Source organism: Salminus brasiliensis, chromosome 8 (assembly GCF_030463535.1).
Source record: "Salminus brasiliensis chromosome 8, fSalBra1.hap2, whole genome shotgun sequence".
Lineage (NCBI taxonomy): Eukaryota > Metazoa > Chordata > Actinopteri > Characiformes > Bryconidae > Salminus > Salminus brasiliensis.
This window is the reverse complement of record NC_132885.1, coordinates 40,134,421-40,196,143: the sequence shown is the minus strand read 5'-3', so window position 1 is coordinate 40,196,143 and position 61,723 is coordinate 40,134,421. Positions and strand designations below refer to the sequence as shown.

The window sequence follows — 61,723 nt, the reverse complement described above, 5'->3', positions numbered from 1 at the left end:
ATCAGTTATGATGTTGTGAAACCACAATCTAGTCAGACAGCATAGTCAGCATAGTCTGACACACATCTACCTCTGCCAAACATCCCAGCGCTCTTCTTTCCATTGGCCACACACACATACACACACAGAACACACAGAACATCCACAGTTAACTTATGCACCCTAATCATGAATGCTATGGGAATATCAGGCTGTTCTTCGTCTGGGGCAGAATGGAGGGTTTTCAGAAATCAACAGAGGGTTATAAGTATTTGGACACACACTTTCATTATTGATTCAGTGGTGCTTAAAGTTCCAAACTGTCTTTTAATAGGAAGGTCCAAGGAGCTCAGAGCAGATCTGAAAAGAAAGATCATAGATGAGGTCTCTTGGAGTCATTTCTGAACAACTGCAGATTGCAAGATCATCCGTTTAATCAGCTGTACTTCGCCAAGGTCTGGAAGAACACCCAAGCTTTCACCCTCAGCTAGAAAGCTGAGATGAGCTTAGGCCTGCCATGAACCCGAAGCTGCTGGAACACCCTATCTGTTTTACGTTGTCATGGACCATTTTCTTGGGAGAACAAATTTCCATTGGATACATGCATCCGGCATTAGGCCAATCAGTTACTATATAAGATACTCCCTAATGCCGGATTACTCCACCCCCCATCTTCTTAACACCCTGTTACTCCACCCCCTTATCCTCAACACCTGCTTTCTGTTTGTCCTTATTTGTCCTTGTTTGTCCTGTTTGTCCTTGTCCCTGCTTTCTGTTTGTTATGTTCAGTAAATGTGTGTTTTAACCACAATTCCCAAACTGGTCCATCGTGCAGTTTTGGGACTGAAGTTACTCGTGCCCTGCAAATGATACCTCATTCAAAGTCACTTAGTTTCGTTCCTCATTCCAACTCGGCTCCCCAATCAAGATCAACTGGTCCTACTCAGTCCTACATTTTTTAGACATGGCTCAGAGCATGGCAGAATGTTAACTTCCTTACTGCTGTACACCTGTCTAGAGGCATCTGCACTCAGTATAACTCTTTGATCATTTATTCAGGTACTACTTTCATACAGGTTATAATGTTGGAACACACTTTCTTAACACGTCTCTCAACAAGTTTCTCAAGACTCAAGAGTTATGTTGAACAGTGGTATTTATTGAAGGCTTTCACACAAGTCTCAAAGAAGGAAATGTTAAAACGTTAACACAACAAAAAGATATATGACATATGGCAAACGTACAGTAAACCAATGTTTATAACAAGTATAATACAATTGTACTATAAACAATTGTATTATAAGAAATTAGCCCTATAGCCAGTTTCCATAGGCCCACTAGTGCCCATCATGCTAAAATCATCAGGTGAAAAACTTTACATTATTGGCATGCATAGCAGAATTCATATTCTGTGTAAAAGATGTTAATGTTAACATTCTTCAGTTCATTCATTTATGTTATTTATGTTGACTAAAACTCATTCTACATTTTTCTCCTTGTGGGAATTCTTCTGCACAAAGTCGTCAGCTGAATGCACAATCTGCGTGAAGGCTTCCAGCATCAGGCAGTTCAGCTTCTCACTGGGTTTGGTCTCCTCGTGGTAGTTCTTCACCGGGAAGATGCAGTTCATCGTGACGCCGAGGCGGTTACTGCACTCGGTCATCTGCAGACACAGTGTAACACAGCGGCGTTACTCTATCATTAGTTTATCTGTAAACATGGGAGTCTATGGAAGTTATTCTGGACTCAAAGTACGAACAATTACTGACCTTCTCCTTGATCTTCTTGCTTTTGTAGATCTTAGTCATATCCTGCTGCGTCATCAAGCACACCTCGTCCACTCTGGTCATGAAAACCACTTGAGGAATTCCTGCAACAGAGGAACATGAGCTTAAAAAAAAAATGTAGTCTCAGCATTTTGGCCTCATGGCAACACAAAAACAGGGTTTTGGTCATAAAAAAAGAAAAAGCAAATGGTGGTTTCTTCTGATTTTCATGTAGACCAGCCAAAGAGCTTCTGGCAATTTGAACAGAGGACCCTAACACTCTGAATACATGTTTGGAAGTAACTTTCGCTTCATATTCTTTAGTGAACTGTAGATCTTTTTAGGCTGAAAGAGTGTTCTTGGCTCTGACCAGGATTGTATAGATGTTCCAGAGACAGTGGCAGAACAATGGCAAATGGCCCTGTCTATAAACCCACAGCAGCTAATAGCAGATACCTGTGCTTTCCTAAAGCTTTTATTTTCTGGCAAGATTTTTCAGCAAGAAGGAGTTAGGCCTTCCAGTGAGAACTACAAGCTGTCCTGAGCTTTAGCCCACGTTTTCTTGCTCAGACCTTCAGCAACCACATGTTTAAATACGCGCTAACGGAATTCTTTGCTTAGTTGTTGTACTTGTTGAAGCAGTGGCAGATATAAGAGTGAGCTCACCTAATTTACTAGCCGCTGCTCTGATGGTCCTCATTTTTTGGATGACTTCATCCTTCATCAGGGTGACTTTGTCAGCCGCAATCACGCTCACTAGACAGTGAATCTTATCATTCAGAGTGGGGTTCAGGATGTAGTGTCTGTTGTCTTCATCGATTGGGGCGCGAGCTTTAAACTAAACATGAGAAAGAAAGAAAATGGAGAATGAAAGCGTCACTTCTACAGCATACAGAAGCTAAGGGTGGACTGTTTTATTTCATTGGTTGTGTGCAAGTGTGTGTATATAGATCTTACTGTGTAGTTGTTGGGTACGTGGCCTTTTAACACACTCTTGATGTCATCAGGGTGCATCCCTTTGTGCTCTTCCTCTTCCAGACCCATCACGTCATAGAAGGTGAAAGGTACGTTTCCAACATTGAACTTCTCAAACTGTAAATAATAATAATAATAATAATAATAATAATAATAATTTTAAACATATCTGATATCTGTGCTCACAAGCAATTCCATCATTTGTAGCACATCACATATTATAAGTTATATGCCAATCTTCTGCAAGGTTTGAGACATTGAAAAGAAAACCTGAGAAACAATAGCAGACTAGTGAGGAGACCCCGAATCCCTAAATTCCCTGTAACGTTATACCCAGTTCCCATCCCCCAGATCCCCCAATCACAAGATATAACCAGCACTGAGAGGGTGAAGACTAATGTGGAGACATGTGAAATCAGTCACTGCATCTTTTTTTCAAAGGCCGCCTCACCTTTGTGGTGAAACTCTCGCCTGTTAATGCTGAAGCTGTCAGACAGTTGATGTACTGATGTCCTTCAAAGATGGTTTTGATGGAGTTTATGATGCTGGATTTCCCCGCCCCGACCGGTCCATGCAGAAGAAAGCGTAGCTCTCTGACGTCCACACTGCTAATTTTAAAGCCCTTTAGGGCGCTGATCATTGGATGTTGTCTAAGAGGGGAAAAAAATAACAGTTCTTAGTACCATAAATGAGATCAGGTCCAGACCAGTGACAAGTCCTAAACATGAGTCCTAATCAACTCATTTTTAATAATCAACAAAACAATTTTACGCAATGTTTCTAAAGCAAACTCTGATTATTAGGTAAAAATTAATGAATAAACAAATAAATAAATAATTAAAAAAGGTAAATACACTGAGAACATTTGATTTTGAAGGTTCCCTGTAGATGCTTTTTAACATGCGTCTAAATATCTGTTAAATAATAACATCCAATTACATTTCAGTTTCATCTTTTAAAAATTACAACATCTTTTACACAGCCCCTTCATTTCAGGGCACCATAATGTTTGGGATTGCTTAACTAGTGCAGGCCTAAGATACCTACAGCTCGTCCTTATGTCAAACAATGCAAACTACAAACTAAGACAAAGCAACTACAGACTCCAAAGGTGTTTAAAAGCTGTAAAAGCTGAGCCAATGTAAGTCAAAGAAGCTGTTATGAGGTTGAAAATCAATAAAAAAACCATTAGAGACGTCGGCCAATCCTTGGGATTGCCTGCAAAGGGACTGGTAAGCCAAGGAAGACAACCACTGCTGATGGCAGAAGGATCTCCACGAATATTTGGAAAGTCCTTGGTTGTCTGTCCAACAGATCTGAACAGCCTTCAGGAGGCGCAATGCATTTGTCAGAGACTGCTATCCACAGAAGAAGAACTTTGTGAACAGAAATACAGAGGCTACAATGCAAGATGCAACCCACTAAACAGAATGGCCAGATAAGAGTTTGCAAAAAAGTACTGCAGACATCTGGAAAAAGCTCTTGAGGACAGATACGACTTAAGATTAAGATTTAGCTTTATCAGAGTGATGGCAAGAGCAAGATGTGGAGGTAGAACGAACTGCCCATGAGCCAAAGCAGACCATCGCATTTGTGAAACATGATGGTGGGGGTGTCATGGCTTGGTTATCAGGTACTGGTGGACACATCTCTATTGATGATCTCCAGAGCAGGAGAAGACCTCAAGCATTTCTCATTTGTCTCCAAATCCCCTCACAGTTAAGTGCTGATGTTGATCATCAGGGGGTTTAGGAGAAACAAAATTGAGATCTCTCCTCAGAAGATAAGAAAAGACATGAATCCTGAGGTGTGTAGGAACATCTTATCTGCTCAAATTCCAGTAATTGCCCTTATATGTGCTCCATATGTTGAAGGGAAACCTTAAGGGAGCAAGGCGCGAAATAAGCAAGAACTGAAGATGGCTGCTTTAGGGGCTGGGCAAAACATCACCAGAGAAGATACTCAGCACCTGGTGATGTCTATGACGTGCAGACGTCAAATATATGCTAATATATGCAAATACCCTTAAATTCTAATTGTGAAACTGTGGAGCAAAAGGAGGAACATAGCAAGGAAAACTCTGTCTTTGTCCAAAACATTATGGAGGACACTGTATGATCAAGAATGACGGTGGACTTACTTCCATTGGACAGTCCTCCATTCTTTGAGTTCTGTAAGAAATGCATTACTCAGTTATTGGTGTTGCAGATGTTGATACTGTCCATTACTATCAGTTAATATTCATCTTAATTTTACACCACATTTAGAGCTATGAGGCATTTGTTAGAGTCATCTGCACAATTCCTACATACCAACAGTGACCATGGCAGAGCATGAGGTGCTTTCCGAATTACTCTTTATGGTTAAAGTGTAGTTCCCTTCATCTCCAATCTCAGCGTTCTTGATTTCCAAGAAAAACGTTGTGCCAATTTTCCCTGTTTTGTGTTTGCCCTCCACACAGCACAGTTTCTGGCCTTTCTTCTCCCATGTCGCAGTTAATTTGTCTGTGTTTGTCTCACAGCGAAGAGTGACATCTTCTCCAATCTTGACTTGTTTATCAGCCAAAACAGTGACAAATTCCACTGGAAACAGAAGGAAGAGATTGTTAGAAAACAGAAATTCATCCAGCAGGGAATATTGGTCTGCATATAATCATATGCAGTGTATCCATCTTCAGGTCAGGTTACAGTGATCAGGTTGGCAATCTGTGGGTAATTTAGCCACTGGATCAATATTTTTATGGGGCTATTTCCAAGGTCTTGAGTAGTGTTCTGGTTGTCTTGCCACTGGATTAATGTTGCTAATGCCCACAGTGCTTTGCAGTTTTACCATAACACAGTTATGTAACAGTTTTGGCTCATTTTATTTACGCTGCCGAAATGTACATACACACAGCCCACTAGAGAAAGCCTAATCGCAGAATGTCTACTTAGCTAAAAGGCTAAAGGCTAAAAGGCTAAAAGCTAATGCTTGACCAACCGAAGCAAGCAATTGTATGCTCAGGGAAGACTCTGGTGGAGACTGAAAAAGCTAAATGCTAACTCATCCAACCAGCTACAATCAAGCTCCTAAACTAACCAAAGCTAGCTCTGTTGCAGAGCCTTTATATATATATATACAGTCATGCCCGAAAGTATTCATACCCCTGTCAAAGTTTGACTTAAATTTACTTTTATTTAACCAGAAATTATATTTTTGCCTGGAAATGACACAGGCATCTCCCAGGAGATAACACGATGATGTACAATAGGCATCATTGTGGGAAAAAGTATTTCTCAGCTTTTATACACATTTGAACAAAAAGTGGCATGTCCAAAATTATTCATACCCTTCTCAATAATTAATAGAAAAGCCTTCATTGGCTATTACAGCAATCAAACGCTTACTGTAATTGCTGACCAGCTTTTTGCATGTCTCCACTGGTATTTTTGCCCATTCATCTTTAGTGATGAGCTCCAACTCTTTGAGGTTTGAGGGTCTCCTTGCCATCACCCTGATCTTTAGCTCCCTCCACAGATTCTCAATTGGATTCAAGTCAGGACTCTGGCTGGGCCACTGCAAAACATTAATGTTTTTGTCTGCTAACCATTTCTTCACCACTTTGGCTGTGTGTTTTGGGTTGTTGTCGTGCTGAAATGTCCACCGGTTCCCAAGGCCAAGTTTTTCTGCAGACTGCCTGATGTTGTTGTTGAGAATCTTGATGTATTGCTCTTTTTTCATGGTGCCATTTACTGCGATCAAGTTCCCTGGTCCATTGGCTGAAAAACACCCCCAAAACATTAGGTTCCCACCACCATGTTTGACAGTGGGGATGGTGTTCTTAGGGTTGAAGGCTTCTCCTTTTTTACGCCAAATGGTGCACACATCATTGTGGCCAAACAATTCAATTTTTGTTTCATCTGACCATAAAACAGAACACCAGAAGTCTTCTTCTTTGTCCAGATGAGCATTTGCAAAGGTCAAGCGGGCTTTTGTGTGCCTTTTCTGGAGAAGTGGTGTCCTCCTTGGCCTGCGTCCGTGGAACCCAGCAGTGTGCAGTGTCCGTTGAACTGTCTGCCTTGAGATGTCGCCACCAGCAGAGTCCAGATTCACCAGGATGGCCTTGGTGGTGATCCTTGGATTTTTCTTCACCTCTCTCACTATTCTCCTGGCCAGCACAGGTGTCACTTTTGGCTTCCGACCACATCTTCTGAGATTTTCCACAGTGCGGAACTTCTTGTATTTTTTAATAATACTTTGCACTGTAGCCACTGGAACTTGAAAACATTTTGATATGGCTTTATAGCCCTTTCCTGACTTGTGAGCGGCCACAATGCACAGCCGCAGGTCCTTAGTGAGCTCCTTTGTCTTAGCCATGACTGTCCACAAACCAACTGCAGAGAGCTGCTGGTTTTCTCCTGTTGAGTTGATTAAAACAGCTGTTCCCAATGAATCAGGGTAATTAGGATGCTTTAAAACAGCTTGGACTATTTGGAATGGTATAGAACTTTGGATTTTCCCATATACTGTGACAGTTTTCAAAGGGTATGAATAATTTTGGACATGCCACTTTTTGTTCAAATGTGTATAAAAGCTGAGAAATACTTTTTTCCCACAATGATGCCTCTTGTACATCATCGTGTTATCTCCTGGGAGACGCCTGTGTCGTTTCAAGGCAAAAATATAACTTCTGGTTAAATAAAAGTAAATTTAAGTCAAACTTTGCCAGGGGTATGAATACTTTCGGGCATGACTGTATACACACAACATGTATAAATATAACATTAAAAGTATACACAAAATATTTATTATGAATATATATATATATAAAAAAGTATACAAAAATATATTTAAAAGTATACAAAAACATTTATTATAAGTATACAAAAATATTAATTAAAAATATACAAAATATATATTTAAATGTAAACAAAAAAGACCTTTAAAAGAATATAAAAACATTTATTTTAAATATACAAATATATACCTAAAAGCATACAAAAATATATTTAAACAAAAACATTTATTATATATATAAACAAAAAATGAATCAAAAATATTTTTTACTGTAGAAAAATTGCTCTCTCTCTCTCTCTCTCTCTCTCTCTCTCTCTCTCTCTCTCTCTCTCTTAAGCAGTTTGACCAATGGTTGATGTACCTACAGGTACATTTACACCAATCATGGCGAAGAAAAGGCGGGACTTTAAACATGTATATAAAAAAAAAAAATTAAAATCCATTGTCTGGGTGCCATATACATTTTATTGTATTTATTTATTTGTTTACTTCTTTCAAGATCACAGGAATGCCTAGACCATCTGCAGAATAAAGAAATACCAGTTTGGTCAACCAACATAAAAACGAGCTGTGTCTGTAAATAGGACTGCTTTCAGTTTATTTCAGTTTCAGATTTCATACCCTGTAACAACTCATTCATGGCTGGAATGCAGTGATTACTTTATTATCCTTCTTGCAGTGGGTGTAAACCATACCGGAAGTGAACGGTTGGACTCAATTGTCCCTCAGTCCAAATTAAACCATTTGGATGAGGTGAAACTTGCCCAATTATTTAGTGCTTCGTTGTATTTACCAGTCTATATTACTTAGCATTACTGTGATCTGAACTAGCTTGTAGCTTCAACATACAACTTTGGATTGGATTATTTAAACTTACTGGGTGTTGGAGGGCGGTGACCTGTGGAATTGGAGACAAAAAAAAAAACATTAATAAACAGCGGACAAAATAAGTTCATATACCATATACACCCACTTGCTCATTCAGACAATGCTTGATTTTAACTGCTGAAGATATTAAGAGCTTCATGTTCTAACCCTGGAGAAATGCTACACAGGAAACCCGAAGACATCATCGCACACAAGCCGTCCTTCATTAAACATCCTGCTACCAAAGACATTCTCTAAGGAATCTGCTTCTTCCCGGCTAAGGCTGCAGTGGATCTAGAGCCTACCCAAAATCACTGGCCACAAGACCGGAATAATGGACAGGGCAGGACTGGGCAGGGCACCAGTCTGCACCATTTTCAGGGTGCGACAAACAACCACACACTCATACCTTTGAGGCAATTCACCGCAGCCTATTCATCTAGCATTATTAATTATTACAGAGGGAGAAAAATGGAGCTCCCGGAGGGAACCTGTGCCGATACGAGCACGAGAAGTTATAGACTCACCTTTGTCAGAAGTGCTGCTGAGGTCTGTCTCCTTCTCTAAGACTGCAGCTCTGCTCCTCCTGTCTGCTGCATTTATTCGATGAAGATGATGCACTTTCACTTTGAATAGAGGAAGTTGCTGGGCGGAGACTTTGAATGTTGTTTTTGTAAAGAGCCGGTTTCTGAGAAACTGAAACTGAAAGTCTGAAGCAGTGTAAAAGTAGGGCTTACATTTACATTTAAGGCATTTAGAAGACGCTCTTCTCCAGAGCGACTTACAAAAGTGCTTCACCCAAGAGAAACCTCAGCTAGTTTAAATAGACTAATAATTCAAAGATCCTCTAAGTTTAGACTCTACTAAACACAAGTCAGTAAAGAGACCATAGTACTCTTCTCTTAACCTGAGTACTCTCAGAAGAGGAGAGTCTTCAGTCTGGGTTTGAAGACAGCGAGCATTGGACTCTGCTGTTCGGACACCCAGGGGAAGTTCGTTCCACCACTTCGGTGCAGGACAGAAAAAAGTCTGGACGCTCGTCTTCTGTGGATCTTAAAGGATGGCGGGTCGAGCCGAGCCGTACTTGAAGCTGGAAGGGCTCTTGGTGCGGATTGGCTTTTGACCCTTGCCATCAAGTACGGAGGGGCTGGCTGGTCTGTTCTTGGCTTTGTAGGCCAGAGTCAGGGGTCTGAATCTGATGACCTGGGCACCAGCTACGGGAAGCCAGTGAAGAGAGAACACAGCAGAGGAGTGACATTTTTGTATTTTGAACCACATTTGTGGGCCTTCAATACTTGAAGATCTGCTGGACAAATACTAAAAGAGCACATTTTCCTTCATTCTTCACTGATGACCTGATTGAACACTCAAGTCTTACTCTGAAAATAATTTAAGGATTATATCTTGCTTAATGCATAGATTACATAGCAAATAGATAAAGCCTATCAAAAAAAAACATCAATCATCATGCATAGCAATCAGTGTTTATGATATAGGTCTTCAAATAGGTCTATGATATTTGCACATATACAGGTAGCCTACACAGAATGCCAGAAGGTATGCACTCGCAGTTGTGGCTAGAAGTTTGCAGACACTCATCATAGACATGACCTTCATGGACAACATCAGACTTTGAACTGTTGTTTTCCTGGGACAGGAAGACTTCCACAACATCCACCTTATGAACAAGAGCTTTGATAAACTTGCCTATTGGGACTCCGCATCCCAACGCACTCCCCAGTGCATCCCAAAAGTACTGGATTCCAGAGAACACAGTTATCTCCACTGTTCCACAGCTGAATGCCTGGCACTATTAGGCAGCATGGTACCAATAAGTCCATGTTTATCTGCTCCAGTGAGTGCTATTCTATTGCCCGTACTTTACTTGAATCAAACTAAAACAATGAATTATTTCAGGTAAAACATGAAATATTGTGAAATGCAATTACTATATATAGAGAATTTGGATTGAGCATTTGGCTAATAAGACTAATGCATTATTCATTTGCTAGGTAACAGAGAAAATGAGAAAATTGAGGACCCCAGATTAAAATAGCCGATACCCAATCAATTCAAATGATCTATTAAAATCTGCCCCAATTCAGATCCACTGGATCAGATCAGGACATTTCCTACTGCCTTCACTGTGGAAAAGCAGAGCAAAGATTTTGACCCTGGAGTGATGGTGCACTATTCTACTGTGCAGCAACATCTGCACACCTATACAAAATGCAGCATCAGATATTTTCAAAGGAACATCTAAAACAATCCTGAAGCACTTCAGAAACACTTCCTGTGGACTGATGAAGTTAATAGAACTTTATGGCTGCGATGGCCACAGGTTTGTTTGGCGAAAAAAGATGCAAAAAAAAGATAAAGGTGAAGATGGCTTCTACAGCAGGATAAATACTCCTAAAAATCTAGAAAATCTAGATCTCAAATTCAACCTGTTTTGTCTTTATTTGTGCTGAATGTCCTTGCTGATATTGTCTGCTTTGTTGTCAGATTCGGACATTGGTCTGTGGTCAGGGCTTATCTATGAAAGTGAAGCAATCTACATTGACACATCACTGCACACATAACCGCCATATAAACAATTAGAAATACCTAGAAGTAGGTAAAGGATCATTGTATAACTCATGTATAACTAACTTTTCACCATAGCAGACTTAACAACCTTTTTCACACTGCACTACTAACAAATGCTGCTTCTGCTGGCCTCATTTGGGACAACGTTGCCTTTTTTGTCAGTATGGAAATGGTTTACACAGTTGCTGAAGGTGGTTTAATGACATTAACATTAAATGCTTTCCCATTCTTTGACACAGATGTTCAACTTCACCTTAAAAAATGTAGGTACTTTAACTTAGCAAGGCAGTTAAGTAAAAAAAAAAGTATGTTAAGTAAAGTATTAAGAAAGTATTACATTTATTCTAAAGTTAGTTAAGTTAAATATTTGAAGTTAATTAAGGAAACATAGTTAACATATATTTGAAAGTTTCAAATATCTTCAAAGACAAATCATTAGTTTTCTATGTTAAAGCAATTGTTTTTGGACAGTAGGTAGGAGGTTTTTGTGTGAGCTTTGTGTTGAGTGCAAGCCAGGAGAAAATGTGCAGGTATTTGCATACAGATATTTCTCTTTTACTACAAAAAAAATGGCTTAAACTATTTCAGCTTTCCCTTTTCTGTTCTAAATAAGATAAAGCTCTGTCTCTCAGCCCCAGCCTGCAACTCTCTGATTACAATGATACTGAAAGTGAAAGTGGACCGAGAGCATAAATACAAAGGAGCTTCAGGGCAGATTCAGGGCAATAGTTGAAGACCCAGACCTCAGTAACACTGCTAATAAAGGTACATTATTTTTTTATTTCTTAACGTCTTGCCTGTTTCTTACAGAACTTATTCGACTGTATGACTTTTATTCTGTAGTTTGCTTGAATGCATATACTTTCCATAGCCTCTCTACAGCATCTTCTCAGTTAGTTAACTCATTCCATTCAGATCTTTTTAATTTCATTAACTGAACACTAGTTAGCTTCTTGTTACTCTTAACTATGAGTTTGCATAACTCAAATGTCTTAGAATTTGCTATATACTTCATTACCTTATAAAGCCATCACAGTAGAATCACACCAGAAAGTTGCAATTTTGAATGTTTCTGTTTTGTGTTTAATTTGAATTAAATAAATATAGTGGTTAAATCTTTATTAGCTTTTAATGGAAGTCAATGTGAAAATAAAATAAAACTACTTTGTCATTTTGGAGCATTTCTAATACATGACATTTAGATTTTGATGCAATGTGAAGAACAGCTGCCAGATTCACATTATGTTAAAAAGTGAAAAACAGAAAAAGTAGATTTGTGTATCTGCGACAATTTGATTTTGAAATAGGGTTTTCGTAATTTTAATCTTAAGTTTGATTAAGTAACTATTGCTAATGCACTGCAGTCATGGTCTTTTTTATTGGTCTTCATTATCCTTTTTAAATATCTTTTTTCATTTATGTGTTATGTGTTTCTTTGAATGAGGAGTTCATTGGCAGGGACAATGTTGGAACAGTGACCTCTGGGAAGGATGTCAAAAGTTCAAATAGGGATGGAAACTATGATTGAAAACATACATTCAGGTGTTTTCTTTAGGTGACCTTTTGAATTTTTCGGACTGGATTAGTTTTACCTAGGGATGTGCTGTAATTGGAGTGATTACTAACAAAATGTGTTTTTATTCCAGTTTAAATGTTCATGTTAATTGAGTAAAGTACTGAGTAAAAAAAAGAAATGACAGGAAAACTGATGCTAACAACATTTTTGACAAATGTTGTTTGTAGAGTCTGTAAATATACTTTAAAAGAAAATGAAAGAAAACTTTAAGTACTGTCACGAACAATCTACTATATATTCATTCTAATTTCCACAACTGTAAACAGTCAGAGACTACCAGGGCCATCATTAGGCCCAATTTACTGGGACACGTGCCTCAGTAGAATATTGGCCCACTAAAATCATTGCAGTAAAAGTAATTACTTTATCTGAGCAGACGCACAGGACACGCGACACATATTCACTACATGCACTACACTTCCCATAATGCCCCAGCTGACATTTGGAAATATTTTAAATTCAGTCAGTCAACGGATAAGTTAGCAACAAGGTAGCTACTTCTAACTGCATAACTTACCATCAATTAGAGCAGTGAAGCGAAGCTATTCAAAAACCTAGCAAAGGCATCAGTTACATTAGCATAGGCTGTATTTTAGCTGGCTAGTTAAAGTGGCATTGATGAGTGAAGTATAGCCAGAATAAAAGTAAACTACTGTATTTTAGGAGCTTGTGTTATCTAACTAACATGCAAAGACACAATAACAGTTATACATGTGGTTTAATGCACTAAGGAAATAATAATCCATGCATGTGTGTTACCGTAATATTATTAATATAATAATAATAATAATCATCATCATCATCATCATCATCAGAACAAGTTAAATTATTACTAACATTATTATTATTAACATAACAAATTATGTTACAGTTATATTATTAATATATTAATAATAATCAGAAGAATAAAAATAAGAACTAGTTATATTATTACTAACATTATTACTAATTAAAAATAATGATATTATTATTATGTTAATAATAATATTATCAGACAAGTAACAGGGTTTAGCCTTCCCCTGTTAAATTCTGGGTGTGCTGCAGTCCTATGAATCTAAGAATCCTGTCTCACACCAGCCAAACAATGTTCTTCCTTCAGTTTATTTTAGATGTAAATTTATGCTTTGGCTCAAATTCGTGTATTCTATCATCTCTTTATTTTTTTTGTCTCTCCAGAGTTCTCAAACACAATGAAAACATTCAAGTCTAGTGTTTGACCACTGTGGTGAGCTTCAGTGAGGGGTCATTTCTGCTGTAGTCATCTGGAACAGAAGTGCCCATCCGGTGGAGGTCTGTCTCTGTGAGAAAGATCTACTACGATTGGAGGACTAAAGTCCATCACTGAACTTTCACTTTTACAAATTACACAAACCCCTTTTCCTCTGTTCATCGTTAACAAGCTAGGCTAAGGCTGGTTGAGTTTGCACACTTGGGTGCTCTGAAAAAATTACAGGCCCAGTGATCTACAAGTTCGTCAAACTCAGCGGCACTGTAGGAACCACCATATTTAGTCTCACAGCCGTTTATTTAGTCTAAGGCTTATTACACACCCTGGTGCATTAACTACAGGGACTTCTGTACAAACTGGTGGTGCTATTGTCTAGTAATAGAAGTTTTAATAACTCTTTTGGTTATAGATAATTCAGCCTAGCTTGTCCTACAGTAATAATATTGATGCCCGGATGTGAGAATTGTTTAAGTACATTACACTAAATACAAGTTGAGTTGTTGATTTGTTGACCAACATCAGCCCATGTAAGGAAGAATGCTATGTTAAAGCAAATTGTGTTTTAAGGGTTAGATTAGACTAAGTTTGATAGGTCATATACTTTGGACACTGGAGCTTATTGAGAGCTGCCAAAACACCACATTGTCTTTGCCAAATGTTTGGATCTCCCAGTCCTAGCCCCAAATATCAGAAACCAGTTCCAGGCCCTCCCACTCCCAGCCCTAAGTTCTCAGAGTTCCCTCCCTCTTAGAGTCTCCTCCCACAGTTTCAATGCTGATGGCATGTTCTGATAGCAATGGTAGACTTGAGTACAATTGCTTTAAATCAGCCGTTAAACAATGAAAACAATGTACAACAGAAAGTCCTGAAAGTCTTGAGAACCTGTGTTAAGAAAGTGTGCTCCAACAGCACAAACACACTTCACAAACTTGAACCTCAGAACCTGAGTTAATGATCCAAGAATCATAACCAGTGCAGATGCCTCCAGACAGTAAAATAAAAATGCTGAGCAGGGCCAGCACCTCAAGAGATTTGAGCTCTCAGGTGACTTTTCATAAGGTCTGAGACCTTAATTATCTAGTTAGAGCTATGGCTTATTCACAGTCATCACAAGGAAAGGCCACATTCAATCTTCATTTCAGCTTCGTAAATACTCTTAAACACTAAATACTCCTCAAGTCTTATCCCAACAATCAAACAGCTATGGGCTCCTAAAAGCAGCTGCCTAGCACTCTTAAAACCCACAAATACAAGAACACAAGAAAATGGCAAGACCATTTGCAGGTAGACATTTTCTGTGAATTAGAAAATTTAAAAAAATTTAATTTGGGAAGATCAAGAAAGCATTCAGAGAGAGAGAGAGAGAGAGAGAGAGAGTTTGACTGCAAAAGACCTTCAGGAAGATTCGGCAGACTCTAGAGTGGTGGTGCACTGTTCTACTGTGCAGCGACACCTTCACTAATATGGCCTTAATGAAGGATCTATTCCTGCCTCCTTATCACAGAATGCAGCAGCAAACGTCTAAACAACATCTAAACTAACCTGATGCAGTTTGAAACTTTGTGGCGTCAGTGAGCAAAGATGTGGAGAAAAATGGTGCAGATTTTCATGTAAAGAACACCTGTCCAATAATGTTGTGTTGCAGCCAGTGACACAGAGAACAGTTTACTGATGGAAGAAAGAATGGATTTAATTTAATAGCAGGAAATTCTGAAAGCAAACATCACACCATCTGCAACAAATATAAAAATGACTTCTACAGCAGAATGTTGGTTCTAAACCCACCTCAGAATTTGGGTGCAAATGCCATTGGGTGCAAACCATCCATTAAAGGTTAATGCTTTACTATATAGATTTTTTTAGAATGTGTAAAAGTGTCAAAATTGACAACTGATCTGCATTTCAGTGAACCATACCCCCCTCCCCCTCCAAAAAAATAAAACATCTAAAAAAATAAAATGTGTAATCTAAACACTTTAGGTTGAATTTAGACCTTAGTCATTAGTCAAGGCTATATAAAAGTGGAAGAATCTACTTCTACACACCATTGCAGCCACTGTGCAAATGGTGTGGAGCACCAGTAGGTTATGGGTTATTGCAAAACACAATAGCATCAGTCAAAACCTACCTTTTACACCTCCCTCTACAGAGAAACAGTGCCGACGGCTTCCTGTTGACCTCATTTGTGCAGTGTTGCCTCCCACCATTTACCTTCCCATCTTTTGTTTTCAATATGAAACAAAGAAAAGAGTGGAAAAAAGGCTATATAATATATAGCATATGCTATATAAATAATATATGTGGATTGTTTTTGTGTGTATGGGGACAAGGCTGCAGGGGGGCAAAGGTGGAGAAGGTATGGGGGGGTGGGTGGTTGCAAGACAGTAAACTTCCAGTTCAGCACTATGTGGTTATCATGTCTGCACAAGTTGGTTTTTTGGTTTTCACTAAGTGAGCAGTTTCTCACAGTTAGCACAGAGTGATTTCCTCTCGTTGTGGACAGTTGACCATAAAAAAAAAAAAAACATCCAACAAGTTCATATCAGTTCAACACTTTAAATGGATTCTAGTTTTTAGTTGAAAAGTTAAGTTATTATTAACATAGAATTTTTAATCGAGTTTTAAAGTTTCAAAGTTTTTTTTTACTTTTCTTTTTAAATAAAGCATTTATTTTTGCACAGGAAATTTAGCACTGCTTTTAGTGCTAAATTTTTTAAATCTTTAAATTTTGCCCTGCTTTTACACTTCAGTTGTTGATTTTGAAAAATGAAATGAAAAAATGTAAATGTCGACTTTTTGACCTGTAGAACACCAACAAACATGATAATCAAGACTTCAAGTCTCATATTTTTATGTTTGAATTTGAAAAACTCTTACTGTTGCCGTAAACAAGACAATGTGACTGAGCCCATCCACAATTTCTTCTCTTAACCTGCATGATTTTGAAACTGAAAGTAGAATGAGAGCATATAAATGCCAAACAGCTGCTGACTCGAGTATCAGTATCAGTCACACTTCGCATCAAGGTAAGTTTCCCGTACGTTTTCATTTTTCTGTTTCCACAAGATGACCTTTTAGTGGTGTTCTTGTTTGTATTTACTGTACCTTTTAAAGATTTCTATACTAATATATATTTAAAATAAATAAAAATAGATAGTTTAAAAAGTGCATTATCTTAAAATATCTAATAAATTTTTATTGAAGATTTGAAGTTAATTAAGGTCATATAGGTTATTGTTATTGTTAACTTAATGTAAGTTTAAATTATTCAAAATTTTAAATGGAACAAGTTAAATAACTTCTCTAACTGAGGACCAAAAACACCTTATTTTCATAAAACTTTTTGAAAAACAAATAAGTAAGTAAATAAAATAACCTATACTTTTTATATAGTATGGAATCATTTTAAATATTTTGTAAATGTTAAATAATGTTGTGGTAATGAATGATCTTCAGCTTTGGAAATCAGTGCCTGTAATCTTTGTTATGTGCTATATTTCTTATATAGAAAAATGTGAAAATCATGTGTTGTAATGTGTTACCATTTCGAGGATGTCTGTTTTGTGTTTAATGCTAAACAAATGGAGTGTTTAAAAAAAATAACTTTGTGGTCAAAGATTATTTTATCATCCAATTTTTTTCTAGAGTTTCTATTTCTAAAACAGCAACACTGGTGTTTATAATGAAATAACTTTTTATAAATCTATTCTTACCATGGTGATACCATAACTGCTTTAGCCCAATTATAAAACTGTGCGACCTGTTCCTCCGCCTTTCTGTTTGTTTTATTCTCTTTGTTTGCTTTGGGAGTGTTATAGCCTGAAGTCAAAACACATGAAGCAGGTTTAAATACAAAACAGAGAGCAAAGACAGTGAAGGTCACAAACAAATTTCAACAGATAAAACAGTCACCTGTACCAGGGGTCAGCAACCGAAATCTTTAAAAAAATCTTTTTTGTGTACTTTACTGAATTTATATTGTACCATTTTGCTTATAAATATGCCTCAGTATGTGTTAACATCCTAATATTAGCTAAAAAGTATAAATGTAAAATTAGACTTACTTAAATTTGACTTACTAAGCTGTAGCTCGGCTATAGCTGTTTTTCTAATGTCTGGCAGGAAACTTTTCCGCAAAAGTGAAAGTGTCTCGTAAAATATCTGTCAACGTTCTTATTGGAATTTTCCCAGTTCCACCTTAAATAGTGCCCAAGGTGCTAAAACTGCTGCACCCGCAAGTGGAATGGGAAAATTCAAACAAAGAGCTGCTAAATGAGCAATTTTAGTAAAGAAATTTTTGTTTTAGTGTTTTTAACCGTAAAAGACCAGATGCTGAGCTGGAAGAAAAGCACAAAACTGACAAAATGGCAAATCATTTTCCTTGAGAATTATGAACGCTGATCCAGGAGATGAAGGGAACTACAATGTAACCACTAGCTAGGCGAAATTGTTGTCTACATTGCTGTGTGGTGCTGTTGAGCCACAAGAGGGCAGTAAATGGGCCACATGTTGCCGAGCCCCAAAAACATGTTATTTCCATTTATCTTTTTGAAAAACAAATAAGTAAGTAGAAAAAATATAACCTATACTTTTTATATAGTATGGAATCATTTAACATATTTTTGTAAATGTTAAATAATGTTGTGGTAATTAATGATCTTCAGCTTTAGAAATCAGTGCCTGTAATCTGTGTGCTATATTTCTTATATAGAAAAACACAAAAATCATGTGTTGTATTGTGTTATGGATGGATGTCTGTTTTGTGTTTAATGTAAAACAAATTGACTTTAATGCAATGTTTAAAAAAATAACTTTGTGGTCAAAGATTATATTTTCATCCAAGTTTCTATTTCTAAAACAGCAACATTGGTGTTTTTAATGAGAGATTTATAAATCTACACAAACATGTTGCAGAGCCCCTCCCTATACTGCCTTGTGAAAATGAGCACACTGTATGAAAAGCAAACTTTAATATATGAATATTTGTTTATTTGAACAATACTAATGCATGTGTTTTTTTTATAAAATTACCTCCATCTCTCAGTACTGAATACGTCTTTAGATAGCAGACCAGACTAAACGTCTGAGGTTTAAATAAGACAGACTCCTCCAGAATAATCCTCTCCAACCATGTTCTGATCATCTGCAGCTGATGTTCTGCTCCTAATTCTACACATTTGAAGGAGTAATAAATGTGTTCCATCTCTCAGTGTTGATCACATGAAGATCAAATGTCCAGATGATAAAATTTGTTCAAGATAAAATTACATTTTCATGGGATCTCCTAATTTTTTTCATGCGAATGTGGACTGCTAACAACTCTTCCAACTTTCAAGCCTTTAATTTATCTGTTTGGATTCCTTGCTAAGAATCAGACAAACTGTTGTAGCTAATTAAGACCAAGCATTAGAGTACTAAATATTCTGACTATAGCCTTTTCCCACAGTTCTCTAGGTGGACAATCCACTGGCAGATTGAAAATGAACTGGCTTAAACTCGGTTCCAAACCTGGTGAGTTTAAACTATTCAATACAAACGTCCTGAAGCTTTCAATTACACATACAGTCTAATTTCCTAATAAACCTGATATATATATATATATATATATATATATATATATTTTTTTTTTTTTTAATAGAACTATAATAAGATATATCTCTTATTTAGCCATTCAAATCCAATATTTTATGTGATTTGAAGTAAATTAAGTAACTTGGGTCTATTTTTTTATTACTTTACACAAAATAAAAGTAGCTAGAACCTGTCTTGCTAGAACCTTGGGTACTGGAATAGACCATGGAATATTAGCACCATATTACCCAAAATAATTACTAGTACTATAAATGTTAACATGATTTCCTTTGCGTATGAGCTTATTAAGGGATGTTTCAATCTCTCCTCTTTGTTTCCAAAAGTTTTTGTCACAGTTTTGGCCGATAAACAAGTGAAAATCGGAGAAAACTTCTCTTTGAAATGTCAGACAAACACCGAAAGAATAACTGTGACATGGAAGAAGAAAGACCAGACGCTGTGCTGTGTGGAAGGAAAGCATGAAACCGTCAAAGATGGCAAATCATTTTCCTTGAAAATAACGAACGCCGATCCAGGAGATGAAGGGAACTACACTGTAACCATACAGAATTCATCGGGCAGCGCCTCATGCTCTGCCATGGTCACTGTTGGTATGTAGGAATTCTTAAGGACATAGTCATACCCTAATAGCTCAATATTAACATCACACTAAGATAATAGTGAACTGTTACTGAAAGACAGTAATGGGCACCAATCTGTAATAAATAAACCCCCCAAACTAAACCATATAGCTTGAATTTTCCCCTTTCAACATCCTGTGTCCCGCAGAAGTATAACAAAAGTGTTATTACTAAGTTCTATTATCAGAGAACTGCCCCACCAGTTTGTACCTGCAGTTTCTGAGTAATAAGCCTCAGTGTGTGATGAGCCTTTCTTCGTTAAGGGATAAATTACAGCTGTTAGTGAAAGGTGGTATCTCATTCTAGCTCTATGATAACTCAGTGATGCATTTCTTACAGAACTCAGCGAATGGAGAACGGTCCAATGGAAGTAAGTTTAATTTAAGATCATTTAATGAGTTTAACATATTAGCAAAACAACTGAACAAAAATTATTGCATGTTTTTTCCCCCAAAATGATTGATGATTTTTAAAACTTCAAATATTACTTATATTACAAATATAAGTATTACAAATTTTACAGTTACATAATTAAGTTAGAGGATTTTGTGCTTTTAATTTGTTTGATTTGCTAGGCAAATATTTAATTGTAACTCTAAAATCATACAAAACAAAAATAATGCAATATTCTTGCTAATATTTCAGAAAATAATGTTTTCACTTGGTTTGTAGCATATTTAATAAAACTCTAAACCAGGTGTAACAATCAAGTTTCTCTTTAAACAATTACTTGAATAACTTAATTAAAAAGAATTTCAATGGGACTTTTCCCCATGTATAGCTCTGCAAACTTTTGTTTTCCCTCTTAGACAAGAGCCAATGACCAAGAAGTTAAAGAACTTTGGGATTTGCAGCAGGGATGTTAAAGAGCTTCGCTTCCTTCTGTATGGACCAGTTGGGGCAGGGAAATCCAGCATCACAAATACCATCAAAACCATATTTGAAGAACATCAGTACATCAACTGTCTGGCTGCTTCAGCTTCAACAGGCAAGAGTTTTACAAAAAAGGTGCGTGCACTCCTGTTTTGATCAAAAATGGATATTCTGTTAAGGTGGTATTCTAAAATACTCCACATGTCTCACAGGAACCACAGATTAGCCTCCACGCTGAGTGTTGGTAGCATCTTGTGATCTGAAAGACCTAGTGGATATAATATTGGATATAAAATAACTGGGGATTTGGGAAGTTGGGTAGTTATTCATGTTCCAAACCAGGAACCAGAAATATTGTGTCCATGGGTTCCAAGTTGGCCCCACATACGGATGCCCACCAGGGTCAGTTATGGGACCAGGAAGGGTTAAAAAAAGGGGCCCCATCTGGGTTGTACACGGCACATGGTGGCTTAGATGGGACCCATGTGAGATTTGGGTGGACTGTAACAATGGGGCCTGTTTGGGACGCTCAACTGGGTCCCAGAAATAACACGTGTTTAAACCCACTCAGAGGCCACGCCCATATGCAATTCACCTGGCCCATGTTCCACCCATGTGAGCCACACATGAGCATGTTGGTTCCTGCTTTAACAAACGACTGGGTACAGTGAAAGTGAATTGGTCACCCAAGTAAGAAATATATAATAAGTATAAAGTAAGTAAGTATATAAGTAAGAAGTATATAATATTTTTTAAAAGCCGATTTTGATCAAATTGTGATGAATACTGTATATCAAATTTGCAGTATCCAGTACCAGAATTATGCTTGACATTTAGATTTATTATAATAATAATTATTATTATTATTATTATTATTATTATTATTATTATCATCATTATTATTATTATAATTATTATTATTTACAGCTTGAGAAGTACAGTGTCGGGAATGTACCCTTCACCTTTTTTGATGTGATGGGTCTGGAAAAGGGGTCAGAAGGGGTGCACCCTCACGACATCATCAGTGCTTTAAAAGGCCATGTACCCAACAACTACGAGGTAACAAACACACACAAACATACACAATCAATGAGACACAATCGTATGACCTCATGTTTTTTCTCTGATATTTAGTTTAAAGAGAACGTCCCAATAGATAAAGACAACAGATCCTACATCGTCAACCCCACTCTGAATGATCAGATTCACTGCCTAGTGAGCGTGATTGCAGCCGACAAAATCATCCTGATGACAGATGAAGTCATCCAGAAAATGAGGACCATTAGAGCAGAAGCCAGTATATTGGGTGAGCTCACTTTTACATAACAATAATACAAAAAAAAAAAAAAAAAACGTTACAAGTGTTTTTTAGTTACTGCTTATTAACAAGTGCAGCAGTTGTAGAGTTGTAGTGTGTGTGTGTGTGTGTGTGTGTGTAATAACTGTGGTTTGAGGAGAATACTTGCTCAGCTGGAGTTTGTAGTTTTCACAAGAAGCTCTAACTCCTTCTTGCTGAAAAATCCTGCCATAAAATAAAAGCTTTAGGAAAAGCACAGGTATCTGCTATTAGCTGCTGTGGGTTTATAGACAGTAGATATTTCCATGGTTCTGCCTCGGTCTCTGAAACATCCACATAGTCCTGATCAGAGCCCAAAACACTCAGACCTTGTGTTTGGTGAAACGACCAAGTCATCAGCTGCGTTTCTCCGCTCAGGTTGTCAGAAAGCACCTTAGCTGGTCTTAGCTGGAATGAAATGGGAGCTGTTTCTAACATGTGTGTGATCTGTAAGAGCTCATGTTCTTCTGCTGCAGGAATTCCTCAAGTGGTTTTAATGACCAGAGTGGACGAGGTGTGCCCGATGACAAAGCAAGACGTGACTAAGATCTACCAAAGCAGGAAGATCAAGGAGAAGGTCAGCCACATTGCTAAAACTTTGCTAAAGTTTCTACTTTAATTCCAGAATAAAAAAAACGCTGCTGTGTTACACTGTGTCTGCAGATGACCATGTGCAGTAACATACTGGGCGTCCCAATGAACTGCATCTTCCCTGTGAAGAACTACCACGAGGAGACCAAACCCAATGAGCAGCTGAACTGCCTGATGTTGGAAGCCTTCACACAGATTGTGCATTCAGCTGACGACTTCGTGAAGAAGAATTCCAACCAGCAGAAAACTGTAGAATGAGTTTCCTCATATTCAACATTAGCATGATTAATGTTAGCTTGATGTTCGATTCATTGAGAAATCTTGCTCTTTTCATAGAACCAAATTTTATGAAATATACGAGAATAAGGATACTGTCTATAGCTATTGCTTTTCTTTGTAACTTAATTTGTAATTTAATTAATCAAGGTCTGTGTGGGGGCCATAAACAATAAAACTTAAAAAGTCTTAAGAACTTGATTGTTGAGAAGGTACGTTCCAACATCTCAAAAAATGACTATGAAATAAATTTTCAAAGAATCATAACCTGTGCAAAAACCTCCACAGCTATCCTCCTGGGGTTATTTAAAACTCTATAATGAATTGTGCTCCATGAACTACACTACAGAATTTTCTGTTACATTTACAACCCAACGAAAACATCTTCAGCAGCATCTGACTTGACAACAACATCTGTGCTGGTCCAGCCCACACAGCAGTTTACATTGGTTTTCTCAGTGGTTGCTGAGAGCCTTAATAAAAGATGTATTTGCCGATCTGTAACTACCAGTATTTGCTAACAAATCCACAAGCTTTCTTAATTAATGTACATTATATAAAAAAGTGGTTCCCAACCCTGGTACTGGAGGACCACCTACTAGTGGGAGGAAGTCGCCAGTTGACCCGCCAATTTGTGTTCCTTCTTCCCTGATCACAGACTCTTGCCAGCATGGGAAAGAGGATGTTAGCCATCAGAGAGACTATAAATGCAGGGTTTGTGTTTGGATAAGTGAACAGTATGTGTAAATTAACCCTAGCCTCTTCCTAGGCTGAAATCACAGTTGGTGGAGAATGCGGGCACAGAGCCTAAATAGTGATGTACTTTTATTAATTTTTTGTTACCATATCAAGGGCGGCAACGAAGGAGGGCTCCTTGCCCCCCGGGATCCTTTGGACCTCCTCCACAGAGTTTGGAGCAGTCTTCTTGTTAGCCCCCAGGGTGACATCACAAAAATTTCAGCTGGGGGGACCTCCCATTGTGCCCCTTCATCGAGCAGAGGTAAGTTATGCCCACACTGTTGGCGTGGTGCGAGTGGTGCACAGAGGAAAGGACTGCAATAACACAGAGCTTGGCTAATGTTGCTGCTGTGTGTGGCCCAAGTGGTGCTAGCCTGCCCCTTGCCCTTGTCAAACTCCCCTCCCGCGACTCAAGGGTTGGAAATGGTGGGCAACCGTTCACACCCTGGTGTGGCCTTACCCCCTCCAGATTTGTCCAAGGCCCACTTCTGCTCCCGGCCAAGGTTACAGGGGAGGGAAGGATGCCCTGAGGTCTGTGAGAGTGCCACCATCTGCCTCATCAGAGTGGCAGCATTTCCTGGAAGGTATAGGAACTAGGAAAAGCATCAGTTACAAGTCTGGTACACAAGTCTGGTCGAGGTCTGTCCCTCTTTGAGAAAAATCTACTATGATTGGAGGTCTCCAAGTCAGTCACTAAACTTTCACTTTCTGTTTTAGTTTCAACCTTACTTATAGCTCCACTGTTTCGCAACGCTCTTTAAACCCTGCACCTCCAAGTGGCTGTGTGCAGGTTTGCGTAACAGCCAGCAGCCTCTGGTGGCAGCCTTCAGACTGTACACTGTTACACAAATTACACAAACCCATTTTCTCTGTTCATTGTTAACAGGGACAATATGGAAGCTAGGCTGAGGCTGGTTGAGTCTGCACACTTGGGCGCTCTGCAAAAGCTTGTCTTCCAGGATTTGGCCGTTGTTGTTTCAGTGGAATCAGAGTTACCCAGCGACAAGAACTTTCAGCAGAAACAATACAAGAATGTCAAAACCTAACCTAGCCTTCCCTAAAACCTAGCCATAACCCTGGCTCTAACCCTAAACCAACACCTAACCTTAACCCTGGTCCTAACCCTAATCTTAACCTCAACCTAATAACTAGAGCTTAGTGCACTGCTGGAGACTCTGGCTTTATGGTTTCTTGTGTTCGGGTGCTTTCGCATCCAAGTATTAGTCTTTTAGTCATACCGAAGGTCTACAATGATGCTACATACAATGTTATCCACACTGTTATTCCAATCTCCAAAGCAATCTAAACGGCATCCCAATTAATATATCCAGACTTGGTCATCATGCTCTTTGTCCTTTTTGTACACATTCGTAGTTAAAGGTCTTACATTCTACACCACTTCTCCCTGTGCACCCCTTTAAATTTTTACCAATGGCCCTCCAATGACTACCAAGAGATGGGAAGAAGTCATCATATCAAGATACACCTTGTCACCAGAATGTTACTTGGGGCCAGATAGGTGCTGCATCTACAGCTGTAAAACTAGGCTTCCCGTCTTGTCAATCAAGCTGATTGGTAAATGGACATCTACCATTTATGAAACTACTACTACTAAACAACTGGTGGCGGTTCCTAGAACATTTCGTTTTCTTTAACTGAACAAAGGCCATGCTCAAATACCACAGAGCTCTTCCATAATGTATATAAGACCAGATGCAAGCAAAGCCATGCAAAGATATGCAAAGCCATGCAAAGCAAAGCCATACAAAGCAAAGCCATACAAAGCAAAGCCATGTTATGCAAAGCGAATCTGGCTCGGATCACTGTAGCAGCAGCTGGACAGTTGCACGAGGATCACTGCTGCCGGATCTTGTAGACCAGGTTAAATTAGGCCCATATCGCTGTGACAGATCAAGGCTTCTGGGCACTGGCAGCTTGATCACAGTGGCGATCACCACAGTGGATCACTGCAGCTGTTGTTGCTGTGTCCTGCAATATTATCTGCGAGAGTCCTGATGGTGCAAGACCTGGTCTGACGACGGGGCCTACGCCAAAGACCGAAATCAACAGTTCTAACTTGTTCCATCTCATTAATTGTCAAGAGAAAATGTACAATTTCTCACTCCTTTCTCGAGGGTCTTCTGGTAGAACTGTGTAAAGTAATGGGCACAAACCCTACTCTCAGAAATTCTGATGCTGAATTTCATGGTGAGGATGCAGAGGGCAGTTCTGTGAGCAGTTCTCTTGGTAAGTTTTCTTGGTCCTTCAGACCTCCACCAGTTCAGTCACATTAGGAACTAAGGGATTTTATAGTCTTCTCCACTTTAAAGGCATCAATTTTTAGGGTTCCAAAAAGCAGTGTGAAAATCCAGTTATAATTGTAAGGGTTTCTATTATTCTTATTACAGTTATGAATCAGCCAGAGGAAACTCTGGAAAGTCCCAGACACACAAAACTTTGTCAGCTGGTAGTGAATCCTCCAGCTACTCAGGTGCTGGTACTGTCCAACAGTCCATGACACGTCTCCATGATGTTTGGATGCACAAGATGCTAATTAGAACATTCAAAGCTATGCTCATGCTATATCTCACCAAATAACAGCCCTCAAACTGTTACTGGACATAGCAAGTGACCAGAGCTCATAGAGACATTCAGCATGGAACTGAAAGTGAAAGCAGACTGAGGCTATAAATAGAGGAGACAGAGCGAGCTGCAGCCACTGAGCTGCAGGACACACAGACCTCTGCAACACTCCAGCCGGCTTCTAAAGGTAAGTGAGACTGCAGGGAGGTAGCTTTAGCTGAAAGGACCGGAGCACACATAAGCTTTTATTTTCTTGGAGATGGATTAAGCCTAATCTGAGAGTTGATTGAAATACCAGTGGTAACTGACTGTTGACAAGTTTGATTAGTCTAGATTCAGGCTTAATCTAGGTCTGGGAATGTGATGCCCTTGGCTAACCCCTGCTATACTCCAAAAGCTGACACTTAGGACAATAGGTAATGATGCAGCAAGGATGGCATCCTAGTCTAGGAGCTAAGAAACACTTTCAGTTTCAATTTCACATGGGTGATGTCATTATACTGCAGCATGCTGCAATATAGTATACGCAGAACTGGCCTCGGCTCTTGGGTATTCATTTGCTATAATAGCATAAAGAAAAGTATTTCATAGACAACCCTCACAGTTAACCCAACAATTCAAATGTTTGGTCCACTTGAGCAAAAACCTACCATGTTAGGTACAGTTAGAGACTGTAGCTCATCTGCCATGTACAGTGCCTATAGGGAGTATTCACCCCCTTGGATGTTCCCCCCTGTATTTTTTTATACATGGAATTTCCCATTTGCTCTCCAATCTGGACCGGTAAGTACCCAACCCGTGCCCAACCCCCACCATCAAACGCATCAAACGCAATGCCCTCAAAATGCCCCCATTTTTCAAACTGCCACCAATGCAACATCACCGGGCAACCAACGTGCCTGGAGGAAAGCGCCGCATACTCAGCTTAGACGCACCAGCCCGCAGATGCACAGCAATAAGGTGGGGGAACGCCATCTACCCACCCTGAAGAGAGAGCAAGGCCAATTGTGCTCTTATGGGGTCTCGGCAACCCATGCCTAGCAGCATGACCGTGATTCGAACCTGCAACCCTATGTTCATAGTGACAGTGCATTAGTACGCTGGACCAGAAATACAATTTTTTTACTGATCAAGGTAAAGGTGCACATATCTGTATTCCATATCCCCCCTTAAAGTGACAGGCCTAATTCAATGGAGGTCCAGGCAATTGGTGCTAGTATTCTCTCAAATTGTGAAATGGAGGTCACCTGGGTGCAGTGAAAGAGTCTGAAGTGACTGTAAAGACACCTGTCTGGAAGGTCCAGTCACTGGTTAATCAGGATTCCTGCCTACAAATATACCATGAAGACCAAAGAACACTCCACACAACTCTGAGAAAATCTTACTGAAGAGTGTTAGGAAAGGGATATGAATGTCAGGGGATGGATCCAATTCCAATTCTGTGACTGAACATCCCCTGGAGTTCAGTTAAATCCATCATTAAGGAATGGAAGGTATATGGCACATGTGTAAATCTATCTACAGCAGGCCGTCCTCAGAAACCCATTGGCCGTGCAGGATGGAAACTAGTTTAGGAAGCCATCAAGACACCTATGGCTATGACCAATGCATTGGTCACATGTCTAAAGTAGCTATTTACAATAATATACAGGGGTCAGCACGGGCATCCTTATAGTCTTCGGTGACATGACCCCAAATGCAGTAGGGTGCGCTGCACTGTCCATTCATTGCATTCATGTATTGATGAGCCTTGGGTTCCAGACCCCCTGTAGTCAGGTCGAGGTCTAGCCCTCCTTGGACTACAGTAGGTTCTCACCACTGCTGATTGGGGGCATCTAGCAAGCTTTGGCACTTCTGAGATGCTCTGACCCAGTCGTCTGGCCCTTGGCAAGGTGGCTCAGGTCTTCACCTTGAAGCACAAAAGGTGCTCCCACATCCAACACATCGACTACAAGAACCAACTGTTTAGTTACATCCAAACATAGATCCCTGACTTTGACCTGCACCGATGTCATGTGATAATAAATAACTCTTTTTATTCGCTTCATTTAGCTCTTATTGTCTTGTGAAGCCATCAATAATTCTATATTTTGGGGTAAATTAGCTTTATGAAGTCTGTCTAGCAAACAAAAGACTTTGTCAACCCTTGTAGCACCATTTCTTATGCTTCCCTGGCACTATTACAAATTTGTAACCAGTTTAACTTTCTGAACTCTGTCTTACAAACAGGAATTAACCTCTCAGAGTTCTCAGAAGCTCAACCTCAGCAACACTTCGCACATTCCACTAAGGTAAGTCAGGCTTCTGGAAGTCAGATTTGGATATGGATCAAGCCTAACATCGTAAAGTAAACTGCTGTGCTGGTGGCAACTAACAACTGCTAATCTACATGCTAATCTAGTCAGATTTATGGTTATGCTAGGTCTGGAAAACCAGACCAAAACATGGACCAAACCTGTTTTGCCTCCAGACCCTACATTCTTGTTTTGTTTGACATAAGCACAATAAGATAAAAGATGAAAGATAAAGATTTTAAGCGTTGGTTCGGCCTCCAAAAAGGTAGCCTTCGTCAGCCTGGAGCATTAATGAGCATTGGGTTCCAGACCCCCTGTAGACGGGGCGTGGTCCAACCCTCCTTGGACTACAGTAGGTTCTCACCACTGCTGATTGGAGGCATCCAGAAAGCTTGAGCACTTGTGACTTGTGGCACATTGACTTTGAGAACCAACTATTCAGTTACCTTCTATTATAGATGTAATTCGCTACATCCAGCCCTCATTGCATCTTGAGCCAATAAAAATCCAGGGTTTGGGGCTAAATTAGCTTAACCAAATCTGGCTAGCAAAAAAAAAAAAAGTCTTGAGATCTCTCCAGGCTGAGCAACAGTAGCCAAGGGATGTGGGCTTGGCACGATTTCTCACTGATGTATTTCACTCAGGTCACTTTGGTAATTGCAAAGTATGCATAGCCCCCCATCAGCGCCCTCTCTGGTGCTGGCACTAGTTTGTGACTAGTTGCCCTTTCTGAACTTTATCTTACAAACATACTCAACACTGACCTTCCAGAATTCTCCAAATCCTATTTTTTTACCCCTCCCCTTATACTCAGCTCATAGCTGAAAGTGAAAGTAACAGGAGTCTATAAATATAGAGACAGAGCAAGCTGCAGACACTGAGCAGCAGACACACTGATCTCAGCATCACCTGCACACATCATATCAAGGTAAGCTGGGAGTTTAAGCTTTAGTCTTAAACCCAGGGTCTCGGGTCGGTTTTGGACATGGATTAGAGCTAAAACCCTAAGGTTAACTGCAATGCTGGTGGTAACTGACAACTGCTTAGCTAGATTACCAGTTACTCTAGGTTTGGAAAACCAGACCATTGGCCAAACCTGTTATACACTAAATGGACAAAAGTATTGGGACACCATTCATTGTTTCTTCTAAAATCAAGGGTATTAAAATGAGCTTATCGTGCTTTAAAAAAAAAAAAAAAAAAATGGAGTAACCATCTCCACTGTCCAGGGGCGAAGGTGTTAGATTTCGGAGGAGCATAGCTGTGAGGATTTGATTGCATTCAGTGAACAAACAATGTTGGATGATCACCAGACAAGCTGTTTGTGTGTGTGCGCGCATGTGCACATCTGTATCTGCAATGAGTGGAATTTGAAAAAGCTGAATGCATTCATTAGAAGGGGTGTCCACAAACATTTGGACATATTGTGTACGTTCAAACCTGACATTCTAGACCTTGGAGACACTTTGAATTTCAGTTTAAACTAAATATGTAAATATGTGAACAATATGTAGTTAGCATTTTTGTGTATTAGCACTTTCCGAGCCTGGATTGTGGCAGGCCCCAATTTTCCTTCCACCTTAAATGGTGTGGATGTTGTACTGAACACTAAGATAAGTAGACAGGGATTGACCTCAGCAATACTTGACACATTCTACTTAGTCACGTCAGGTTTCTGGGAGCCAGCTTTAGGTTAAAGACTCTTAATTGTGTGGACATAATGTTGGGTTGGTTTCGTGGATATGGATAAAGCCCAACGTCTTAAAGTAAACTGCTGTACTGGTGGTACAGCAACTAACACCCGCTAATCTACATGCTAGCCTAGCTAGATTTGCGGTTATTTAAGGTCTGGAAAACTGGATTAAACCATGGACCAAACCGGTTTCACCTCCAGACCTGACATTCTCGTTTTTTTTGTTTTATGGGATGGTCAGGGAGTGTCCCAAGTGCAGAGAGGAAAACCTGTCAGGACGGGTCTTAAGCGATGTAGGAATGTGATGTGACTGTGGGTGAAAGTTGCTCCTAGCCAGATTTTATCCAGCAATACTGACAATGAAGGTCACTCTCCCACTACCACTAAGCCACCAGCAAGCACAGGTAACGAGTGGAAAAGCACCCCATGAAATAAAGGCTGGAAAAAGGCGGGAAACCCAAACAAAGAAGACACCAAGATGGCGTAGCCCTGACTAAGGACAGTTAGCACAAAAAAAAACAAACCAGGTATGTCGGGTTAGCACTGATTACCCCTAGGGGTTCTGGAAACTGAAGATCCTTTGGGTAACAGTGCCTCATCGACATCGCCCTCTACTGGTACTAACCACAAATACACCAAAAGTATCCAGATGCCCATTCTAATTAGTAAATGTGGGTATTTTACTATTTTACACATTACTTTACAACCTCTATGGAAAAGCACGGTCAGTAGAATGGGATATTGTCATGTACACGGCCCAAAGCCAAGTGTTGTCTAGAGGTGTACAGAGCCCTTGGGCTGTGGAGCTGCACCCTGTGCCATGATTAAGTTCCATCCAGTACCTTTGGTAGGAGTTCAAGTAGAGAGATTATCAGAACTGATAATCATCTACCATCAGTACTTGGCATCACTGATGCTCGCATGGGTAACTGCAAATATGTCCTCACAGCAATGTTCCAACATCTAGTGTAAAGTCTTTTCGGAAGAGTAGAGGCTGTTACTGCAGCACACTGGGCCGAACTCTGATTTGATACCCTTGGTTTCAGAAAAGAATGCTGGTTTCTTTGCGAAACCTGCAATATTTCCAGTCTCTTCAACACTTCCTCAGTTCAGACTGGCTTTGAGTGAGTTCAGACCCCTCACTGAAAGTTATTACACTAAAATTACACTTTGGGATAACCATATATTTATATGTGATAATATCTAGCTCTGAGGTGGGTAAGGGACCAGGGTGGTAAGGGTTGCAGCCAGTTTGGACATATCCAGTTTACCATATCATTTCTGTCTTCGTTTCCGTAGATTCAAACATGGGAGCTTCTCAAATCAAGCCAGGTAAGTTTCATTTTGCATAAAGAAATTTAATTAAGCATCCTAATATCTGACTACTTCCAGTTTACAGTGAAATTACAGTACAAACATCATTAATTGTACAGTAACTCCTGAGTTAGCTTATGCAAAAGGTCAAATCTACACACATCCTTGCATTTCCTGTGGTCCATCATGCCTGATTCGAGTCTTCGGCTAATTACAAAAGGTCAGGAGACAGGACAGATGGTTTGATTCTGTTGTCAGTGAATCAATGTATGTGTGCATTTGGAGCTAGGCTTCGGATTATCGACTTTGCTGAAGGATAACATGACCCAGTATTGGCCTCCCAGGCAGAGGAAGACAGATTTTGATGTAAAGTCTCCCGGCAACTATGGTGCCACATATCCTGACAGTATTTTCAGGGCCTTTGGAAGATGAAGAGCCATTCAACAACCATAACCCATAGTGGGGATTAGATCTTCTGCATGACCTTGACTCTTTCTCTTCCAAACCTCTCTATCTCAAGTGTTTGCTGCTATTTATTTATTTATCTCATCTGACTGACTCATCTGTCTCAATTCCAGTCAAAGTTCCAGTGATGTTTACTGAAGCTCTTATGCCACACTTAACAACTAGGAGCTTGGAATTGTCCAGTTTAGAATTTTCTGCCATCAACTTAAATTCTTATGTGGAAATTGTAGACCTAGATAACATGCTCATGTGTAACCTGTATGGTATCCCAACTGGGAACCAGAGTGTTTTGTGCTCAGGTTCCATGTTGGTACCACCAGGGTTGGTGACCACCAAGAGGGGTGAAACACTACCCCTTTTTGGGGGGGGGGGGGGTTATTTTATGGTGTGTGTGCTTGGTGGGATTTTTGTAATGGTAATGGGAGCCCAGTGCACTTCCACTGCACCACCACAGCTGTGAGAGGTGGCAGTATAAACACTGTTTATAAGCAATATAGAAAAAGGGCAGGACAACAAAAAAAGAAAGTGGTGTTTCCTCAAACAAAGGACAACTCAACTCAATGTATGTAGCCACTGCTTACAACAAACGACTTTACTTTTTTAAACTTCAGCTTTTCTTCACTGTTCACAACTCAAACTCTTCTCTTTTTAAACTTCAGCTTTTCTTCACTGTTCACAACTCAAACTCTTTTCTTTTTAACTTCAGCTTTTCTTCACTGTTCACAACTCAAACTCTTCTCTTTTTAAACTTCAGCTTTTCTTCACTGTTCACAACTCTCTTCTTTTTTAAACTTCAGCTTTTCTTCACTGTTCACAACTTGAACTCTTCTTTTAACTTCAGATTTTCTTCACTTCTCACAGCTTAGACCCACTATTACCATTCGCCCCTCTGCAAAGGTGCGACTTGATATTGTGTTTGGCTAGGTGTATTTATACCGTGCCACACAGGTGGGTCTGGTCAGCGTTAATTACCTCTGGGGATTCTGGGGCTTGAAGTTCTTTGCTCCAGCTCCACCAGCTTTCATACTTTGCTGGCCAGGCCCCCTGCTGGTGGCTGATAGTACACGCTGCCTGCTCACAGTAACAATGGGACCCCTTTTGGAAATCCCAACTGGGTCCCAGTAGCAATGCAGGTGCAAACCCACTCAGAGCCCACATGCCCACCTGGAACTCACCTAGGCCAGGTTCCACCCACATGAGCCCCACATGAGCATGTTGGCTGATGATGGCCATTGCTATTATTACCGATACGAATCTTACTGAAGTGTTAGCAGACATAGCAAAATAACTAATAGCATGTTAATAGCATGAAATGCTGCTAGGCTACGGTTAGCTTTTAGCCTAGCATGGAAACATGCTATTAACCTCTTATTAGTTATTATTCTATGACTGGCACCTTGTTGCCACAATTCCATAGAATAGCAACTCATAGATTTTGAGCTCCTGGGAACCTGGACTTTCCAAGTGAGATTTTCCCCACTTGGAGGTCAGAACCTCCCCAGTTCCCACTCAGAACTCATGAATGCACCATTAAATTTGCGACAGGTTCAGGCCAGCTCTGTTACCTGGAATTTCATGAAGATTTCATTCCCTGTTGGATGACTGTCTGTTTCTAATCTCTCTCATCTCTTTTGTCTGTTTCCAAAAGAGTTTTCTGCTAATTTGGCTGATAAAAAAGTGAAGGCCGGAGAACAAATTTTACTTCGCTGTGAGGCAAACACAGACGGAGTTCTCGTAACATGGAAGAAAGACGGACAGAAGTTGTATTGTGTGGACGGCAAACACACAATTAATAAAACTGGCACAACGTTTTACTTGGAAATCACAGATGCTCAGGAAGCAGACGAAGGGATCTACACCATACATCTGCAGAACAAGTTGGGTAGCACCTCATGCTCTGCCATGGTCACTGTTGGTATGTAAGAACTCTGAACTTCAGTAACTAGGAAATTCACAGAGGTGTTACTACCAATGTGTTTAATATAGAAACTCTGAAGGCCTGTGTGGCGATAGTGTCCATTCCATCAACCCAGGCTAAATTCAAGTGCAACAATACCCAACTTGTCCCAACCTGAAGTTCACTAATAGCTGTAAATGTTGATAGTTGGCAGTATTTTAGGCAGTGGTGAACCTTGACTATTATAGAGGTGTTTAGTTCAAGGCATACTAATGCTAATTGCTTCTAGCTCCCATACTGTGGAAACGTTTGTGATGGGACAGGGTTAAAGCGCAGGTGACAGGGTGGTGGAGGGTTGCGCAGACTTGGCATAGATGCGTGAACAAGGTAGAGATGGAATTTATAGGACGTTAGATTAGGGAGGAGGGGCTCCACCCAAAATTTACTTTTTTCATAACTTCACTTCTAGAAGGCCCAGAGAAACTGCCTGGTGACACTGGTTCCACCTACTGTCCCACCTACTGTCAATGACTGACATGATGACATCAAAAACCAAACTTGCCGAGTGTGAACACGCCCTTAATGCCAGAAAATTATTTACAGAGTTATGGAGGACTTATTATTGGATCTTTACCAATAAACAAAGATCAGCAGAGAAATGGAAATGCTCATGCCACAGAACAGAAGCTGTCTAGCTAAATCTAATGGATTTTGGAAATATTGTCAAACATAGCCTAAGAAAGTTGGTAGAAACATTCTGTTGGACATGATGTTAACGTTTATACTGCAAATGTATTATTTTCAGTTCTCTAACAGTGTTTACTAATCCCATCATGAATTTCTTACAGAGGTCAAAGAATGGAGGATTGCCAAATGGATGTAAGTCCAATATCAACTTTTAATATCATGTCATATAATATAGCAATTTTGTATTTATTTATTTATTAACATATTTAAGCTTGCAGTTAATAAGCAATTAATTCAACAAAAATGACAAAACAAAAGAATTACAGATGTCTTCTTCTGGGAGAAATAAATACATAAATGAACAAATAAATAAATAAAAATATCCACACATTTAATCTCCAAAATAATACAATTACTAAATATCAAAATTATAGTAAATGCATTGATTCCATGTCAAATCAACACATATTTGATTGATTTGAAAACAAACTGTTTTTGATGAAAATGAAGTTTTGAATTTACTTTGAAATGACGTTTAAAGAATTTTAAACAATATTTATATTAAAATCAAATAAACTTTATTAAGAGTTGTCTGTGAAAGTAAACGGATCAGAGCATGCTATTTGCCAGTTTGATCTACAACACTAGACTAAGCTTAACTTGTCTCTCATCTCTTTTTTCTTTAAGCCAAGATCCAATGGTCGACACACTGAGGGCCTTCACTATTGGTAACTCTGAAGTCACAGAGCTCCGCTTCCTTCTGTTCGGGCCAGTCGGGGCGGGGAAATCCAGCATCATAAACACCATCAAAACCATTTTCGAAGGGCATCAGTACGTCAACTGTCTGGCTGCAGCAGAATCTACTACGAGTCAAACCCTCCACGTGAGTATAGCCCGAATACTGTAATACTCCATTAAGAAGCTGCAGGCTGCTTAAACGGCTGTGAATTCTTTAGACATTTTGGATTTTAAGAGAACCAGCTAACTATTGTACTAATTATTGACTTTGGCTACTTTTGGACAGGAACACAAAGTGAAAGTTTAGTTTTGGAGGTATAATGGGAGTGACGGCTTACCCAGTTACCACACTCTTCAAAACTACAAAAATGCAATCTATAGAAATGAAATTTCTGCACTTTTTTTCTTTCAGTTTGATACTTACTCAATGGCAAAAAATGGGTCATTCCCTTTCGCCTTCAGTGACATCATGGGTTTGGAGAAAGAGCTCCAAAAAGGGGTGTCCAGTAATGACATCATCAGTGCTTTAAAAGGACACGTCAAAGATGGCTACACGGTAGGGTGTAAAACTGACACAGACACAATATCTTAAAAACTGCTGATTTTGTTAAAGTGGTTTTGCCATTTCTTATTTTACTTATATACTCTATTGTAATTTCAGTTCAACTCTACAATCCCAATCTCTGACGGCAACCAATATTATCTCAGAAATCCCAGGATAAAAGACAAGATGCACTGCCTGGTGAATGTCATCCCAGCAGACAAGCTTACAATGATGGAACATGACTTCATCCTAAAAATGAAGGATGTCAGAAAAGCAGCAAGCAGGATGAGTAAGTCAGCTCATTGGACTTGGACTCAGTATAGGTCAGAAACAGTGTGTCCGCTCAGTTTTATATTTCTGTTTTGATGTTTTTATTTACCGAAAGGTAAAAACAGAGACAAATCTGTCATGTGTCATTTGACATTGGTCTCAGAGACAAAGTCTGAGACAGTCATTTTAGCTTTCAGTTTGAGAGTATATTGTGTTACTGGATTGTTTGTATTAGAGACTTATTTTGACGTGGTCTGTTTGTTCGTTTGTATTAGTGACCTTTATTTTGACATGGTTTGTTTGTTTGTTGGTATAACTGACTTATTTTGATGTGGTCTGTTTGTTAGTTTGTATTAGTGACTTTTATTTTGACATAGTTTGTTGGTATAACTGACTTATTTTGACGTGGTCTGTTTGTTCGTTTGTATTAGTGACTTTTATAGTTTGTATTAGTGACCTTTATTTTGACATGGTTTGTTTGTTTGTTGGTATAACTGACTTATTTTGACGTGGTCTGTTTGTTCGTTTGTATTGATGACTTATTTTGACGTGGTCTATTTGTTCGTTTGTATGAGTGACCTTTATTTTGACATAGTTTGTTGGTATAACTGACTTATTTTGATGTGGTCAGTTTGTTCGTTTGTATTAGTGACTTTTATAGTTTGTATTAGTGACTTTTATTTTGACATAGTTTGTTTGTTAGCATAACTGACTTATTTTGACATGGTCTATTTGTTTGTTTGTATTAGTGACTTTTATGTTGACATGGTTTGTTTGTTCGTTGGTATAACTGACTTATTTTGATGTGGTCTGTTTGTTCATTTGTATTAGTGACTTTTATTTTGACATAGTTTGTTTGTTCGTTTGTATTAATGACTTATTTTGACATGGTCTGTTTGTTCGTTTGTATTAGTGACTTATTTTGACATAGTTTGTTCGTTGGTATAACTGACTTATTTTGACGTGGTCTGTTTGTTGGTATAACTGACTTATTTTGATGTGGTCAGTTTGTTCGTTTGTATTAGTGACTTTTATAGTTTGTATTAGTGACTTTTATTTTGACATAGTTTGTTTGTTAGCATAACTGACTTATTTTGACATGGTCTATTTGTTTGTTTGTATTAGTGACTTTTATGTTGACATGGTTTGTTTGTTCGTTGGTATAACTGACTTATTTTGATGTAGTCTGTTTGTTCATTTGTATTAGTGACTTTTATTTTGACATAGTTTGTTTGTTCGTTTGTATTAATGACTTATTTTGACATGGTCTGTTTGTTCGTTTGTATTAGTGACTTATTTTGACATGGTTTGTTTGTTCGTTGGTATAACTGACTTATTTTGACGTGGTCTGTTTGTTGGTATAACTGACTTATTTTGACATGGTCTGTTTGTTTGTATTAGTGACTTATGTTGACATAGTTTGTTTGTTCATTGGTATAACTGACTTATTTTGATGTGGTCTGTTTGGTCGTTTGTATTAGTGACTTATTTTGACATGGTATCTCCTATTTTGACATGATCTGTTTGTTTGTTTGTATTAGCGACACTTATTTTGGCAGTCTGTTTGTTTGCATTAGTGTCTTTTATTTTGACATGGTCTGTTTGCATTAGTGACTTGTGGACACTGTTCATTTTGAATCAGTGACTTATTTCGACAGTCTGTTCGTTTGAATAAGTGACTCTTATTTTGACACTGTCTGCTGGTTCGTTTGCGTTAGTGACTCTTATTTAGACACGATGACTGGCTCTGTCTCGCTCTCAGTTTTTTTTCTTTCATTCCGTTCCACACTAAAAGTTAACGATAGAATTGGTGGTTCCGAGTCCATACCAGACTCCTACTCCTCACACTAATACAACTCTGCTCTTCATTCACTCACCAGAGTGATAGAGCTGCAGATGTCTGTGTTACCTTCTGGCCCCCTAATGCTCCGTTCACGTGACGGACAGCTGCTCAGCTGCATCCAGACTGAGGGCATTACTGTACTACTGTAAAAAGTAACCCTACACTGTTATCTGTGATCCATTACTCCACCATTAGCAACATTGGGTGTAGCATGATAACATGGATAGTTCAACTTCAAATTTTACCATGTGTGTCTGTCCTACAGATATCCCTCAAGTGGTTTTCCTCACAAGAATAGATCGGACGTGCCAACTGACCAAAGACAATCTGCGCAATGTCTACAAGAGCAAGAAGATCAGGGAGAAAGTGAGTACATTAGCTAGCCTTGGCTTGTGCATGCATTTATAGAGACATTCTCGGCCTTAACATTATTATTAGCATTATTATTATTATTATTATTACATAATTATTAGCATTATTGACGGAGTGTGTCTTTGTTTAAACAGATTAATGAGTGTAGTAACACTCTGGGTATCCCAGCAAACTGCATCTTCCCCGTGCAGAACTACCATGAGGAGACTGGAATCAAGACAGACATAAACTGCCTGATGCTGGACGCCCTAATGCAGATAGTAAACTGGGCTAATGACTATGTGGTCAGATTGTCCGACAGCCAAGCATACACACAGTGATCTGTTAGGGGCAAAGAATGACCCAGGAGTCAATTAGAGTCACATGTGTCAAATGTCATATGTAGTGTTCCACCTTATTTAGCCACGCCCACTTTCAAAAGTTTGTGTACTTGACCTTTGTGTTGGAATTTCTGGTCATTTCCTATTAGAGGGTTTGAAGTTGGCTACTGCTGAGGACACTGATCATAACGTAGCTAGCTATGCTAACCCATTACTACAGGCTATATAATGTTGTGTAGCGCTGTTTAGAGCAGAGCTAACTAGCTAGCTCTCCAACACAACGTAAAAAGATCGGACTGCTGTGAGACTTCTATAGAAGTCCCTAAACATCCACCTAACTGACTAAAACATCCACCTAAACGCCCGGTGAAGCTCTGGACATGTCGGGTGCTTGTGAGGCTATCAGGTAAAGCGGTAGCCTATGAGGTAATCTAGTTAGCTTAGAGCCTCACAAGCACCCTACGCTTCCAGAGCTTCAACTGAGCTTCATAACCGAGACATTTCTTTCTGGATAAAGATGTTCTGGTGTTGGTTTCCCCTCCATAAAATGAAAAGTGCAGACGTACGGATGTTTTGGGTGTAAGCGCCTTTAACTGGAGACGCTGGCCATCTTATTCTTTGCAAGTTTGGAAGCTCTTCTCTAAACACCTCTATTTTTGGGTTAGAATAGCTAGCCGCTAGATACTTTATCAGTGTCCACAGAGGTAGTTAGCGTCCCATAGCAGGTCTTCTTCTTTGGACATGGTGTCCCACAGAACTCAGATCTTTTAGTGTTAGTGCTAGCTAATTAGCTCTTCTCTAAACACCTCTATTTTTGGGTTAGCATAGCTAGCCGCTAGATACTTTATCAGTGTCCACAGAGGTAGTTAGCGTCCTAAATCATAGCAGGTCTTCTTCTTTGGACATGGTGTCCCACAGAACTCCGATCTTTTAGTGTTAGTGCTAGCTAATTAGCTCTTCTCTAAACACCTCTATTTTTGGGTTAGCATAGCTAGCCGCTAGATACTTTATCAGTGTCCACAGAGGTAGTTAGCGTCCTAAATCATAGCAGGTCTTCTTCTTTGGACATGGTGTCCCACAGAACTCCGATCTTTTAGTGTTAGTGCTAGCTAATTAGCTCTGCTCTAAACACTTATGAATAGTGTCCATAGCAGCAGTTAGCGTCTTCAACCACAAACGCAGGTCCTCTTCTTCTTTGGACATGGTGTCCCGCAGCACTCCGATCTTTTAGTGTTGTGCTGGAAAGCTAGCTAGCTAGCTCTGCTCTAAACAGCTCTAAATAACATTAAATAGCCTGTTGGAATGTTGGGTTAGCATAGCTAGCCGCTAGATACTTCATCAGTGTCCACAGAGGTAGTTAGTGTCTTCAATCATAGACGCTGGTCCTCTTCTTCTTTGGAAGTTCAATGATGATTGGAAAGACAGTTAGCTCTGCTGTAATTAGCTCTAAATAACATCAAAGTGTTGGGCAATTGTATTAGCATATCCAGCCGCTACATCCTTTCTGATCAGTGTCCACTTCTTCTTTGGACATGGTGTCCCACAGCCTTCTGATCTTTTAGTGTTGTGTTGGAAAGCTAGCTAGCTAGCTAGCTCTGCTCTAAATAACATTAAATAGCTTGTTGGACAGTTAGGTTAGCATAGCATAGCACAACAGTAGTTAGCACTAGCAATTTTTTGATTCCCTCTAACGGAACTTCTTACACTATTCACTGTATTTTATCGTCACTGTGGTTGGAGTCTGGTGTAGAATTGGATTTCTAACGCAACGTAAACAAAGATGGCCGCCCCACCATTGAAATGAAGGTGGATTATCCTGTGATGGCGTATTTATAGCAAACGACTGCTGTGTTTCCTTCTCCTTTCTGAGCAAACTGCAAACGAATGGTCATGATTTTGCGCATTAAGTTTGTCCCATCAAATGTTTTAATGTTTGGTGCTGAAAATACTTTGAGGAATTCCCGAATTTGCGGCGGCAAAAGGCCGCAGGTTATGTTTTTGTTTGTTTACATTTTGGGTTACATTGAGTTACTTGGGTAATGGTTTTCAGTATTTGACATTTTAATGTATTTAAGTATATGTATATATATATATATCATACATACAACAATCAGCCATAACATTAGTACCACTCGCTGCCATGTTGCTGTCATGTGACAAATGACAAATTGTGATTATTTTTTATTTTTTCACAAAAAAATAATTTCTTGCTAAATTTCAATTTGTTTTGCAAAGTTTAACAGAAAAAATGTTTGACATTCATAAAATACTATTAATATTTCTAATATTAATACTCTAAAAATTCCTTGAAATGGAAAGTAGTAGTAAGTAGTGACGCACAGGCTTTATTTTTGGCAAAAATGTGTTCAGTGTTTTATTAAGTATTTGATTTAGTCATTTTAGGTCAATGCGTTGGTCTTGGTGTAACAATAATACTTACAATACTATAGTATTTACTGGTGGTGAGTAGTAGCCAAACACTGTAAAGTAGAATACTTAAATAGATGTAAAAGCTGTGGTCATTATTTGGAGTATGGCTGAAAAAACACCTTGTGAAAAACTTGTGCAGGTGTATGTGCAGCATGTGCAAAAGTGCAATCTAAGAAATTCCATACCACGACCTGCTCGCTGAGCTTTTGTGGAGAAGCACTACATACGTTACATATAAAAAAACAAGCTCATGAATAAGGACCAACCTATACGGGAAGGGTGAAGGGTCTACATTAGTGACAGCATTATTTGTAATGGTTGGAGAGTATCTGACTATAAAAGGGTTCTCTGGTTGAGTTGACGGGGCCAGTGTGAGATACGGGTTATGTATAGATAGAGAACACCCAGTGAAGCCTTTACTGGGTTAGCTGCAGAATGCTGTGTATTTCCACATTAAATACATAAATGTATTTGGGTGTTGGTCTTATAAATAAAGTATTTTTATTTGAAATGAATTGTATGTATTCCTTGAATTATTTTATGTATTTATTTTATTAAATGGACCAATGTCAGAATATCAGTACTTAAAACTGTATATAAGAGACATTTGTAAATAAATATAATTAAATAAAATATAAAGAATTATTACAAATACATAATAATTTTATACATATATATATATATATATATATATATATATATGTATGTATTATTTATATTATTATTTATTTATTTATTTATTTATTTATTCAATACTTTAAATATACTGATATTCTGATACTTGGCCACTGGTGTGACTGTCTGCAAATACTGCTATTATTGCTATCACTATACAAATTGGGACCAATGGCCGAGTACTGTGGTGTGGTAAATGTGAATGGTGATATTTTTACAGGTGTGTAAAAGTAATGAAGCCATAACACAGTGTACCCAGACTAGGCGATCTGTGAGTTGGGGGACAAATCAAGGACTAGTGCGATTACGCATCTGGAAATGTCCACTCGTGTGACAGCCATGTCCTGTTGGGTGACAGGACAGAGTGGCATGAGTTTTTCACAGACTGGTAGCAATAGACCCTGATATGACCCTGAAAAGGTTCCCTGCAGTGTTTTAGTCCACTTCTGAAGTATTTGTAAAGTATTTGTGTGACCACTAAACTCCAACCTTTCCCTTTTATCATCTAACCTTTTCATCATCATTCATTAGCCACCATATCACAGTCTAAAGTGAAGAGAATAAATCTGTTGCCCTGAGGCAACATCATGCAATATGGTCAGCAATGCCTGGAGGCCCAACCCTGATCAGTGTCAGACGTCCACAGAGAACCACAGCCTCAGGAAGACACTCAGAAGGAACTCAGAGCTTCAGCTGACCCCTGGTGCCCCTGCCCCTGGAGGTACTGCAAGGCTTTCAGAAGATGACGAGAACAAGGCAGCCTTGGAAGAAGCCACACCACAAGGAGACGTGCTGCGAATGCAGGGGAGGAAGTCGCCATCAGGAATCCATCAGCTGTGATGGACACCGACGATTGAAGAGGAGCACATTTTATGAACAGTGTTAATAGCCTGCTGATCCCTTTGTTTTCCTTCTCTTGTTCCTCTAGCTCTCTGTGTCCTTCCTCTAGTTTAGAGGTTAGCCCTGACACATAATCAATGTCATTAATCCTCCACACCCGCTGCAGTCATAGAGCTGAAGATGGATGCGTACTTCTTAAAAGGCATGATTCACCCAACACAAAGTGTGGAGGACAAGCCTGTAGGGCCTGATGGGGTCTCATGACCTATGCTGGGTCACAGTAATAGGTCCAGTGTCGATAATGGTGACAGAACTTGCGCTGATGTCTGACATTTTTTACAAATCGGATGCATCTTTCGCAGACTGGAACGGACGGCACGGATGACCTGGCAGAGCGAGGGAAATATCAGGAGCTCCCAAGTGACCAGAGGCCTCTGGATATTTTTTTAGATGCTTGACTAAAGGCACCTGGGTCCTGAAGATGGTCAATAGCCAATGAAGGAGCTAAATAAATAAAAAGTAAAAATGGCCAAGAGGCGTCTGTGTGTGCAGGTCTGTGGACCGATGTGCAGGGTATGGACGGACCAGACGTTCGAGGTTCTCATCACGTTATAATTTCATGTCAGCTGTCAGACTGTAGGAAAAGCATAGTAGAGTTAAAATGTGTAGGGTTCTTTAACTCTCGACACTCATTAAAAATAAGGGTGCCATAGAAGAACCATGCTCGGTTCCATAAGGAACCCTGTTTATAGTCTGTGTGTTCTACGTGAGCATCTACAGACCCTGGAGAGAGCAAGGCCAAATGTGCTCTCTCAAGGCTCCAGCTACCGACGTCTAGCAGGGATTCGACTGGGATTCGAACTTGCGACCCTCTGGATTCCACTGGACCACTCAGGGCCCAAGGAACAGATGCTTAACTGGTTCTTTGATGGCAGAACCCACTATATAATGGAAAACCAAGAAATGAGCTGTCTCGTAGTTCTAGCAAACAAGGCCATGGAAAAAGTGTCTGCAAAACATGTGAGAACCCCTAGTCTAATGTATCCCCAGCTTTATAGACTCCGCAATATCTACCATTCCTAGAAAGCAAGCATAATAACATTGAAAGCCAGGGTCCAAGGAACAGAGGCTTAACTGGTTTATTGATGGCAGAACCCACTATATGACGGCAGACCAAGATATGAGCTGTCTCGTAGTTCTAGCAAACAAGGCCATGAAAAACACAGATGCAACAAGAACCCCTGGTCTAATGTCTTTATAGACTCCACAATATCTACCGTTCCTAGAAAGCAAGCATCAAAACATTGAAAGCCTTTATAATATAAAAGGTTAAGACTCGGACAAAATATAAATGTGTGTATGGGGGTGTATGAATGTCACATAAAACATATTAAACATAAGCTTATCCTGCTTTTGTTGAAGCAACTGTCTCTGCTGTCCAGGGAAGAACTGTTACGGCAGGTGAAGCTTGAAAGCGGAGGCGGACGTAACACAAACACAAACACAAACTGGGGGACAGATCAAGAGCTAAAACTAACAAAAGAAACAAACAGAAACACAACAACGAACAGGCCTAGCTAACACACAACTTAAACACATGCACATGATCACGTACATCAGAGGCAAATCTGTAATCCAAAAAGCAAAAAATAAGCACAGTGTTCAAAGCTAACAACAAGTAACACAAACACATCAAGTGTGTGTAGCGTCACAACAACCCCGGCAAGAGCTCTCTTAACAGTCCAATCCCAATCAGTCCCTCAATGAATAGCACCTGTGTGCTTGGAGCTGAGCCTCAGGTAAGGGGTGGAGCTTAGCCCTTACTCATGACTAGTGCATAAGCTCCCCACTGTGGCCAGCAGAGGGAGACATTACAAGAAAGCTTTCTACTAACAGATTTTGGAGGAGCATTACTGTGAGGATTTGATTGCATTCAGCAAAAAGGGTGTTAGTGAGGTCAGGATGTTGGATGATGATCACCGCCCCCCCACCACCTCATCCTCAACCAACTCCCCAACTCATCCCAAAAGTACTGGATGAAGCTCCACCATCCATCATTCCAGAGAACACAGTTCTTCCACTGCTCCACAGATCAATGCTGGGGGGCTTCATACCCCTCTAGCCCACGCCTGGCATTATTAGGCATGGTGACAAAACTTATGTTTATTTGTCCTGTTTGATTGGCAGGAACTAGAGGAGCTGTGTGGATGTGCATTTGCACCTCTGCGTCACAATGGGTGCAACTTAAAGTAGCTGCATGCATTAATTAAAAGGGGTGTCCACAAACATTTGGACATACTGTGTATGTAGAAACCATTTGTAAAAGTTTATATAAAGAACTGTCTTTAAGAGGTCCTCCTTGTACATAAAGAACCTCTGTAGGCCATTAGAACAGGTGTGAGCCAGCGATCAGATGGTTGTGGGTTCAAATCCCAGGATGGATTGGGTGCTATGTTTTGTTTTTTTTTTTGCTTGTTTTTTTACCCAAACAAATATGCCATTATGTCATTATACACATAAATCTGGACACTCTTTAAAAATTGGTTCTACAAGGGTTTATTAGTAACTGGAATTATTTTTCCACGATTACAAAAATCACCTCTAAGAAACTTATTGAAACTTATATTGAAAAATATATTTTTTAAATTGTTAAAAAAATTCATTTTCTCCCCAGTTTGGATCAACAATTACCCCAAAAATACGTATCCTCCCATCACATGCAACGCCTCGTCGGACACATGCACAGCTAGCCATCGCCTCTTTTTCTGAACTAGGCAACCAGTGCGCTCTGAGGAAAGCGCTGTGTATCCAGCTCCCGTGCCAGCATCGCACTGGGGTGTTGTGGGGAGAAAGCGCCATCTACAGACCCTGGAGAGAGCAAGGCCAAATGTGCTCTCTCAGGACTCCGGCTCCGGACATCTAGCAGCATGACTGGGATTCGAACTAGCGACCCTCTGGATTCCTCTGGACCACTGAAAAAGTGACTGCAACAAGTGTGAGGACCCCTGGTCTAATGTACCTCAGCTTTATAGACTCCACAATATCTACCATTCCTAGAAAGCAAGCGTGATAACATTAAAGGTCCAAGGAACAGATGCTTAACTGGTTTTTTGATGGCAGAACCCGCTATATGATGGCAGACCAAGATATGAGCTATTTCAAAGTTCTAGCAAACAAGGTCACTGAAAAAGTGGCTGCAACAAATGTGAGAACCCCTGTTCTAATGTACCCCCAGCTTTATGGACTTTGTAGACACAATATCTACTATTCCTAGAAAATAAGTGTGAGAAAGCACCATCTACAGACCCTGGAGAGAGCAAGGCCAAATGTGCTCTCTCAGGGCTCCGGCTACTGATGGCTACCAGCATGCCCGGGATTTGAACTAATGACCCTCTGGATTCCACTGAACCATTCTGGGCTCAAGAAACAGATGCTTAACTTGTTCATTGATGGTTGAAGAGTTGTTTGTAGTGAACCTTTTGTAGACTATATGACGCCTGACCAAGATATGAGCTATCTCGAAGTTCTAGCAAACAAGGCCACTGAAAAAGTGGTTGCAATAATGTGAGAACCCCTGGTCTAATGTACCCCAGCTTTATAGACTCCAGAATATCTACCATTCCTAGAAAGCAAGTTTAATAACATTAAAGCCAGGGTCCAAGGAACAGATGCTTAATTGTTTCTTTGATGGCAGAACCCGCTATATGATGGCAGACCAAGATACAAGCTATCTCGAAGTTCTAGTAAACAAGGCCACTAAAAAGGTGGCTGCAAGAAGTGTGAGAACCTCTGGTCTAATGTTCCCCAGCTTTATAGACTCCACAATATTTACCATTCCTAGAAAATAAGTGTGAAAAAGCACCATCTATAGACCCTGGAGAGAGCAAGAGATTAAGAGTTGTTTGTAGTGAATATATTGTAGACTATATGACGTCTGACCAAGATATGAGCTGTCTATAGACTCCACAATATCTACCATTCCTAGAAAGCAAGCATAATAACATTAAGAGCTAGGGTCCAAAGAACAGATGCTTAACTGGTTCTTTGATGGCAGAACCCGCTATATGATGGCAGACCAAGATACAAGCTATCTCGAAGTTCTAGTAAACAAGGCCACTAAAAAGGTGGCTGCAAGAAGTGTGAGAACCTCTGGTCTAATGTTCCCCAGCTTTATAGACTCCACAATATCTACCATTCCTAGAAAATAAGTGTGAAAAAGCGCCATCTATAGACCCTGGAGAGAGCAAGAGATTAAGAGTTGTTTGTAGTGAATATATTGTAGACTATATGACGTCTGACCAAGATATGAGCTGTCTATAGACTCCACAATATCTACCATTCCTAGAAAGCAAGCATAATAACATAAAGAGCTAGGGTCCAAAGAACAGATGCTTAACTGGTTCTTTGATGGCAGAACCCGCTATATGATGGCAGACCTAGATATGAGCTGTCTCAAAGTTCTAGCAAATAAGGCCACTGAAAAACATGGCTTCAACAAGTGTGAGAACCTCTGGTCTAATGTTCTCCAGCTTTATAGACTCCACAATATCTACCATTCCTAGAAAACAAGCGTAATAACATTGAAAGCCTTTATAATATAAAGGTGAAGACTCGGACTAACATAAATGTGTGTATGGGGGCGTGTGCATGTCACCGTTTCCCTCCTATGATATATTTAGTGTTCTAATACCTGTTCCATCCACACAAAGAACACATGCCCACACAAGCACAGCCCTCTTCAGAGGCAATTCCGGCGCATCAATATTGCTCTATTGAAGAGACAAGACGTGCCTTCGAGCGAGATCGATGCTCATGCATTTCTCCCCCTTTTTCACCTCTCTGTTTTCACCCCTCCGCTCCTGTCTTTCAGCTCAGCATCTGTCAAAGTGTTTACAAGGCACAGCTTGTTTTGTGGAATAAATGGCTCGTGCACTGCGTGCATATGAGGCCCAGAGAGAGCGAGCGAGCGAGGGAAGCAGCAGGGCAGTTTATTGATAAGTACTGATTCTGCTATGCTATTAGCGAGGGAGGTTAAACGCCCTAGTGCCCTGCGTGTTTATGCAGCTATTTTGTAGCAAATGTCATTTGACGTAAAAAAAAAGTAAGTGTGCGGCTTCGGTTTGGCTAAGAAATGCTCAGATGTTGCTTAACAAGCCTATTTACCACCCTGTTATTTCACCACAGAACAAAGCACACCAAAAAAACTAAACAAAAAAACAAAACAATGATAAGCTCTGCTCTGATTGGCTGGTTTATGACACCAGCAGCAGCTCACAGAACCCTCCCAATATAGCATATTCCTGAGTCTTACCGGATAGTGCTGCTGCTGTCCTCTCATTGTGTCCTCTCAGCGCCACGTGTTGTTAGCAAGCTGAAGAGATTGTAGGCGGTTAGCTTTCAGCCTTGCCTCCACACTCGCTTCCCTGGTTTTTGGCTTTCTCCAGTCTTACCTGCAGAAAGAATAAGCCGGTCTTTCCCTTCTGATGTGAGTTGAGCTCCAGCTTGTTTCAGCTGAGGGAGTCCAGCTTGTTTCAGAGGGAGCGGACAATGGAAAGAGGAGGTGGTAAAAGCTAGCACTGGCTAGCATTAGCTTTTAGCCTAGCGTAGATCCCTGTGTGCTCCCCCCAGGTTCTGCATTTTGAATTGGAGCTCCTTTTCTGTGGACACCGACACAGGCAAAGCTGTGATCTGGCCTGGTTCCTGTAGCACCCCGTATTCCTCATAACTAGCAAAGTCTGGAGGTGACAACATGCTTTGACTAGGGTTTCTCTAGTGGGTGGGGTTTATGTACATTTTTTGGAGGGGGGTAAATGTAACAAATCAAGACTGTGATGTAATAATTTTGGGGTTTTGGAATTGGCCTGTTTTTCAGCTCTGTTTTCTGGTTCTGCTGGATGTTCTTTAGAAGAAGGAACAGCAGTATTTGAGGTTCTTGGTTTGACAATTCCATCTACTGAACATTCAGTATTCGACTATTCCAAGATAAGCAGTTTTTTTTTCCATTCTAGTGCACCTTTTTAATAAAATAGAACTATATAGTTTTTTTCATTAATAACACTGATAAAAATATTAATAGCAAATACAGAACATATCACTTGAATAAGAACAGGAAAACCTTTGATTCCAACAACAACAAAAAAAGAAATAAAAAAAGACAATATAAGCATATTTTTACACTTTTTACATTTATTGTAAACAATATTTTTGGTAGGATTATGAATATTTTATCGCAGAACATTACATGCACCATCAGTTTTTTTCAAGATTGAAGCACAATGGGCTCGCTTTTCTCATGATGACACGTAAACACCCGTCCCGGCGGGCCGCCTTCAGAGTCCCTCTCTGCTACTTCTTCTCTCTTTGGAAGCTTTCTGATTATCCGTCTGCATCCCATCTATTCTGACCCCGGAGTCAGATCATTTCATTCCTCATTACCTCCAAGATACTGTCATCTAAAACACTGTCTCTCTTTCATACTGTCTTCTACGTCCAGCCCATTCCTCCCAGCCTACTGGGATTTGGGGGGTTCGATTTGGTGTGAAGACCGAAAGAAGATAGGAAGATGCTGTATGGTATAATTCAGAAGTCAGATTTCATGACTGACACGAGTTGAGCCACATTAGCATAACATTAGCATAATTAGCATGGGCATTTGCCTGCTTATTATCCATCCCTGCCTAATAAATGGTATCTACTGAAATATGAAAGTGTAAGTCAGCATCTGAGCTCATCCCGCTCTTACATCTTTGACTGTTTGGGGTGTTATTATACTAATTAACTAACTAAAAACCGAGCTAATCTCTGCAATCTGTGCAATCATGCTGCGCCTGGTTCCTGTCCAGCTCCTCCGTTTGCTCTGGCAGGGGTACTTCCACAAGGTCTGGGTTCAACTGCCCTGCAGATGTCCGTTTGAATTCAGCGAGAACTGGCACGTCCACGGGCCTCTGGACTCACGCCCATGCCGATCCTACTTCCTCCTGAGGTATTAAGCCTGTGGGTTCCACTCTCAGGGCAGAGGAGTTGTTAGGGCTTTCCACTGGGGCTCAAGCTTTAAATAGTTTGGGTGTTATTTCTCCATTCTGGAATGGCTGAAGAGTTCAGTGCAAAGACAGGGAAAGGTTAAGTGGAACGCTAGTGCTGCTAATTAAGTGTCACAGCAGTTTTACAATCAAACTGACCCCTGTTTCAATACAGGACGCCCAGGATGATAACTACCCAATGCCACCCACCCAACACTGTTGGCTGGGTATTTCTGGATGGTGGACTATTCTCAGTCCAGCAGTGACGCCAAGGTGTTAAAACACTCCAGCAGCACTGCTGCACCTCATCCACTCGTACCACCAGCACAACATACACTACTAACACACCATCACCACCATGTCAGTCAGTGTTACTGCAGGGCTGAGAAGGACCTACTCATCAAATATTACCAGTCTGTTCTGTAGTGGTCAGTCCTGAGGGGTCCTGACCATTGAAGAACAGGGTGCTTCAAACAGCTGGATACAGTCTGGACTTCTAAAACGATGCAGAGCTCCTATATGGGAAAAGGAGCTGATAATGATAATGGGTTGAGTTCCTTCCAAACCAGGGGTGGTCATAATATTCTGATATGAATGTGTACATGACATATATGTACTATAATTGATATTTATTTGAGAATGTAGGGTTAGGTGTCTCGCCCAAGGACACTTATTGGTGTAGAGTGGTCTGCTCACCAAGCTGGGAAACGGAAACCTCCTCAGCAATGGGGAAGGTAGCGCTGTTACCTCTATGCTGGATCAACCACTACAGTTTCTGCATGTTGCTGCATTAGATCCGACTCTTCGGACCCTACCCTACACCCTGCGTGAGGCAAGTGGCGATGCTCATTGCTATCTTACACCCCCCAACAGTCTATTTTCACACCTTCCGCCTAGAAATGAGGGGTGTTCAGGTCAATTTCTGGCGTATTGCTGATGTGGCAATGGAAAACACAGGAGCGCCACTGACTGAAAACATGACGTGGTCAACAGTCAGACATTCGTTGCTATCTTGGCAGTGAATTGTCAACACAGGCGTGTGCAGCCCGACGCTCGTAACCCCCCCATGCTTTACACCTCTGAAATAGCAACCCACCAAGGTCATTTAGACCGCACCTGGCTCTTAAAGGGAGCGGCGAGAGACACGCTGATTGGTTTATTACTGCATGTTACGCTCGAAACAACACACCCATGATTAATTAAGAGACTCTGTATATGACCTTTGAGCATTTTGATCTGAGAAAGGCGAAGTTTTCCCAACATTACCATAGCAAAGTCACACTAAATCAAGCTGTGCTGTCCCCTGTTTGACAGCTCGCCTAAAGATCGCTAAAATAGTGTCCTTTATTTAGTGTTGGTTTAGTGATTCATTAAATGGGTCTCTATCTGGATTAGATTCTCGTCAATATAGTCGGAAAATAGCACAAATCCTACCCCGGTGAGCAGATCGCCACAATCTTGCATAAGTCTGACATGTCAGTCAAAAAGAGGCCTGAAACTTATACACACATACACACAAGTCTGGCAACCTGGCAACACATACCCAGCCCTATTCTCTACACTGTGCACGTCTACAACGGGCACACGAGATGATGAAATCAGTCCTCTGCTGCTTCTGCTACTTTTCCCAACTTTTTTTTTTTTTTCCCCTCCTCAGGTACCTTCCCATCCCACATTTTCTTCCACCGCCTCTGATGTGGCACCACAGGACGTCTAGACTGCTCGCTGCCTTAAGATCTGGAGTGATTGAAAAAACTAGACGAGTTGATCTGGTGTAGTGGTCGGCGCAATATTTTTCCAGCAGGCACCACCTCACCCACGTCTGCCAGGAAAGAGCCTTTTTTTCTCCCAAATGGAGATATCGGCCATTTGCCCGATAGTCCTTGTTTTATTTGTCATGTTTAATCGCATGTACGTAGTGGTCTGCCATTAGAAACCACTGCTCCATTATTAATGGCCTTTCCATTTGCCGGTGGTCTAATAGTAGCGGTAGGGCTACAATGATCACCATGACACCACAATGAACACTGTAATGGTAGAATCCTGACCACAGTAGTGGGCACATCCTTGCAATTACTAAAAATTTCTGTTTTTCCGTTGCTTTTTTGTCCCATAAGAGCATTTTCAACCAAAGCTGCTTGCAAAAAAACCCTGCTTTATCAATATGGCCTTGTATTCTGGCAGCACATGGAGAGCAAAAGCAATTTTTACTGTTTGTTGCAAGTAACTGAAGAACGACTCCCAGAATCATTGCCCTTTGCTGTCATGGCGCATTGCTTCTGGTATAAAAATGTTCTGAAATGTGCTGTTGATATCTTCAATTCAGTATTACACAGTATAAACGCTGTGGCCCAGGTTTATACATGTGTAATATATATTTTTGTATATTTATTTTTTTCTCTGTATTTTTTATATAAATATTTATAGACAACTTTTCAAAGTGTAGCTATACAAATTTCTCATTTTGTAGTCTTTTTGGATCTTTACTTTATTTAACTTTCAGTACAGTTAATCACAACTTCCTAGTCCATTGTTCAGAAAACATTGTCCCCTCAAGCATAATTTTAGCATAGTTTTTGACCCTTGCTGGGAAATTCTGCATCAAAACAAAATAGGATTTCTTGTGAAGTTCCTCAAGGATCAATTCTAGGACCTTTATATGTTATTTAACATATAAATAGGACCTCTATATATGTTATTTCTAAGTAAATACCTTAGAAAACATGAGCTTCATTTTTCATTGCTATGTTTAACCACTTAACCTCTGCAGATGAAGCTGTTCATTTGGTCATGTAAAAGAATTATGACTGTTTTTGGTCCTCATCCAACACAAATGTGGACATTATGGGGAAGAAAATATGAGGACAATGCAGAACATGGGTCATTTGACACATGATCTATGACATGAAAGTAATGGCAGAGTCTTGTAGGCTTATGGCAGCTTCCTGTGGGCAGTGCCCTGTGAGCACTGATGAAGGACTAGAAGATGACCAAAATCAGAGCTTCTGTCTACGACTTGACCTTTCTCTACAAGGTGGACCAACTGGGTAGGAGTGTCTAAGTGGACAGTGGGTGTGGACACAGTGTTTAAACACTCCAGCAGCACTGCTGTGTGTGATCTATTCGTACCAGCCCAGCATTAAAGCAAAAGGGTCAGTATTCGAGAAGGAACAAAGGATTCAGCCAATCCCAGTTTGATTCACGGTAAGGGGGCAAATGTGACTGTAGGCCTTCTGGAAGTTCTAGAAACATCGCTGACTATAAATTCATGGTCAGCTTTCAAGACAGAAATTGAGAACACTGGCAGCAGCTCTGGGCCAGAGCTGTAGCTAGTTCTGCTAGCTCATGGTAGCCCAGGTTCATATATTTTACAAGCTTCATCTAGAACTATGCAGTAATGTTCATGTGCACCATCTGGATTGCTCTCGGATGGTACATGTGGTACAGTGAGTGGTTCTATATAGAATATATAGAATCCAACAAACCATCTAGATGCTTCAGTGGTTAAAGAGTTCTTCACACTGATGGAAAACCTTTGCAGATGGTTCTGTTTAGCACCAAAAGGTTTTCTAATGTGTTGCACCATTTGCATTAACATACTGTTGGTATCTCAAAGGGACCACGCGGAAATTAGCATTATCATACAGGTGTTGTTTTTTTTGGCCCATATAGAAGATTTAGAAGTAGGCACACCACTATACACCACTATACTCTGGACACTGGCCTTCCAGGACTGGACTTGAAGAACCCTGCACCACAGTAAAGACTCACATATCATATACAGTACCATGGAATTCTTGTCTTTGCACATCCCAGCTTAGAAGGTCATGGTCAGGGAACATGGTCAGGTCACCCCTAGAGCAGAGAGGTTGAGGGTATTGCTTAATGGATATGGGTATCGAACCCACAACCATGTGAATAATAGAATAGAATAAAAGTTCTCTTAACACTGAGTCCCAGCTGCTTGTTTTCTGCTGCCCTGATGTAGTTGGCCACTGTGAAGGACTTTGTATTCAAGTGACTGTGAAGAAAACAAGGCTGCGTTAATGAATTCATAGTCCACTACACGTTCTGACGGAAACCATTTAGCTCCATATTGATTAGACCCTCCAGCATTGAAAGTTTAATTTTTGGTAAGGGTCGGTGTGTGTGTGTGTGTGTGTGTGTGTGTGAGTGTGTAGGGCAGTGTACCTTAATGAAATTGCTTAATGATTTCCCTTCTATCTGGAGTTTGCCCATAACAGCTGGCTACTGGCTGTTTGGTTTTCCACCGAGAGCGGGGCCGTCATTAGAAACTACAATTACATGCAATTACCTCCTCTTTCAGAGGGGATGAGGGACCAAAATAATGCAAGTGGCATTTTGTGTGCGGTGTGTGTGTGTGTGTGTATGTGTGTATATATGTGTGTAACCAGGAGAGTGGCTTTCTCCATCAAGCGTCTCCGAGCTGTAAGGCAAAGCTGGAGGAATCAGTGACAGAGCGTAATCTCCAAAGTTGATGACACTTCTGAACGCTCGGAAAAGCTACGATAACTCTCCGGACCTCCGGCGCTCGGTAAGAGACTTGCATATTGCTTCTCAATTTTGACCAGCTCCAGCCTTGGCAGCATGGACAGCAGTGGCGGGTGGGGTTGGAGTGGAGCAAGGGCACTTGTGGCCCTGAAGGTTGGAGCCCAGTCGCTCATTAAAAATTCATTAGGTAGTCAAACGCTGAGTCGGAATTTCTTACCATACCTGAAAAGACCCAAGTCATTAATGGTTAGATTGCTGTAATGCTCTTTATCTATCATTGGGATGTTTCTTACACATGTACACCTGTAGGAAAAATACCATCTCTGGTTGTAGAATTCCTGCATTGGTTCCCAGGACAAAAAAATGAGACACCTGTGTGTGTTTAAGGTGGTGGTACCTTCAGGCTCCTGCAGATGGTGCTGCACAAGGAGGATCGGGCTAAAAGTACCTGCAAGCTGAGTGATGGGATTCATAGATTAAGAAAAGGTGGTACAGTGCAGTGAGGGTCTCACTGGATGTGTGGAAAATGGGTCGCAAAGCAGATATCAAGTCATTGATTGGCTAAAAGGAGTGATTGGTAACATTTGACCGTAGTGTGAAGGAAGGAGCTGAATCTGCAGGTGTATGGAAGCATACGGTCATACGGGTCTACCAGCAGTGGCAAAAAACCCAGCCTACAGGAAATTCAGGCCAGAATTGTAGCCGAAAGTTGCCAGTGGAGTAGAAGTGTTCTTGCCTGAATTGGACCGTGGTCCCTGTTTTGTATTTGTACATGGCTATTATTCTTTTCATTTAACGGATTGCCCAGAATGATCCAGAATGGCCTTAATCAGATTCCAATCCGATCTATTCCAATTGTGGAGGTGGACGTAAGATTAAGATTTTATTTATACATTTTTTTTGTTTATTTATTTATTGCTCAATTTTCATCCAAGTTTACCGTGGTCTTACTGCTTGATTCGCTTGGACAAGCTGGTAGACTAGTTTGGTCAGGCTGTTGACTAGCTCAGTCATACTGGTTGACTAGCTTGGACAGGCTGGTTGTCTAGCTCAGTCATACTGGTTGACTAGCTTGGACAGCTTGTTGACTAGTTTGGTCATACTGGTTGACTAGCTTGGTCATACTGGTTGACTAGCTTGGTCTTACTGGTTGACTACCTTGTCAGTTTAAGCTGGTCATCCATCTACCCACCCAGAAAGAGCATGGCCAATTGTACTCTCTCTGGCTCTGGCTGCTGATGGCAAAGTAGCTATCTGCTGCCATGCTACAATACAAGCAGCAGATAGAAGCTACATTTTTGTGGGCGGAGCATGTACAGGTCAATCAACCTGCTGCATTGCCTCTGGCTTGTTTCTTGTGCTCCTTCAGGCCTTCATTTTTCTCTCCATAAGTGACCTCGAAAGACTGATGCTGCTGCTTTGCTCCTCGTTTCTCAGCCGCCTGCAAATCCTTGACATCGCTCTCTCCCTCATCCCTGCCATCTGCTTCCTCTCGCGCCAAACAAACTCTGACTTTAAAGGCCACCAGGCTGTCAGGACAGTTAAGAAAAGAAATAAATAAATAGTTCAATAAGAGATGAATAATATCTCACTGCTGGGCTGCCACAGCAACGGAGTGAGACAGCATCTACCTTCCTTTGATGTTCCTACAAAGCCAACAAACCGTCAGGAACGCTGCAAAACTCCACATCTCTCTTCGATATGGGGGATAGAAAGGAAAGGGGGGGGGGTGGAGGGGGAGGCGGCAAACTTTGCTGAAATTGCTGTCGCTGCCTTGCATGCTGCCTCTCTCTCGTCTCTCTTTCTTGCTGTCTCATCTATCTCTCGTTCTTCTCGCAGCTTCACCGGCTCGCATCTCCTCCCCCTCCACTGTCTGCATCTGCCTGCCCCCCCCCCCCCCCCCCCCCCCCCCCCGAAGTGTCTATTCATCAGACACCCTGTTTCTCTTTGCTTTTTGTTGTTTTTTTCCATGTCTTTCCTACAAAAGCTGCGGTGCATGGTGAAGCACACGAGTTGTAGAGTGACATTACTGTGACGAATCCAAAGGTCATCTTCATCAAGGCAGGCAGAGCTCAAATACAGGCAGTTGGGGAAAAGCTTAGTCAGACCAGCAGGTTTCAGAAGGTGTAAGCCAGTCATTGATGGTCAAGGTGATGGAAAAGCTGGTCATCCAGCTGTATGTTTCCATTTGAGTTTGATGGACTAGCTGGTCTATCAGTATGCCTGATCCAATCAGGCTGGACATCAGGCTGCTCTAACTTGCTGACTAGCTTGGTAAAGATGGTCATATTGGTGGTTTACCCTGGTCATACTGGTTGACTAGCTTGGACAGGCTGGTTGACGAGCTTGGACAGGTTGGTTGACAAGCTTGGACAGGCTGGTTGACTAGCTTGGTCATACTGGTTTGAGTAGCATGGTCAAACTGGTTGACTAGTATGGTCATTCTGGTTGACTAGCTTGTTCTTACTGGTTGAAAAGCTTCAACAGGCTGGATGACTAGCTTGGTCAGGCTGGTTGACTCGCTTGGACAAGCTGGTTGACTAGCTTGGTCAGGCTGGTTGACTAGCTTGGTCAGGCTGGTTGACTAGCATGGTCATACTGGTTGAGTAGCTTGTTCTTACTGGTTGACAAGCTTTAACAGGTTGGTTGAAAAGCTTGGTCAGGCTGGTTGACTTGCTTGGTCAGGCTGGTTGACTAGCTTGGACAGGCTGGTTGACTAGCTTGGTCATACTGGTTGACTAGCTTGGTCAGCCGGGTTGACTAGCATGGTCATACTGGTTGAGTAGCTTGTTCTTACTGGTTGACAAGCTTTAACAGGTTTGTTGACTAGCTTGGTCAGGCTGGTTGACTAGCTTGGTCAGGCTGGTTGACTAGCTTGGTCAGGCTGGTTGGTAAAACTTTATCTGAAGGGTACTTACTTCCAATGAACTTCATACCACATACGTTCCCAGATGGTAGGAGGATAGCAGTACCAGACCTCACTGATGCTCTTCTGAGGCTGAAGACAATCTAATCCTCACAGCAATGTTCCAATACTTTGTGTAAAGACTTCCCAGAAGATAAGAGGCTGTTACTGCAGCAAAAAAGGGCAAAACGCCCCACTGGAGGAGGAGGTGTCCACTAAGTTTGTGAAAGGACTGGAAGGAAAAATCTAGGTTATTAAGACGTGGAAAGCTCATTTGTTCCACACCTTGCTCTCCCTCCCTCCCTCTCTCTCTCTCTCTCTCTCTCTCTCTCCCCAGCTCATGTCCCACCAGAACATGACAGGCCTCTGATGGAACATAGAAAGCCCTGCTACACCTCTCATTTTCAGACTTTTGCATAAATCGGTCTCATATCCTGTCAAAGTGAAGAACAGCACACATGACGAGAGGAACTTGTTAATGCAATGAACAGCAGGAGCATGAAGCCCACCAAGGTGAAGGAAGGATAGGAAGCTGGACTTCCAGTACTTGGTATAAACAGTGCCTGCAGTACTGGGGTTAATGATAGAGCAGAAAGGGTTCTACAAAGTACTTCAACTGGGTTCTTGGACATTTTGGACCCTGTTTTTGGTGCCACATTACATATTTATTGTTACTGACTATGAAGAACCGTCTACAAACATCTGAAGAACCTGGCAAAGAACCAGCTTTTAAAGCTTTTAAATGATGTAGGCAACTCTAAAACATCTTAAATACCTTAAGTATGTGGGCACACCTCCAAAGTATTTCAGTCCAGGTGTTTTAGAGCCTCGTTGTATAAAATGTTGTAGAAAATTAATCAAATTAATCTACTGGTCCTAAAGAGCTTGTTGAAATTTCTGCCCTGCTAGAGCTGCCCCAGCCAACTGTAAGTACTATTATCCCTGCTGAAAAAAAAACAGCATAGGCTGGCATAGGGTATGTTTGAGTTTTACTTGATGGTTGATGGTTTAGCTGGTTGGCCAGCATGACCAACCTGACCAAGTCAGACCACCATTATGACCAAGCCGGTTGACCAAAATGACCAAATATGACCAAAATCAAAAGCAACATACACCATGCTGGTCATACTGAAGAGCTCAATGACTTTAACCATGGTACTCTCCTAGGATACCAACTTTGCCTTTGCATCAGCTTGTAAAATATCTGCCCTGCTAGAGCTGCCCCAGCCAACCGTAAGTACTATTATCCCTGCTGAAAAAAGCTTTAGACTGGCATAGGGTATGTTTGAGTTTGACTTGATGGTTGATAGTTTAGCTGGTTGGCCAGCATGACCAACCTGACAAAGTCAGGCCACCAGTATGACCAAGCTGGTTGACCAAAATGACCAAAATCAAAAGCAACAAACGCCATGCTGGTTGTCCTGAAGAGCTCAACGATTTTAACCATGGTACTCTTATAAGATGCCACCTTTACCACATCAGTTTGTAAAATTTCCTGCTAGAGCTGCCCCAGCCAACTGTAAGTGCCATTGTTGTGAAATGGATGTCTGGAAGTGACAACAGTTCAGTCCTGAAGCCGTAGACCACCCATAGACATGCCTACCTTCTGTTGTGTCCCTCACTGCAGAGTTCCAAACTGCCTCTGGAAGCTACAGCTTCATGAACTTCATGAAATGGATGCTCTGATGAGTTAAGTACCAGTACAGTGTGCCCCAGTTACAATGCACATGATATACTGCCCACCCATGGCGGTTTGAGGATAGTACAATCATAAAAAAAAATGCTGACTTTCAGCTTCTCTTTCTCTGCCATGCTGCACTGAAAAACAGGGCCGCTGTCGTGTACATTCACGTCCCGAAAAATAGGAGAACACCACAACAGGGCTCTGTTTACCCCGAGCTGCTGGTAAATAAGTGCTGTAGTCATCAGTGAGGTGCAGTTCCTGTGCGATAGTGCGTCAGGCTTTATTGGTGGCGGTGTTTTCCACTTCTGAGTGTGTGTTTGTGTTCTCTCAGCTCACAGCAAAAAATGAGCTCAGGCAAAGAGAGCAGAAAACCCATTTCCTTACAGGGAAGAGTTTGGTAAGCGAATCAGAACAAAGACACGAGAGGTGATGATGATTTAATCAGTCATCCTCGGCTTGTACTTCGTTTTTTTGGGGGGATTTAGACTGACAGAGATCCCAGAGCGCCGCACTTTACACGTAAAAGCAATTCTCCAGAAGTAATGACTGCTTATAAGAACACAAACGCATGTCTGACCCGCACTGCTAGTTAAAGGGCCTGTATTAGATTCAGGACTCAAGATTCAAGAGTTTATTGTCATGTGTACAGCAGGAACAAGCAGTTACTATGAAATTTTTATGAATATATATATATATATATATATATATATATATATATATATATATATATATATAAAGAAAGAAACAGAATAAGTATAATTCAAAAATATTATTAAAATAATATATATATGTATATACATTAAATTACAGTACAGTAAAGTAAAAGAAAAAACACTAAGTAAAGAAAGAATGCAATACAGAGTACAGTATGCATGTTTATATCAATGGGTGCATGTCAGAGTTCAGCCAGATAGAAACTGTTTATTATAAAGGCATGTTGTGACGTCACAAAAAATCATTAACATATTTTAAAGAGACCCCGTCATAGAAATCCCTCACATTTATTGTATAATTCATTTTTGAAATAGATTGCATTACCAAAACAGCAACTTCACAGGAAAATGAAAAACAATCTTCAGTCAAAGTAAAAAAACTTTGTTCTATTCATCATGAAATGATTAAAATGATATAAAGAACAGCTATCAAATTATGTGGAAAAAATATAAACATTTGAAATTATTATTTTTGTGATGTGGAAAAAAACTAAGCAAAGTCCAGATCATGCCATAACTCATAATAAAATTATTAACTATTAACCAACTTGAGCAGTAATGTGTAAGTTTCAAAAAGTTACCATTCACTCTCTACACCATGCAGACCATATACCGCATGTATACTAAGATGTAAAATGGGAATTGTGCATTTTGTGAATATGCAAATAAATATGAATGTGTTGTTTAAAATCACATTTTCTTTGTTATTATGTATGGACCTATGGAGTGAAGAGTTAAATGTAGGTTATGGAACTTTAGTAAACATAATCACTACATAATTTATTTTTTGTTTGTTTGTTTTGTTTTTTTGCAAAAGTAATTCATACAAATGGGTTTCCATGACGTCAGCCTTTTTAATATAGGCAAATATATTATTTTGTTATATTGGGATTTTGTGACATCCCAAAAGCAGGCTGTTTAGTTCTATGTATAAACTGTATGGTGAACAAATGCTATATTTTAAAACATTGACAATATTTGTTTTCTATATATGAGCCCTTTAATATATTTAAATGCATATATATATATATATATATATATATATATATATACACACACACACACACAAGAGAGGTTTATCCCAGTCATTTAGAGAATTTCTATGGAAACTAAGCTATAAAAAACACAAATAGATTTTTTTTTACATTATTTTGCATTAAAAAAAAACATTGCCTTTTTAGAAACCAGCTTGATGTATTGTACGAATACATTTTCACAATTGCTCATTTTTTGACATCACAAAAATCAACACATTTACATAATTTAGAGGGTCTGTATTGTGGAAATCCCAAATGTCTATTTATTTTTTGTAATATACGATTTAATGTAGAATTTAAATGCTGTTAAATTACTGTGGTTTACTCATCAGCCCATAGCGTCTAAACATGTAAGACAAGAACGAGTAGCATACGGCCTCTTTAATGTAGAGCACCTCTTTTTTTATCTGTGCACTGGGGGCGTGGAGGGGGGTGTGGGACTAGTCTACTGCTGATACAGCTTCTTTTACATTATACTACACACGAGTAAACAGACCTAATTTCTTCCTTCCCTTCCATCGTGTGTGTATGTGTGTGTGTGTATGTGTGTGTGTGTGTATGTGTGTGTGCGCAGATAGCTGGGAGAACCAGTATTGTACATTAAGTCTCCTTAGGGGAGTGAAATCGAGTAGTGGAGGCCCCGTGTGCCGTTCACTCAGTGCATGTATTATAATGTTCAGTCAGATTAGGATGAGAGCATTACTCGACGCCCTTGTGTTGGTGGTGAAATATAGAAGTATTTTCTGGGCTGAACCGGAGTCCGTTTAGAGTACGCCATGCTGAGTGGGTTCCAACTCCAAGCCATAAGGCTACGGCAAGCCATTTTAGGCCAAAAAAAATAAAAACACTACCAGTCATAATTTTTTTATAAAGTAATAAAAATAGCAGATCTATAAAGCCATTCTGACTAGTCATATTTCCAGAACCACATATCCTTTATGTAATTCTGACTGCAGTTATATTACAATTGATTTATATAGAATCTCACTCTGTTTTGTATATAATTATATTTCACTAAAACATATTTTTTTTACTTACATATACCAAATAAAGGTTAAGATAAATATATTTATCTTAAAAATGTTTTTATTTTTAAATTTTTTATT

General features: G+C 40.2%; 3 protein-coding genes and 1 pseudogene across 6 annotated transcripts; 2 read left to right on the top strand and 2 right to left on the bottom strand.

Moving 5' to 3' along the window:
• Positions 1-1,123: 1,123 nt before the first annotated feature.
• Positions 1,124-9,005, bottom strand: LOC140561396 (interferon-induced protein 44-like). Its single transcript, XM_072686581.1, has 9 exons — positions 8,891-9,005; positions 8,374-8,394; positions 5,033-5,302; positions 4,861-4,891; positions 3,172-3,370; positions 2,703-2,837; positions 2,412-2,583; positions 1,749-1,849; positions 1,124-1,642 (listed from the first exon to the last, which is right to left on the bottom strand). Coding segments are annotated over exons 2-9 (1,095 nt in total). The 5' UTR covers positions 8,375-8,394; positions 8,891-9,005; the 3' UTR covers positions 1,124-1,456.
• A 638-nt stretch (positions 9,006-9,643) lies between these two features.
• LOC140561514 (U7 small nuclear RNA) lies at positions 9,644-9,696 on the bottom strand (annotated as a pseudogene).
• A 1,954-nt stretch (positions 9,697-11,650) lies between these two features.
• Positions 11,651-23,491, top strand: LOC140561390 (interferon-induced protein 44-like). Of its 2 annotated transcripts, none has more exons than XM_072686571.1 (9): positions 11,651-11,717; positions 19,203-19,267; positions 19,672-19,938; positions 20,308-20,338; positions 20,778-20,976; positions 21,769-21,900; positions 21,976-22,147; positions 22,654-22,754; positions 22,841-23,491. In XM_072686571.1, the coding sequence occupies exons 2-9, from the start codon at positions 19,237-19,239 to the stop codon at positions 23,024-23,026; spliced, it is 1,119 nt and encodes a 372-aa protein (XP_072542672.1). In that variant the 5' UTR covers positions 11,651-11,717; positions 19,203-19,236; the 3' UTR covers positions 23,027-23,491. The 2 variants fall into 2 exon arrangements, with proteins under 2 accessions (XP_072542672.1, XP_072542673.1); XM_072686572.1 differs by lacking the exon at positions 11,651-11,717 and adding an exon at positions 16,517-16,782.
• A 2,959-nt stretch (positions 23,492-26,450) lies between these two features.
• Positions 26,451-41,038, top strand: LOC140560740 (interferon-induced protein 44-like). 3 transcript variants are annotated; one of them, XM_072685260.1, is made up of 10 exons: positions 26,451-26,552; positions 28,595-28,656; positions 31,652-31,684; positions 33,780-34,046; positions 34,877-34,907; positions 35,403-35,598; positions 35,866-36,009; positions 36,115-36,286; positions 38,376-38,476; positions 38,617-41,038. In XM_072685260.1, exons 3-10 carry the CDS (start codon positions 31,660-31,662, stop codon positions 38,800-38,802), a joined length of 1,122 nt encoding a protein of 373 aa, XP_072541361.1. In that variant the 5' UTR covers positions 26,451-26,552; positions 28,595-28,656; positions 31,652-31,659; the 3' UTR covers positions 38,803-41,038. The 3 variants fall into 3 exon arrangements, with proteins under 3 accessions (XP_072541361.1, XP_072541360.1, XP_072541362.1); XM_072685259.1 differs by lacking the exon at positions 26,451-26,552 and having other exon boundaries at positions 28,447-28,656; XM_072685261.1 differs by lacking the exons at positions 26,451-26,552; positions 28,595-28,656 and adding an exon at positions 29,532-29,587.
• The last annotated feature ends 20,685 nt before the right edge of the window (positions 41,039-61,723 follow it).

Bases quoted from the DNA above. Each gene is read 5' to 3' on its own strand.
- LOC140561390 (XM_072686571.1), top strand. From the start codon at position 19,237: ATGAACTGGCTTAAACTCGGTTCCAAACCTG. The intron at 19,268-19,671 runs GTGAGTTTAAAC...TGTTTCCAAAAG, and splicing joins TAAACTCGGTTCCAAACCTG to TTTTTGTCACAGTTTTGGCC. The intron at 22,755-22,840 runs GTCAGCCACATT...CTGTGTCTGCAG, and splicing joins GCAGGAAGATCAAGGAGAAG to ATGACCATGTGCAGTAACAT.
- LOC140560740 (XM_072685260.1), top strand. From the start codon at position 31,660: ATGGGAGCTTCTCAAATCAAGCCAG. The intron at 31,685-33,779 runs GTAAGTTTCATT...TGTTTCCAAAAG, and splicing joins AGCTTCTCAAATCAAGCCAG to AGTTTTCTGCTAATTTGGCT. The intron at 36,010-36,114 runs GTAGGGTGTAAA...TTGTAATTTCAG, and splicing joins ACGTCAAAGATGGCTACACG to TTCAACTCTACAATCCCAAT.
- LOC140561396 (XM_072686581.1), bottom strand. The intron at 4,892-5,032 runs GTATGTAGGAAT...CATTTCTTACAG, and splicing joins CTCTGCCATGGTCACTGTTG to AACTCAAAGAATGGAGGACT. The intron at 2,838-3,171 runs GTGAGGCGGCCT...TATTATTTACAG, and splicing joins GCGAGAGTTTCACCACAAAG to TTTGAGAAGTTCAATGTTGG.